The 72,089-nt window shown below is 42.2% G+C and overlaps 1 protein-coding gene across 5 annotated transcripts; it reads right to left on the bottom strand.

The window, feature by feature from the left end:
• Window positions 1-41,600: 41,600 nt before the first annotated feature.
• Window positions 41,601-71,012, bottom strand: RPS15A (ribosomal protein S15a). 5 transcript variants are annotated; one of them, XM_030211915.1, is made up of 5 exons: window positions 70,920-71,012; window positions 69,280-69,417; window positions 60,044-60,123; window positions 43,281-43,366; window positions 41,601-41,728 (listed from the first exon to the last, which is right to left on the bottom strand). In XM_030211915.1, exons 2-5 carry the CDS (start codon window positions 69,410-69,412, stop codon window positions 41,635-41,637), a joined length of 393 nt encoding a protein of 130 aa, XP_030067775.1. In that variant the 5' UTR covers window positions 69,413-69,417; window positions 70,920-71,012; the 3' UTR covers window positions 41,601-41,634. The 5 variants fall into 5 exon arrangements, with proteins under 5 accessions (XP_030067775.1, XP_030067777.1, XP_030067778.1 ...); XM_030211917.1 differs by having other exon boundaries at window positions 70,916-70,939; XM_030211918.1 differs by lacking the exon at window positions 70,920-71,012 and adding an exon at window positions 70,851-70,873.
• Window positions 71,013-72,089: the final 1,077 nt, after the last annotated feature.

Below are 72,089 nucleotides of genomic sequence, written 5' to 3'. Positions count from 1 at the left end.
GAGGGTTCTGTTTTACAGCACTGAGCTGTCTGGTGGTGCCAGGGCAAGACCCTAACAGGGACAACTATTTGAAATCAAGAGGGGAGTCTAGCTATTAGTCTAAATAATACCCTGAAGCAAGTTGAGGCCATAGAGATAAATAATGTGCCAGAGAGCCCTCTTGGCCACACCCCTAGATATCAGGAATTGGCTGGGGTTAGTTAAGCTACAAAGGAACAGGTATCTGTTAACAACTCAAAAGCAAAACAGCCCTCTCACTTTCTTGCCTCCTGTATGCATAATCCCCACTATCTAGCTCCCCTTCTCCAGGCATCCAGTTCTCATTCACTACTAGTTTCTGCTTTGAATTCATGACCTGCTTTCTGACTCCAGGTCCCATCTTTCCCAGCCTTTACTCCACTCCTAAAACCTATTTACTGAATCCCATGCCTGCCAATCTGGTTTACTTCCAGTTTCCGCTTCAGCCTTGCAACTTGCCTGCAGCGTCCAGTTGTAGGTCAGTCTTTGTCGGTCTTGATGTATTCTTTATTTGTTTTAAAACTTCAGAAGACCTTATTTTCTCTAAAGGCTGAACATGTGATCCTGTATATAATTTGATTTTTAGGCCTTGGTATGTTTATCATAGTAACATAGTAGATGACGGCAAATAAAGACATGTATGGTCCATCCAGTCTACCCAACAAGATAAACTCATAGTATAAAGTATCAGTACTCCTTGACTAATACAATATATTTTTCTCTCAAACTCCAAACTCATAATTGTATTAAAATTTACAACCTTTATTGTTAAATTAGAGTGATTTCATAATAAAGTACTCTCTATCACATACTCTCACAATATCCTACCCTCTCCACACAGCGCGTTCTACAAATGTCTGTCTCCAATACTATTGATTGAAGTCAGAACAGCTGTGACACAATCATCAAGTGTTCCAAAATGATGATCCATTTCACAATATGGTTCCCGCTGTTCTCGTTCCCTCAGATCGAGAACACTAAGAGGGGCATAATCGAAAGAGACGCCCAAGTTTTGCTGAGAACGTCCTCGCAAAACGTCCCGGTGGAGGGGCGGAGAAACCCGTATTATCGAAATAAGATGGACTTCCATCTTTCGTTTCGATAATACGGTCGGGGCACCCAAATCTTGACATGTAGGCTGTCCTTAGAGATGGTCGTCCCTAGACTTGGTCATTTCTGATTTTCGGCGATAATGGAAACTAAGGACGCCCATCTCAGAAACTACCAAATACAAGCCCTTTGGTCGTGGGAGGAGCCAGCACTCATAGTGCACTGGTCCCCCTGACATGCCAGGACACCAACCGGGCACCCTAGGGGGCACTGCAATGGACTTCACAAATTGCTCCCAGGAACATAGCTCCCTTACCTTGTGTGCTAAGCCCCCCCACACACACAAAAACCCCCAAAACCCACTACTGTACACCACTACCATAGCCCTTACGAGTGAAGGGGGCACCTAGATTTGGGTACAGTGGGTTTGTGGTGGGTTTTGGAGGGCTCATATTTACCACCACAAGTGTAACAGGTAGGGGGGGATGGGCCTGGCTTCCCCTGCCTGAAGTGCACTGCACCCACTAAAACTGCTCCAGGGACCTGCATACTGCTGTGATGGACCTGAGTAGAACATTTGAGGCTGGCACAAAATATTTTTAAAGATTTTTTTTTGGAGGGTGCGAGGGTGTTAGTGACCACTGGGAGAGTAAGGGGAGGTGATCCCCGATTCTCTCCGGTGGCCATCTGGTCACTTTGGGCACTTTTTTGTGGCTTGGTCGTAAGAAAAACAGGACTAGGTAAAGTCATCCAAGTGCTCATCAGGGACGTGCTTTTTTTTTTCCATTATGGGTGGAGGACGCCCATGTGTTAGGCACGCCCAGGTCCCGCCTTCGCTACGCCTCCAACACGCCCCCATGAACTTTGGTCATCCCCGCGACGGAATGCAGTTGGGGACATCCAAAATCGGCTTTCAATTATGCCGATTTGGGTGACCCTGTGAGAAGGATGCCCATCTTCCAATTTGTGTCGAAAGATGGGCGTCCTTCTCTTTCAAAAATAATCCTGTAAGCGTTGTTAAACAATATATTGCTTTTAAATTGTTGATAACTTCAGAAGAGGACCCGCTGATCCTTGAGAGAAAAACACCCGTAGGATATTTGGCATCAGTTCCAACAGTTCATATTAAAACTCTTCTGGTCTCATAAACCAAAAAGGTCTGCCCGGCACTGGCTTTGCTTCCCAATTACCGGTGTTGCCATCTAATCACCGCTAAGCTTCTTTGGATCCACACCTTCTATACAGGATTCCTTTATGTTTATCCCACACATTTTTGAATACCATTACTATTTTCATCTCCACCACCTCCCAGAGAAGGGCATTCCAGTTATCTACCACACTCTATGTGAAAAACTACTTCCTGAGTTGACCCCACTGCAACCTCAGTTCATGTCCTCTAGTTCTACCACCTTCCCGTCTCTGGAAAAGATTCAATTGTAGATTAATACCTTTCAAATATTTCAATGTCTATATCATATCACCCTATCTCTCCTTTCCTCCGGGGTATACATGTTCAGGTACTCAAGTCTCTCCTCATCCATCTTGCGATGCAAATCCCATATTATTTTGGTTGCTTTTCTCTGAACCACTTCAAGTCTTTTTACATCTTTAGCAAGATACAGCCTCCAAAACTGAACACAATACTCCAAGTGGGGCCTCATCAACGACTCAGGAGCTTAGTCAAGATCAGGAGGCGGGACTGGTGGTTGGGAGGCGGGGATAGTGCTGGGCAGACTTATACGGTCTGTGCCAGACTTGCACAGGAGCATCAACACCTCCCTTCTTCTGCTGGTTATACCCCTTTCTATGCAGCATAGCATCCTTCTGGCCATGGCCACCACCTTGTCACATTGTTTCATCATCTTGAGATCCTCAGACACCATCACCCCAAGGTCCCTCTCCTGAGCTGTGCATATCAATCTCTCTCCTTCAATCTAGTACATCGCGCCTTTAGATTTCTGCACCCCAAGTGCATCACTCTGCACTTCTTGGCATTAAATTTTAACTCGTCTAATGACACCTAATTCACGCAAGCTCAATTTAATAAATGAAATTCTACACACAGACTCACACAAGCTGTGCAACTTTGATGTGGAACACCCTCTCAATCCTCGACTCAATTGTGTGTATTTTAAAGTGGCGAAAAAAGCTTCAGAGACGCCACCCAGCCAGCCCAACTTCGCAGGCTATAAGGCATAAGCTCGGCGTGCCATCACATAGCTTCAAAAAAACTCCACTGCTTAATGTTTTAATTCTAAATCTCTAATCACAGTGTACCTAATATATGCCTACTTCATGTGTGTCCACCATATAATACATCAATATTCTGTACCTAACTACCTACCTACCTACAGTAGAGTTTGGGCAGTAGATGGAGTGGATTGGATCACTATTGTGGACGTAATTTCATGTGGAAAACGATTTGGAAATAACCCATGACGCAGCACTAGCGAAACGGGAGCTCCCTGTCGTGGAGAGTACTGCCATAAGAGGAACACAGAGTGACATTTAAAAGCTAAGTGGTTTCTGGCGATACCTTCTTGATTTATTTGCAGTCTACAGAAAGATTGAAAAATCAGTACCACTCATAGTTAGGTACAGAATATTGACGTATTATATGGTGGACACACACGAAGTAGGCAAATATTAGGTACACTGTGATTAGAGATTTAGAATTAAAACATTAAGCAGTGGAGTTTTTTTGAAGCTACATGATGGCACGCCAAGCTCATGCCTTATAGCCTGCGAAGTTGGGCTGGCTGGGTGGCGACTCTGACTTCTCCACTTTAAAATACACACAATCAAGTCGAGGATTGAGAGGGTGGTCCACATCAAAGTTACACAGCTTGTGAGAGTCTGTGTGTAGAATTTCATTTATTAAATTTTAACTACCCAGACCTCATCATCACAAAGCTACATGTCATGTTGCAGCCCTTGAGATACTTACAGGATTCATATCTGGCTTCAGCCCCAGCACAGGCAGACAGGCTGGGTCAGACAAAAGCTGGGAATGATTCAAAAGTCAGGAAATGCCTGTCCTCAGGCCCAGATCCCAAACTGGCAAACAGCAAGAGCTAGAACGGAACTCAAATAAGATTTTGTACTCAGTTACACAGAAGCATAGACCTGGACTTTGCGGGTAGCAAGAGCTGGACTTTGGCTGCAGGCCTGCAACTGGAGGAAGCAGGCAAGTCGCAAGGCTGAAGTGGAAACTGGAAGTAAACCAGATTGGCAGGCATTGAATATCAGGCCCTAAATGTTTAGTTTAGAAATGCAACAGCATTTTTAATACACATTTTACTGCATTGCCTTCTTAATAGGTCTGAAAGAGTCAGGAAGATTTTTGTGTTCCACCACTGTCAGCAGATTCTTCAGGTAAGTGGCTTTATGGCTAATTAGAAACATGACAGCAATTAAAGGCCAAATGGCCCATCCAGTCTGTCCACCTACAGCATCCACTATCTCCTCTTCTCCCTAAGAGAGCCCAGGTGTCCCATGGTTTCTTGAATTTAGTCTTTGTCTCCACCACCTCCACTGGGCGGTTATTCCATGCATCCACCACCCTTTCCGTAAAAAAGTAATTCCTTAGATTTTTCCTGTGACTATAACTTCTTAACTTCATTCTATGCCCTCTCATTCTGTAGTTTTCCTTCATTTGGAAAAGACTCACCTCCTGTGCACTAATGCCACGGAGATATTTAAATGTATTTATTTGTTGCATTTGTATCCCACATTTTCCCACCTATTTGCAGGCTCAATGTGGCTTACATAGTGTCGTAATGGTGGTCGCCGGTTCCGGTCTGAACAAATACATAGTGTGCACAAGTACAAGGTGTGATTGTGGTAGAGTATGGTTCACATACGGTAAATGCATTGGGAAATATTAAGTGGGAAGAGGGTGATAGGGGTGAGTCCATTAAAGTCTTGGTGTTGTTGTATAGCAGGCTTTCTGGTTCTTAAGTTGGGTTGGTGGGGTATGCCTCTTGGAACAGGTTCATTTTTAGTTTTTTCTGGAACGTTAGGTAGTTGTATGTTGTTTTTACTGTTCTTGGTAGTGCGTTCCATAGTTGTGCGCTTAAATAGGAGAAGCTGGATGCATATGTTGTTTTGTATTTGAGTCCTTTGTTGGTTGGGGAGTGCACGTTAAGATATGTTCGAGCTCATCTCGTTGTGTTTCTGGTTGGGAAGTCTATGAGGTCTTTCATGTATCCTGGGGCTTCGCCAAAGATGATTTTATGGACCATGGAGCAGATTTTGAAAGCAATACGTTCTTTGATTGGGAGCCAGTGAAGTTTTTCTCAGAGGAGTTTGGCACTTTCAAAACACGATTTTCCAAATATAAGCCTGGCTGCTGTGTATTTTATTTATTTATTTTATTTGTTGCATTTGTATCCCACAATTTCCCACCTTTTTGCAGGCTCAATGTGGCTTACAATACATCATGAATAGTGGAAGTATACATTTAGTATAACAGAAGGATCTTGGGTATCATAGTAATGATACAACATGATAGTAGTTTAACAAGCAAATATTGTAAGGCAGATATTGATAAAGCATAATAAAGCATGATAATTCATGTTAGAGCGTGATCATGATAAAACATGATAGTAGTTTACCAAGCAGATATTGTTAGGCATTTCTGGATATATGTATAGGAGTTCATATTTGTTGATCTTTGTGGTATGCCTTGGTAAAGAGATGGGTCTTCAGTAGTTTGCGGAATTGAGCAGTCTGGAGTTTCTTTATGATTTGTTCTTTACAGCCCACGTAGATTCCGTTGCAGTAGTCTGCATGGCTCAGCCTCTATCATATCCCCTTCTCTACCATCTTTCTTCCAGAGTATACATATTGAGGTCTATAAATCTATCCCCATATGTTTTATAATGGAGACCACTGACCAAGTTTGTAGCCACCACTGACCAAGTTTGTAGCCACCCTCTGGACTGACTCTATGTTTCCCTCTATCAAGAGGAGAGCAGTCACATTTCATTGGCAGAATTGAAAACCCTTGCTGGAATTCAGTGGGTAAGCACAGTGATCAATGGGTCCTGAAAATTCAACTTTTTCTAACATCACAGCTATTAAAACCTAGCCGTAGACTCAATACCTGAAAAACAGCTAGGTTCCCACTTCCAACAAGATAAGAACAAGGAGAGAAAATCAAGTGTCATCATTTCCTGCCAACAATAAATTCTACCTGTAGGAAAGAAAGCAGGATTGACTTTGTGAAATTCTGCTCATTAGAGAATACAAATGGAATCTCAACCTGTCTGATCGTTTCTCCTGTTTCATGTGGCATTTTTTAAAAACTATGTTCTGAAATGACTTTTCTAGTGCTATGCCAAGTTCTGAGGGAGAGAGCTTTTGATGGGAGTGACCTTTGCATTGAGCTGTATTCAGACGGAAATACGTTTCAGAGAATATGAAAAGGTGGCTTTTTTTTGACAGCTACATTCTGTGCACACACACACAAAATATTCAAAAGGCATATTAAAAACAGTAGGTGGCAGATACCAATTAGGGTCCCCCCCCCCCCCATTTTCCACTGTTGCAATATAAAGAAGTTGATTCTGCTAATCTCTCTGTGACTGGGAATTCTGCATGTGGCAGCCCCAAATCCATCTTTCTCATATGAAATTTTTGCTTAATTTACAGAAGGCATATATAGGTCTATGCTATGTCCTTCTTTCTTCTGTCTCCCCTCCCCCTTTCCTGTTCTGTTGCTCCCACGTTCTCAATTATCTCCAATTAGACCTAGTGTGGCATAGCTGCATAATAGTAGAAGTGGCTTTCGGGGGGGGGGGGGGGGGAGAGGTGAAGACATTAGAAGACCTTCATAGTTTTACAGTTGCCCTTTTAAAAACTGAAAGACTAATTAATGCTTCAAGACAGGATCTCACCTTGGCATAGAGGAGATGCTAAAGGGAGAGCGTGGGAGAATGAATGCAACCATAAAGGACAGATTGATCCAGTACTGTTCTGCTGGCTGCCTGCTCCTCACCTGTTATCTTAGATCAAAAATGTTTATTCTGCTTCTATAAGTGATAATGCCCATGTTCGAGGGAATGGCATTAAAAACAGTAACATATGGGGCCAGATTCAGTAAATGGCCTTGAAAAATAAGCAGAAGGAAAATTCAGCCCTCAGCATATTCTATGAAAGACACTCCAGGATGAGCGCCTTATACAGAATAGTGCCAAACGGGGATTCCCACATCTAACTTTGGCAGTGAGGACTTAGGCCAGCTGAAACCTGGGGTAAATCCTTAACTCTAGCTACACTTGACATTTAGAGCCAGTATCAAGATAGTACATGAGAACATAAGAATAACCATACTGGGTCAGAGCAATGGTCCATCTAGCCCCATATCCTGTTTCCAACTCTAGGTCACAAGTACCTGGCAGAAACCCAAAGAGTAGAAACATTCCATGCAGAACCCCAACGAATAGCAAGATTCTGGAATCCTAAAGAGGAACAAGATTCCATGCAGAATCTCAAAGAGTAGCAACATTCCATGCTACCAATCCCAGGGCAAGCAGTGACTTCTCCCACGTTCATCTCAATAACAGACTATGGACTTTTCCTCCAGGAACTTGTCCAAACCTTTTTTAAACCCAACTCAGAGCACTATTTACAGAATAGCGCTGAGCACTCATTTTTTGTGGTGTCATATACAGAATCTAGCCCTGTCTGGATAGCACCAAGGCAGTCTGGAATAACTTTCAGCAACATTACGCGGTTAATGCTGATGAGAACTGCTGATCAACAGCACTTATCCTGGTACCCAGATAAATGCTTTTCAATATTAGGCTGATAATTTATGGTGCCTCCTTCACTCCTTCCTCTTACTATACAGATAATACAAATGCTTTGATTATTGATCTGTAATTTTTTAATGATACTAATTGTACATAGCAAAATTTATCAATATGATTCTTGGAGCTACAGCTCTGCAGACTTCAGAGTACCTACAACTGAACATTGTATCTAGTCACTGTAAATATGATTATGGAATTTTCATTGCTTCTCAGCATAAGAAAACTCTTTACAGTAATAAATCACGATGTTAATTGAAGGAGCACTGGGACCAGAGTGAAATTCAGTTTAATGTAATACCATTGATGCATCTAATAAAAGAAAATTTGGTGTAAGTCAAATTTGTTTAGGATCTAGCACAGGGTTTCCCAAATCAGTCCTGGAGTACCCCCCTTGCCAGTCAGGTTTTCAGGATATCCACAATAAATATGCATAAGATTGATTTGCATACACTGCCTTCATTGTATGCAAATCTCTTCATGCATATTCATTGTGGCAAGGGGGTACTCCAGGACCAACTTGGAAACACTGATCTAGCACATATGTGTGATCCAAAGAATATAGCTAAAGAAATACCCCCTCCCTGAGTCCTCAAAAATATGGCAACTGTAGACAGAATTGCACACAATTGACAGGCTGGATTTCTTAAGTAAAGCAAACCACTTACCAAACAGCCAATCCCTTTTTTTCAGTCTGGGAATAAGATGGGATGTCTCCTGATTTTCACTAGTTGTCATCATGCACAGATGCTGAACAGATGGTGGAAGACTGCTGGTTTCTTTCTGTCAGAACAGTTCTTGTTCATCACATACAGCTTCATAAAGAGGCCAACAGTTTATGGCTCTCTGTGCCTAGTGCCATCAAGATGCTTTTAAGCAGACGACCCATGAAAGTGCCTGGCACAATTTGTTTTCACAATCACTCATGTTGACTAAAATTTCCTCAAGTAAAAGGTTACTGCAGCTTTCAAAAAGTTGATGTTGTTTCTTAACCTATTTTCTACCTCTGTTGTATGTAAAATATGGTGAGTGTACAATGGCTGCCCATTACATCTAGCTTCTGTTCTCACAGAAAGAGTATGGAATCCAAGCAAAACTTATATAACCTTAGCACTTTAATGAGGGAAGAGAGGGGTATAGCCTGCACGGATCTAGTCAACTTGTTGGGCAGACTGGATGGACCATACACAGGTCCTTATATATCATGTTACCATGAGGCCCTTTTACTAAAGATTAGCATGTGCTAAATCTATTAGCAACTTCTAGGCTTTAGTCCTCACATTGTATGTATGTGTGGTTATCTTTCCTTTCATTAAATGGGTTTCTATTTCCTATTTAATATGTAAACCACTTTGACCTGGTGCCAGATAAGGCAGTAAAGCAAATGATAAACAAGACCAAAAGGAGGCCATAGTACCCTACAGAGGTCATTGATAAAGCGTCGTTTGAAATACCGGGACTGATATTCAGACCGTAGCCATTTACGGTGACCGGCATTGATTATCCGGTTTATTTTTGGATGGTATCAAGGTAATCAGCTAAGTCGACATTCAGACTTAGCCAGTTATCTTTAAACTGGCCAAAGATATCCCACGTTTTCACGCAGCCAAATATAGCCACTAAACCGGCTTTAAAAACTGGCAGATAGCTGGTTATATCGGGCGAAATAACCGGCTATCTGTTAAATGCTAACTGGGGATATTCGGGGGGGGGGGGGGGGGGGGGATTGTGTTCAGTTTTGAAGGCTGAATCCCAGTAAGGATATAAAGAGGTTAGTGGCAGTCCCACTGAAAGTGATCAATATGGTCTGTACAAGATAACATATCAGAAAAGACTAGAGTACCTTAAAAAGTATCCCATAGAGGAGAAGAGGTATAGGGATGATACGATATAGACATATAGGAAGGAAGTTATCAGTGTGGGGTACTGTTAGGACAGGTTATTTTACTGTTAATCCAGGTTATTAGTAACTAGATCTCACTGAATAAAACAGAGCCTGTTCTAAAATAGCAAGAGTTAGTCATCAAATAACACGTTTAAATGGTAGCCCATAGAAAAACAGAATTTCTAGAAAATTCAATTAGAAGTAATAATTTACGCTTCTTGAATTTTCCAAAACAACTTACCGTAACACCAAGAGAAATGCTGAGGAAATATTTAAAGGAAGTTTTGGGGTTAGCTGAAGAAGCTATACCCCCTTTCTCACAGATCTATTATTTACCATTAAAGACTCAAATAAATCAAGTAGATCAAGGTAATCAAGATCTCAATATCTCAGCAATATTGGAATCATCGGACTCTGATCCGATAATACCATCAACTTTAATTGCTACAGTTGCCTTGGCTCCAGATAAAAATTGGATTATGACACTGTTCTTTAAAAACCAAGGAAAACTTATTCTGGGACAAAAAATACAGATTTTCCCGGACCTTGCGAAAGAAACACAAAAAAGACGTCAACAATTTTTGATGATGAAACCTGGTGTACTTCAACTGGGGGCTACTTTTTTTTTAAAGTTTCCTTGTAAATGTGTGGTTACATTTCAATCTACAAAGTATGTTTTCTTTGAGTCTGCCCAACTAACAGCCTTTTTAACATCTAAAAATAAGTAGGGTTAAGGATAAAACAATCTCTCTTGTAATAATGTGGAACCGATAATTTTAGGAATCATGCAATGCTATTTCTTTAATGATGTTTTCAAATTTAAATTTAATTCCATTGTGTAAACCTCTTGAATCTATAATGAGGACTTGAGCAAATACGGCAATAATTTTTTTCTTGATTATATTAACAGTGTTATAATTAGAGGCTGTTATTTTCTTTTCTGAACAAGTTTGTATAATTGAAATTATTATTAAATGCATAATAAAAAAAATAAAAATTAAAATTAAAAAAAATGGTAGCCCATGTGGATAACAACACCCCTTAAATATTTGAAAAGTATTAGTTCACAAAAAAAATAAAACCTTTCCAAAGGGAAGGAGGCTGTAGAACCAGAGGACCTGATATCAAATAGAAAGAGGTAGACTCAGGAACAACATCAGGAAACACTTTTCTCAGAAAGGGTGACAAGATGCCTGGAATGCATTCCGGGAGGAGGTGGTGGAATTCACAAAATAATACTCCAGAAGAGCCCTAAATGATGAGAGAATGAAGCCAAGGCGTTGAGCGCTTCAGCTCAAAACAGCAGCAAAATGACTTTTGCACTTCTAAGAGGGCATGGGAGATAACGCGCATGAAGCAGCAGCTGGGTCACTTTTTGCTATCTGCTATCATCCACTACCTGACCCGTATTAGGAGTGGTATCAAATTTAATATCACTAGTAATATGTGAACTAATCAGCACCATCACTACAATAGTGCAGACTGTACAGAGACATGTGTCATCTCTTTGAGAACTGCATAGATCCAGCTGGCAAAGATGCCACTTATTAAAAATCTGGTTACCCATCATTCCCAGTGAGCATCAAGATGGCAAAACTGATATTTATATCCACCTGAGGACAAAAGGAGGTGACCTCCTATCATTACAACACAGGGTCCTAAACAAGCCAGGGCATTCATCGGAGAGGTGGTAGGCTTCAAGTCTTATGCAGGAAATATGGTGAAGCGAATTATGCTAATTGCAGAGAAATGCCCTCAACTAAGAAGCAGTGCAAAGGCCAGAATTAGAGGAAAAGATTGGCCCAAGTATTTATTTATTTTTAACACATTTATACCCCACATTTTCCCACTAGTAGTAGGCTCAATGTGGTTTACACAAGACCGTAGGGCAAACTACAGTTCAGTAAAATACAATTAAACAGTGCAATAGTAAAATAGTAAACGTATAGGTAACGTGTAGAAAAACAAAGATGATGAGTGAATAAAAAATGATAAGGTCCATGGATTTTGCTATAACAAAGAAGAGGTAAATTAGGTTGAGTCAGGAAAGTAGGCCTTCTTGAACAGGGTGGTCTTTAGTAATTTCCTGAAATTTAGATGGTTCTGAGTTGATTTTAATATTTTGGATAGTGCATCCCATAGTTGTGTTCCTATGAAGGAGAAGCTGGATGCGTAGGTAGACTTGTATTTGAGGCCTTTGCAGTCTGGATAATGTAAATTTAGGAAGGATCGGGAAAAACTGGAACTATAGGGAATAGACCACAGAAAGCTACAGATTGCATGGTCATTTTATGAATACCTGTTGAAACCAGTGGACATTTGACTCAAGGAGACTTTTAAACCAAGCTATGATAGAATTATCTAGCACAGCTTGTTAAAAGGCATTTGGAAAGGTTACTGAAGGAAAAATCTATAAATAATTATTAGCCAGGAAGACGACTGGAAAGTCCTCACTTATCCCTGGCAGTGAACAACAAGAAATGAACTACTCTTTGGGATCTGCCAAGTATTTCTTAATGATGGACCTTTTTTCTGACCCAGCCTGGCACATATTCTTATTCAACTTTCAACTTGAGAGGGATTGTAATAGTAACATAGTAACAAGTAGATGACGGCAGATAAAGATCTGTACGGTCCCATCCAGTCTGCCCAACAAGATACACTCGTAGTATAAGGTATGGTGAGATACTACATACGTATACTTGATCTTGATTTGTCCTTGCCATTTTCAGGGCACAGATTGTAGAAAGTCTGCCCGGCACTGGCCTTGTTCTCCAGCTACTGAAGCTGAATCTGTCCAGCCATGATCAGGACACAGACCACAGAGAGTTGCTGCTGCAAAACAAGGGAAATGGGGGAGAAAACTTCTCCCCTTCTGTTTTTTCCTCCTACTCCTCTGGTGCCTCTGGGTATCCATCATTAAAATCCAGCCCTGGCACTAAAGTATCTAAGGTACTGGAGCTGATGGAAGATGAATGTGTGTATGCATGCACATATGTTTGTGTCATGCAAATTTGGTAAGCACCCTCCGCTTAGAAAGAATAAAATGTTACACCTGACTCTTGTGCTTTCTCTTGTTCATTCTCAGTTCCAAGAATTTCTTAATGTCTTTGGATGTCAGGTACTGTGCTGTGCCGTTGTCATTTATTCCTTCTGACTCCGCAAGCTTCCCCTAACAAAACCACCTTTTTCACCTCTTCTCTACCTGATGGTTTCCATCTGGTTCCTCTCCGATCTGGGCTGCCATCCAAGACAAGCCTCATTCTCTATTCCCTTCATACAACTTGTCCTTCTTTTGCATGGTGGGGATTTTCATTTTACTGGGATCAGCTCTCACTTCTGCCTTTTATGATTCAGGTTCTCCATCAGGCTCATTCCTCAGATCTGTTTTCTGTAGTAGGTGATAAGTTATTGCCTTTACTACTACTACTTATCATTTCTATAGCGCTACTAGACGTACACAGCGCTATATACTTGAACATGAAGACACAGTCCCTGCAATATAATTAGGACAGACAAACAGGACAAACAAGAGATAAGGGAATATTAAAGTGAGGATGATAACATAAGGGTTCTGAACAAGTGAACAAGGGTTAGGAGTTAAAAGCAGCATCAAAAAGGTGGGCTTTTAGCTTAGATTTGAAGACAGTCAGAGATGGAGCTTGACGTACCAGCTCAGGAAGTCTATTCCAGGCATATGGTGCAGCAAGACAAAAGGAACGGAGCCTGGAGTTAGCAGTGGAGGAGAAGGGTGCAGATAAGAGAGATTTACCCAGTGAACGGAGTTCCCAGGGAGGAATGTAGGGAGAGATGAGTGGAGAGGTACTGAGGAGCTGCAGAGTGAAATTGTGTCAAATATCACATCTGAGCTTTAGATTGAAATCAACTCTCCTATGGACTTTCTCAATTTACCACCCACCTCCTCCTTCCTCCCATTCTTTTCAATTACTTCAGACTATCCTCACTGACCATTGTGTTAAGTCAGCATTCTCTGTTATATTAGACGATTTTAATTTCCACCTTGACGGCTCTTCAGCCACTTTTACATGAGACTTTCTCTGTAATCCTCGATCTGTATCTTGTCCAGCACATAACTGAACCCACACATGTAGGTGGCCAAACTTTAGATTTAGTTCTTTGTCCTCTGTCGCTAAGAATCTCCGCTCCATTTCCTTCTTTCTACTCCCCTGGACAAATCATTGGCTTATCACTTTTTCTTTTACACCAATTATCATCCCTACAATGTCCAGAGAAGAACACTCACACTCCAGGGATCTTAGCAAAATTACATGCCTTTCACTGCTAGAAAAGTGTCAAACCTAGATAAATTTAGCTCCCTCTCAACAGAAGATCAGGCTCACACTTGGAACACATCACTTCAAACATCCATAGACTCCTTAGCCCCCACCTCAAAACGTGTCCACAAAATAGTCCTAGGACTTATAGAGACTCCTGGTACACCTCAGACCTACAACTAATGAAAAGACAGTTAAGCTTGAAGAATCTGGAGGTGATGGCACTTTCCTCACTCCCTTACTAATTACAAAGACACATAGGCTTGTCCTCAGTCCTGAAAAATCACACTTTATTCTTTTTTTCTAATTCAGTAACTGCCTTCCTATCATCACCTGTTCATCTTAGTTTCACCCCTATCATTTCTCAATCGCGTATTATTTATTGCATTTGTATCCCACATTCCCCCACCTATTTGCAGGCTCAATGTGGCTTACATAGATTTGTTAACATTATCATATCAGGGAGACAAATATAGTTGGTAGTGTGAAAGGAAGGAAGGGGGAAGAAGGAAGAGAGTGATTGGGTTGGTTATAGCAGGAGGGTTTTCATAATTGATTGGACTAGTGAGGTGACTTAGAAAGGTTGTATATTCTCCTTGTAGGCCATGTTGAAGAAGAATGTTTTTAGAGATTTTCGAAAGATGGTTATTTCGTTGATTGCTCTCAAGGCTGTAGGCAATGCATTCCATAGTTGCGTGCTCATGTATGAGAAGGTAGTGGCATGCATCTGCTTGTACTTGAGACCTTTGCAGCTGGGGGGTAATGTAGGTTGAGAAATTTGCAGGATGATCTTGTGGCATTTCTGGGAGGTAGGTCCACGAGGTTTAGCATCTTGGACAATACACTTTTGAGGCCGATATTCAACTTGATTTAAGTAAGCAGGAGCCTCTCCTGCCCACTTAAATTTCTTCCCGCTGCCCCCCCCCCCCCCCCCAGCCATGCAGGCAGCCCTCTCGCTCCTGCCCCTTGCAGCACCAGTCTAAAATGGCTGCCATGACCTCTTGTGGCAGCTTGCGGTACTTTGTGTAGTACTGCAAGCTGCCACAAGAGGTCACGGCAGCCATTTTAGACTGGCGCCACAAAGGACAGGAGCGAGAGGACCGAGATTTCAGAATCAGAAGCAGCAGAATTCAAACACAAAGAAATTAAAATGTATTTTTCTCTATATTCATTTCTTAAAGCGTGATATGTAATATACTTGCATTTAGCAAAATTTGTGGTTTACAATAAGAAATTTGATTGTATTGCACTTCAAAATATATTCAATTTAAGATTTTTCAGACATTTCAATTTGACAAACAATTCAATTTAACAGACCCCTCCCCCCCCCCCCCCCCCCCCCAATTAATCTGTTAAATCAAGGGTTGACTACTTTGGAAGGCTATACGTGAGCTTAATTTGTCTCTCCTAAAGATTTCTAATTTGTTTGCGATTATTCTATCCCCCCGTTTCAAAGCCTCGCTAGCGGCTGCCGGTAGGCTAATGCTGACATAGCTCATTCACTTTGAATGGGCTGTGTCGGCATTGCCGCATGGCTTTGTAACCAGAGGGGTAAGTCTGTAAGGGATTCTGTTGTGGCCCAGGGTCAAAGACTGGATTAGCAGGTTACTAAAACCGAGATTCTAGAAACCAAAATGAATGCAGTCCAGGAGTTAATACTGAAGCCATTACAAAAAAAAAAAAATCTTTGGAGCTATTTTACTAAATCATGCTAGTGATTCCCAGCGTGGCAAATGAGAGGAAGCCCACAGGAACTGAATGGGCTTCCTCTCATTTGCAGCACAGAAATTGCTAGTGCAGTTTAGTAAAATATGCCCTTTATGGTGCGGTGCGTAAGATGGAACATCTGGAAAATTAAACTAAAAAGAACTACAGTGAGCATTAGCAGTAAATTTGAGAGACCGAGATAATAGTCCACATACCCTGGCTTAGGTGTGAGGTTCATTCCTGTCATGAAATGCACAAAACTAACCCATTTGGAGAAATTGCACCTGGGAAAGAACAATTTAAGATTTTTAAATTTTCCTAGGTTCTCCCTAATTTCACCAATGGATATGGTGAGAAGATGCTTTATGCAAGTATTAAAGCTACCAGAAAATGCCTTTCCTCCTCTGGTGAAAATGTATTATCTATCTTTAGTGGGTACTGAGGCCTTGAGCAAAGAAAGGGAATGGACCGCACAGATTTTTTGGAATCCTCTTTGGAGGTAGTTACTCAACGAGTAACTCTGGTAGACAACTGTGCCCTAGAGGTTGACTGAATCTTGTTGCAGTGATTGTATATTTAAATTGTCTAATAAAAATAAAATTTAAAAAGTGTTATTAAGTCAACTGAATGTTGCTCTTATTTGTGAACTTTGACTGCTATTCTGGTATTAGTTACTGTGAAATACTTTGGACCAATCTGGGATTAAGTGGGTTATTAATGTTTGAGATTAGGTTAGATCACGAGGGACGTAATTATGCTTCATGAAGACTTACCTCAAAAGGATATATTCTCAGCACCAAGTTTTCCTTAACTGTGATGAAACAATGGTACCAATAACACTGGTTCTCTATAACAAGAGACAAATAGCAGCTTCTTCTCAGGATTCTGCCATTACACTTCCGCTTTGACACTCGTGATGGAGGTTGTTTCTGGTCAATCTTGAGGGCATCAGAGATTTAGCAAAGAGTTTTCTGTTTTCAAGCACATTAAAATATTTACACATACATTGTCTACATTATCCAAGCTGCAAGTCTGTTAAATACAAGCTGCTTTTTTCATCTTCTTTCCCCTATGTCTTGGAACGTCCTACCAAGGCATGTAAAAGTGATTGACGACCACCAGCTATTCAAGAAATCCTTAAAAACATTTATATTCGAGAAAGCATATCCCCCCAATTAACGCTCAGTCTTCACCTTCCTCATCTTACCTATACCCGTCTAGCCAACGTGTAATGCCCTCATGTTCTTTCCCATCTTTCAGACTTTTGTGTCATTACCCTCCTTATATTGTAACCTTTTGTAACATTGTAAGCCACATTGTGCTCGCTCTAGTGGGAAAATGTGGGGTATAAATTGTACCAAAAATAAATAAATAAATAAATTTGCACTAGTCCTTAGGATTGTCTGATTCAGAGCACCAGAGCTGTGCTCCTGTCAAACTTTGTTATTACCCTGACTAATGAGAGGTAAATATGCCATACTGGAGCTAATAAGTGTCATTCATTTCAGAAGATATTCCAAACAACATTGTCTTACTGTCATATCTCATCAGCTTACATCTACATCTCAAAGGAAGGCCCCTACTCTTAGGGAAATGAGCATACAGTAAAGCATAATTGAAAAGTCGAAACTATTTTTGTTAGTCTAATTTCGGCTGCCAGGAGGCAATTATATTGGAGTATTACTCTCTTTTTCAGCACTGAACATGGATCACTGCATTCCCTGCCTTCTTTCACCCACAGTAAATCCATTTTACAACTCAACAAATATTTCCCGCAACTCATAGGCGTCAGAACGGGGGGAGCCAAGGATGACATGGCACACCGAAAAATCCAGAGGGGGCAGGAGGCGTACCAGGCTCTCCACGCTCAACCCCCACTGCAGCTGCTGCTACAGCTACTGTTTCAGCATTGGCGGCAAAAACAATGAAAAGAGATCGCAAGGCCACACTGATCATGCTCTTCACCAGAGCAGCCTCCTGATTACCTCATTTTTGTTTCACCATAGTTGGTCTGTATAAACAGCAGTGGGGGTGTCAGGTGGGAGGGATAGAGAGGGGGTTGATGCTGGATGTTGTGGGGAGGGGGGAGGGGTCGAGAAAGGGGGCAGACCTTGGACGAGGGAGAGAGGGAACAAACGCCAGATGGAAGAAGGGAGAGAAGTGGAAGACACAGGAAATAGGGGGGGAGAGGGGCAGACACTGGATAGAAAGGAGGAAAAGGGGGCAGATGCTGGCTGACATGGGGGGGTAGAGAGAAGGCAGACGCTAGATGGAAAGGACCAGAGAAAGAGGGCAGAGGCTGGATGGTGGGGAGACAGAAGGGTCAGATGCTCGATGGAGGGGGGAAAGAGGAAGATGCTGGATGGAAATGGAGAGTGAGAGGGGCCAGACTCTGGATGGAAGTGGGGACACAGAAGGGTCAGATGCTGGATGGAAAGAGGGAGATGTGGGGCAGACTCTGGATGGAAGGGACCACGGAAAGAGGGCAGACGCTGGATGGAAATGGGGAGAGAGCAGGGTCAGATGCTGGATGAGGGGGAGAGAAAGAGGAAAGATGCTGGATGGAAATATATAGAAAGAGTGGCCAGATGCTAGATGGAAGACCAAAGATGGAAAGGGGGAGAGGGAGAGCAGATGCTGGAGAGAGGGGGCGCAGAGAAAAAGAGCAGATGCTGGATGGAAGTAGGGAGAGAGGGGGCAGATACTGGATGGGGGAGAATGGGGGCACGTGCTAGATAGAAATGGGGAGAAAGAGGACACCCGCTGGATGGAAGGGGGGAGAAAAAGAGAGCATACTGGCCATGTTTGTCTGGGAGCTTAACTGCTATGATAAAAAGGGCCCTGGTGCGCAGGAAAAATGGCCCCTGCTACCAGCAGCTTGGACCCCTAAGTGATTTGCCCAGAGTCACAAGGAGCTGTAGTGGGAATTGAACCCAGTTCACCAGGATCAAAGCCTACTACACTAACCAGTAGGCTACTCCTCCACTCCAACAAGATTATGTTTTGCTTCAACTATCTTGAATTTTGGGGTAACTATATTATAATGTGGGCAGGTATCTTACAATGATCAAAAAGAATGGCACCCAGGCCTAAGGCCACAGTTTGCAAACTATCAGCCAAACATTGTTTAGGTCTTTCTTCCATTGTGTCTCCCATGAGGAAAATATTTAGGGCCTTTGTTATCAAGCTGCACTAGTGATTCCTGGTGCAGTAATGCCAACATTCACTTTGAACGTGCTCCATCGGCATTGCCACACAGAACCACTAGCATGGCTTGATAAGAGTCCCTTAGTAAATCCGACATTCTCTGTGGCTTTTCCTAACTCAGGATATAGTCATTTACTGAACTATATGATTATAAGTAATAATGAAAAATAAGGATCAATGTGCTCAAACACCCATTTTTTTTCTAAATAGAATGACACCATAAGCTACAGTATTTGGATACAGATTCTCTCATTTTTGGGCTTCTTGAGGCAAATATTCAGGGAACAGGCCCATTTGATTTCAGGGAGAGGCAGAAGAAAATGAAGAGACGCAACTCTGATAATACTATAGGAGCAGATCCAGGTATAAGGCTGAGGACTCTAGCAATGCTACTAACAGCTTAGGGATAGAGTCAAAATTCCACAGCTATAGTGCAGCATAGTTGCACAAATTTGAAGCATTTTGCATAATAAAAATAAAGTTGCGCTTTAAAAATGCTTTTTGTCTGAAAATTTCTTTTGGGCTTTGAAGAGTTATCAGTGGAGCGATCTTTTAGATATGGATGTGGGAAGAAGGGAAGAGGACACTCAAAGGAAGCATTACAACAATCCAGGACTTAAAGATCTGGACCTTCTAACATTAGTCAGCAAATTTCACTGCCTGCCACATTCTACCCTCCCATCAACCTTTTGCCTTCAGGCTATCATTGGAATGTTGTTGTTTTATTATTATTACTATTCACTTCCAGTAACATCATTTTTATTGATAGGTAAACAGGAAGTGGGTGTTGGCTTCCAAATGCCTGTCAGGCAACATACTAAAGGGTCATGGATTTGATATTACTAGCTTTCTGTGTTACAACCAACAAGTGGATAACATTTATTACTTCCTCTATCCCTAATGGTCTCACAATTTAAATTTTAATTAACTTATTTTTTATAGGGGGCAATGGAGGGTTAGGTGACTTGCTAGAGGCACGCGTGGGATAAACATAAAGGAATCCTGTTCAGAAGGAATGGATCCTAAGGAGCTTAGCCGAGATTGGGTGGCAGAGCCGGTGGCGGGAGGCGGGGATAGTGCTGGGCAGACTTATACGGTCTATGCCAGAGCCGGTGGTTGGGAGGCGGGGCTGGTGGTTGGAAGGCGGGGATAGTGCTGGGCAGACTTATACGGTCTGTGCCCTGAAGAGGACAGGTACAAATCAAAGTAGGGTATACACAAAAAGTAGCACATATGAGTTTATCTTGTTGGGCAGACTGGATGGACCATGCAGGTCTTTTTCTGCCATCATTTACTATGTTACTATGTTGCTAGAGGCAAAAGGAGCTGCAGTGAGAATTGAACTAAATTCCTTAGAGGGTCTTTTACTTAGGTGCGCTGGCACTTTTAGCACATGTTAAAAATAGGCACACGAATAGATTCACAAGTGGGGTTTACGTGTGGGACAGTAATAGCTAAGAATATGCGTAGAATCTGGGTTGCTCTGGAGAAAATAAGACACGATAGGAACCCAGCTCTTCTTATTAGTTTCGATGCCGAAAAGGCATTTGACCGAGTAGATTGGAACTATTTGTTTGCAGTGTTGAAAGCTTATGGGATCACAGGATTATATGCGAGGGCAGTCAGAACTTTGTACACGGACCCGCAGGCTCAGGTATTTGCCAATGGTTTAAGGTCCGCCTGGTTCCCGATAAAGAGAGGCACGAGGCAGGGGTGTCCATTATCGCCACTACTCTTTATATTGGCATTGGACCCCCTCCTCAGAGAAATCCAACACAATACAGATATTCAGGGAGTTATGATACGTGACCATAGCTTTAAAACAGCAGCTTTTGCAGATGATCTGTTGGTATTAATCACTGATCCAAAGTGATCTCTGCCGCATCTTATGGAAAGTTTGGAGGAATATGGGGACTTCTCAGGGTTCCGACTGAACCTCATGAAATCTGAAGCTCTAGCTAGCAATGTAGAACTTGAGGGGGAGTGGGGAGATAGATTCCCTATACAGTGGGCAAGGGGTTCCTTTAGGTATCTGGGAATACAGCTCCCTATGGATACCAGGCAAATATATCACCTGAATATCGCCAAGTTGCTAAAGGACACTCAGGAACAATTATCCCGTTGGTCAGGGCTACCTGTGTCACTTATGGGTCGGATACAGCTACTTCGAATGATAATATTCCCACGTTGGCTTTATGTACTGCAGCGCTACCGTTACGTCTGGGAAGGCGGGAGCTGGTGACATTGCGAAGATTAGTAGTAAAATATTGCTGGGCTGGTAGGAAACCTAGGATGAAGTGCAATACCTTATTAGGAATTGGAGGCAGGGAGGGTTAGGCATCCCAGATATGAGGACATATAATCATGCATGTCTCTTGCGGCACTTCAGAGATTGGATCCTTGATACACACACGTACACAGATGTAGGTCTAGAAAGGGCATACTTTTATCCTTGGCACCTGAATTATTTAATACATGTTAGGAGAAAAGGACAAATGCCTGAAAAAATTAGAAATAGCATGTTGCTGGGACCATTATGGCATACATGGCGGGAATTGGCACAACGGTGGGGCCAGGACCCAGCGGCTAGTCGACTCCTCCCTCTGGTCGGGAATAGGGATTTCACACCGGGACGTGATAATGCAGTGTTTCGCAAGCTGCATGGCCAAGGTGTGGAGCTATTGGGCAGTTTTCTTAAGGACGATGACACGGTAATTTCCTTAGTTGACTTTCAAAGTAAATACTCAGGGGGGTCTTTAGGGATCCTGGCTTATCACCAGCTTTCTCATTACATACATAGAGGCATATTTTCAAAGCACTTTGGGAGGCTAAGTGCTTTGAAAATGAGCCTCATTGTATCCCCAAAGAAGGGCTGACCCATAGATTTGAGATTAAGTTGCGGGAGTTCTTGGAGGGGGATGCGTTGGGACAGGTATCCATATCTTGGTTTTTTAGAGAACTAGAGAAAGGGCAACCGGAGAAGCAGTTGACAGAAGTGGCGATGAAGTGGGAAACTGAAATTCATAGGCCTATTTCTGAACGCAATTTACAACACTCATTGAAGGGCATACAGAGGGTGATACACAGTGCAGAGTTGCAAGTGTGTCAATACAGAATATTACTTAGGGCTTACCTCTCTCCCAGAAGGGCATTTCATGCACGGGTGACAGGGACGGATGAGTGCCTAAAATGTGGGCAGGGCAGTGCTAACTTAGCACACTGCATATGGCAGTGTAAGCCCATAAAGGCATTCTGGTGGAGAATAGGTAAATTCGCAAGGGAGGTCCTAGGCTCACAGGTTTTCATTACATTTGACAGAATGCTGCTGAGCGTACCTGAACAATGGGGTGTAGGGACTCAGGGAGAAAGAGTGTTCCTGAGCAAATCCTGTATAGTGGGGAAAAAATGTATTATGAATCATTGGATATCGGGCACACCCCCCTCTTACTGGTACTGGCGGAATAAGATGCACCAATTGATGTTATGGGAGGCGAGAGGAGCGAGAGTGACGCCAAAACGGCAAGCGAGGTTTTTGACTGTCTGGAGACAATATATAAACATGATTTCACCGAGAGCAAGAAGCCAAGTGCTCAATGGGTTGCCTTGGGAAGTGGGGAAGATAGATTGAGTTAAGGCTGAACCATGCTAACAGGAGGGAGGGGGGAGAGGGGAAAAGGAGAAAATGAAGCATAGGATCTGGTTAATAAGATTGCGGTTAAGGTGTGGTAAGTGATGAGTGACTGTAATAAAACTGTCAAATTCCTAGATGTATATTGAAGGAGGTGGAAGGGGGGAGAGGCGGGAGGGGAGAAAACAGATTAATGATAATCTATTCTAGGTTATTATGGTGTTGACTATATTACCACTGGAAGCTAGTGTATCTTGATTACGTATATGAAAATTTTTTTTTTTTTGGAGCATCACTAATAAAAATGACAAAAATTAAGAACACTGGGGAAGGGGGGGAGGGAGGGATAGGGGGTGGGGTGAAAAATGTTAAATTGTTTGATGACGGATGTTATCCTTTAGTTCGATTATGGATGTTTTGCTGCTGGCATTTCTGTTTAGGCCAGAATTTGAATGTTTTGTATTATGATTGTCATCAATAAAAAATATATTGAAAAAAAAAATAGGCACACGCTAAACACTAAAGACACCAATGTATTCTTATGAGCGTCTTTAGCATTTAGCACGCGCCTATTTTTAACACGCGCTAAAAACACCAGCGCACCTAAGACCCCCTTAGGTTCTTAGTCTACTGCACTAACCATTAGGCTGCTCCTTCACTCCAGTACAGTCCAATAAAAAAAAAAAGTGTAACCCAATATATTTTTGTTTGTATTAACTTTTATTTCTGCTCATGGAGTTTATCAATATTAAATCTTTCAACCCACTGATTCCTTCATGAATAAGATTTCCCAATTTTCAATAGCTACAATGAAAGTCTTACTATTATATTAAGGGTAAGGCAAACGAGTAAGAATGGAATAGAGGATAAGCACGTAAATGAAGTTATCTGTTTAGTCTTGCATTAAATTGACAGGGATACACAAACTAGTTTACTTTTAGAAGGATGCAACAAGGGGAGGGTATTGGGGAAGAGGGGAGGATAGGGTTATTTGGTGGGGGGGTAGGATAAAAGAATTAATAAAGTAAGTTGAAAGTAGTGCGTACGAATTGTTTAATGTTTGAATATGACAGAATTCTATTGTTCATTGTAATTATTGACGGATATGTTGTTGATACAATTATGTACTGTTTTCAATAAAAAAAACTGTTGAAACATAGAAGGAAGCAACATTGACCATCACCAGGGCCGCAGAGAGGGGGGGGGGCAGGGGGGCAAAATTCCCCGGGCCCAGGACTCCAAGGAGGGCCCGGCGCCGGGGTCTCTCACCCTCTCCTGCTCTCAGGCTGCCGTTGCCACAGTCCCCAGTCTCCACCTGCCTACCCTCAGCTCCCTTCTGTCTACCACCTGGTCCCATGCATTTAAAAAAAAATCTTGAAATTGGCAGCACAGCGCCTTGTGTGAAAGCGGCAGATCGCTTCGGGCGGGCCTTCCCTCACTGTGTCCCGCCCTCCTCTGATGTTACTTCCTATTTCTGTGTGGGCGGGACACAGTGAGGGAAGGGCCGCCCGAGGCGATCTGCCGCTTTCACACAAGGCGCTGTGCTGCCAATTTTGAGATTGTTTTTTTTTTTTTTTTTTTTAAATGAAGGGGGTCGGATGGAAAACAGAAGGGAGCTGAGGTAAGGTAGGTGGGGACTGCGGCGCTGGCGGCCTGGGAGCAGGAGAGGAAGGTGACAGCAGTAGCGACTGGGGGGGAGGCAGAGGCAGGGGTAGGGCGATGGCAATCCTTGGGGAGGGGCAGCTTTGCCCCAGGCCCGGCTCAGTTTCTCTGCGGCCCTGACCATCACAAACTATTACTACACCATTTACTTGCTTAAACTAGGGAATGGAAGTTCACCAGTATCATTCTATTCAATGGAAGGCACCTGGCTTTTAGGGGTTTGACATTTACCCATAGGCACAGTTGGATTATCTAATAGAGTAGGTTGCTGTTATCCAATCAGAAAGCTCTAGCCCACCACTGCTTAGCATGGTTCCCTCCTGTTTTAGTAACATAGTAGATGACGGCAGAAAAAGACCTTTACGGTCCATCCAGTCTGCCCAACAAGACAACTCATATTTGCTGCTTTTTGTGTATACCCTACTTTGATTTGTACCTGTGCTCTTCAGGGCACAGACCGTATAAGTCTGCCCAGCACTATCCCCGCCTCGGGGCTGGTATATTAAGTATATTAAGTAGCAGTACTCTCTTCAACCGTCTAGGAATCCAGAACCAGAGCAATACCCTGGAGGAAGCAATGCTGCCAGGGTGCATCTGGCAGGTTCTCCAGTTGTAACAATGACACACAGAAATCTTTGGTGCACAACCTTTTCTCGACTCTCAAAATGCTGGCTGCTCTCTGGCTGGAACAATTGGTATCAATTTAAGATTAGAGTCACATTTAACGCATCACCTCTTTATCAGCTCAACAGAAGGAACCAGGTATGCTCGATGCACTCAGTGAATTAGAATTCCAGGCAAGGACTGGTTATACAAAATTAGTGTGACTGATATATAATCATATCACTGCAAAAGCAGCATATTTGAACAGGTTGTAATTTAGGTATTAATTAGACAGCTGTTCAGTCCTTTCATTCCCTTTTTGCCCTGCACGAGTAAAAATGAATTCCTGAAAGAAAAAGAAAGTACATTTATTATTTTTTCTTCCTTACAGGCTATTCTAATTAGGAAACTCATGTACTAGAACAGGACGTAGCTACATGATAGAAGATAGAAGAAGGAAGAAGGAAGTGCCATCTGCTCACACTAGCCACGTTCCTGTCAGAACTTACTTGCCGGAAATCCCTGCTTAAATTATTGAGGTGCCCAGAAATATCAGTACCTCCTTTATCACTGCTTCACTGAAGCTATTTTACAGTTTTCCACAAATCTTGAAATTCCTGTAGCAAAGGCAGGATAAAGAATGCCAAAAACGTTAATATGTGGAGGAGTGGCCTAGTGGTTAGGGTGGTGGACTTTGGTCCTAAGGAACTGAGTTCAATTCCCAGCACAGGCAGCGCCTTGTGACTCTGGGCAAGTCACTTAACCCTCTGTTGACCGCCGCATTGAGCCTGCCATGAGTGGGAAAGCACGGGGTACAAATGTAACAAAAAAAAATATATGGACAAGTAACACTCAAGTACAATTAATATCATGCATCACTTTCTAGAACAGTGTTTCTCCAATATGGACCCCAACATCTTTTTTTTTGGGGGGGGGGGGGCAGTGGCAGCCACCACAAATAGTTAACTTTTTTTTATTTGTGGAGTGGAGGAATGGCCTAGTGGTTAGTGCAGTGGGATACAGACCTGAGGAACTGGGTTCAATTCCTACTGCTGCCTAACGGTCAGCAGTCAATTGAGATCCTGGGGAACTGGGCTCAATTCCCTCTGCAATCCCAGGTGACCCTGCATATGTCGCTTAGCCCTCCACTGCCCCAGGTACACTATAATACTTAGTGGGCCTTTTACAAAGGTGCACTAGCATTTTTAGAATGTGCTAAAAATAGGAAAATATGGGCATCTCTAGTGCTTAGTGCACATTAAAAACACTGGCGTGCCTTTGTAAACGGACCCCTTAGATTATGAGTCCATTAGGAACAGTACCTGAAAAAGAAAACTGTAAACTGCATAGGTCTAAGCAATATATAAATACTGATTTTTTTTTTTAACTAAAGGTTATCGTGCATCTGAGGAATAACTAGCAAGGTAGCCACCATGAAAAGTCAGTGGCCATATCCAGGTGACCTCAAAATTTGTTGCAGAGGGGGGGGGGGGGGGGGGAGTTTGGGAAATGGTTGTGAGGGCAGAAGATATTTAATGTGACCTCTTTTTGTGGTTATGTTGCTGTTCTTCAAATGCTTATTTTGTGGGAAAATTAATAAAATTATTTTACTCTAGATTCCATTATGTCCTCAGAGCAGCTTCTGCTTTCACCACTGGTCCATGTGGTGAGTTCAGGAACTGCAGCTTTTTCTCATATGTTTAGCCTAAAGGCTGACAAGTGATTCCAGGAAGATGACTGCACTAAATCTTTCTTAAGGATCTGGAAACTAAAGGTCAGTCTCTTGATATACAGTATCAGGTTAATTCTATATAGTGTACCAATAGTTAGATGCTTAACTTTTGATACTCAAGATAATGGTAATTAAGCGCCAAAACAGGGGGAAATGGCAGTTAAACCCCTAAGTGCACTCAGATGTTATTCTTTAACTGGTTGCCTAAGTGTTCTCGACACACACAGAAGCACAAAAAAAACTCCGCACAGATAAACAAGCACAGCAGGGGTGACACGAAGAATGATGCAAAACAAAAACATCCAATGGACTAAAAAAGTTCACATCAGAGGCTTTATTCAAATTAAAATGGACTCAACATGAATCATATTTTGGCCACACAGGCCTGCTTCAGGAGTCCCTGAACGTTGTAGTAATATGGTTAACAGCATTCTGAGAATAACAAAAGATGAATCTCCAAAACAATGTGTTCTAGTATGCTGCCTGTTAGCTGTAACTCTGTCAGCGCTCCAACGTCTAGAACACATTTTTTTGGTTATTCGTCTTTTCTTACTCTCAGAATGCTGTTAAAAACCATATTACAACACTCAGGGACTCCTGAAGCAGGCCTCTGTGGCCGAAACACGATTCGTGTTGCGTCCATTTTAATTTGAATAAAGCCGCTGATGTGAACTTTTTTAGTCCATTGGATGTTTTTGTTCTGCATCATTCTTCGTCGCACCCTCGCTGTGCTTGTTTGCCTAAATCTTCTAGCACATAACTGTAAAGGGGGTGTACACATGGGAGAAGCATGGGCAGGCCATGGGCATTCCGACTATTTCTGCATGTGCTTTATTGAATGCTGTCAGGTGATTAACTGCTGCATTTAGGCACAGTGGCATACCTACATTGGTTGCCACCCGGGGTGGAGCAATTCCCCCTCTTCCAAGCAAGGGGGTGCGCTGAGCAGTCATGTGGCTGTCGGCTCTGCCAGACCCCTCCTCCTCTGATGTCAACTTCATGTTCCAGGGCAGGGGTCCAGAAGAACCAACAGCCACATCACTGCTCAGCGAACTCCCTTGCTGCCTGCTCCTGGGGTGGACTACTCCCACCGCCCTGCCCTTGGTATGCCAATGTTTAGGCACCCACATTTACACCTGCCATAGAGCAGGTTCAAGCAGTGGCATAGCCAAGGGTGGGCTTGGGTGGGCCCATGCCCACCCACTTTGGGATCAGGCCCACCCAGTAGCAGCATGCCTATGATGTGGCTGGCAGGGATCCCCAAGCTCCACCAGCCGAAAACTCCCAACAACTGTCCCTCCTGCATACCTTGTAAGTAGCAGTTCTTCGCCTGCAGTGAGCAGTGACTAATACATAGTGCTCGCACTGGCCCCACAGCCTTCCCTCTGATGTATTTCTGCCTAGGCGGAAACAGGAAGTTGCATCAGAGGGAAGGGTGTGGAGCCAACATGAGCAGTGTGTATTAGTTGCTGCTCGCTGCTGGTGAAAATCTGCTGTTTAAAAGGTATACGGGAGAGGGGGGATGTTTGAGAGACCATATGAAATGCAGGCGACAGGAGAAACCAAATCACGTGTGGGACAAGGAGAGGTTCTTCTGCCCACCCATCTTGGGCTCAGGCACACCCAAAATTGGGTGTCTGGCTATGCCGTTGGGTTCAAGTGGTGCTGCCTTAATTTAGGTGTCCAATCGATGACCTGTGCTAATTTTCCATAATGTATTAGGCACACAGAGTGCTGTTATTGGCACCTTTTATAAAATTACCCCCTATAAGCAATTGGGACAGTGTGATCTTCCACACACACCACTTGAGTCTACAGATAGTATTAGAAATAGGGAAAAAGGTTAAAATTGCCTTAATATTTGTTTTTTTATTATAAAAAAAAATTGAAGAGGAATCTCCTCTGCTGGCCAAACATATAGCAATAGGGAGCCTAACAACTCACATCCAGACCTAAGTATAGGAACAGATAGATTAAAAACACCTTCAGCAGAACATACTCAGGAAATTCTGTTGAGTATTTTTGAGCTCTGAGAGAGTTAACTCAGGGGTCTTTTACTAAAGATTAGCTCGAGTTATCTACATCAGGGCCCACAGGAATAAAATGGGCCCTGCTGCAGATAACTCGAGCTAATCTTTGGTGAAAGACCCCCTCAGTGTATCATCAGAGATGTCACTAATTTGGGGCTAATTCTTCCTGCTTGTTCATAGAGAAACTTTTTTTTACAGTTGTGTTTTAAACATTGAAAAGGTATTCTTCGAACTTGGCGCCGCTGTATTTCTCCTCTCCCCACTTTAGATCAAAATCGCTATGTTTAGGAGCAAGGAACTCTTAAAATTATGTGACAGTTCAGTCACCAAGAGTATTTTTTTCCCCTGATAAATCAGTACATTAAAGAAACCATTTAACAATGTTGGAAAACATATTGACTTGAACCCCATTGGTGAGATATATTGCACTAATGGATGTGATAAATGTTCACTGTTACCACAAAATCACTATAAATTAAGGCCCACTCCATTTCATGTAAACACAGGAAAATCTATGCAACCGTATTCTTCAGACACAGGAAAAAAATTAATGAAAACTAGGCACAATATTTTATGATTATCTACTGAACTTACAGATGTGTGAACTCCTAACAGCTGAGAAAACTCAATTATCACAGTGAACTACTGCAAGCTGTGTTGTGTCTTGGGGGAAATAAACCTGCTCCAATAATGGAAGTGGCTCCAGGCATTGCAAAACACAGTAATAAATAAATGCATGTAATTTGGGGGGGGCTGGTGGTACACCATTCCCTAGAGAGATGATCTTCCTACAAAAACAGACCTCTACCCTTTACTTAAGAATATAAGTGATTGCTGTTTCTAGGCAATCCATTCAGCTAAATTAGGTACAGCTAGCCATGCTTGAAGACAGGGGCACCCAATGTGATCCACCTGACCTGAGGATGCGGCCCACTTGAGTTTTGCATTCTCCCCACAAAATTAGGAGCCTTTTATCAAAGGTGTACTATTGTCCTAATGCAGGTTTAGCACACCGAGAAAGGTTTACTGCAAGATTCACTAAAGCAACTTCAGGTAAATTTTTTTTTGTTACATTTGTACCCCGCGCTTTCCCACTCATGGCAGGCTCAATGCGGCTTACATGGGGCAATGGAGGGTTAAGTGACTTGCCCAGAATCACAAGGAGCTGCCTGTGCCTGAAGTGGGAATCAAACTCAGTTCCTCAGGACCAAAGTCCACCACCCTAACCACTAGGCCAATTTCCCTATTTGCATTTGGTAATCATACGTAAACTATTTTTTTTAGAAGGGGCATCATGGGTGGAGAGTGCGCATGGAAGTGTTAATGAGCCAGTGCATTCACATTACTGTGCACTAACTGGTGAACGCTGCGTTAGCACAGGACTTAGCGCCACCATTATTTGCAGTTGCCGTCCGCTAATGACATTAATGTATGAGCTGAAAATTAAAAAAATGGAAAAAGGCCTATTTACTTCTACAGTAAAAATGGGCTAGACACACAGAAAAAGTCCATATTAGGATATGCTAAGCTCAGATTTTGCCACAAGTTAGTAAAAGGGTCCCTTCATTAGCTAGGACATAAGATCTTGAAGCACTGCAGAGTTTTTTGTTGCACACTACTAATCGCTAGGAGTCATATTTAAAATATGACTCCTAGTAATATCACATGGGGTGCCATTCTGAAGCCAGATTATGGACTGGGCAGGAGCAACTAGGCATCGTTCCTGCCTAAAGACCCTATGGACCCCCAGATGACTCGCCCCAGGTGAAAGGACCACTAATAGTTTTTAAAGGTAGCCCCTATGGGAGAGGGGGTAGGCTTGCCTTGTGCAGGTAGGGCTTAAGTCGGAGGGGACCTGGAAGCCTTGGGGGCCCAGATCTACAGGCCCAGGAGCATTGAGCCATGGTTTTGCAGTCCGATACTCCTGGATGGTAAATTTGATTTTACCATGAGTTTTGGGCCCTAAAATTTATTTATTTATTTTTAAAAATGTATAAGCCACACATCTACAACCCTGAGCGGGGAACAATTCACAATCATAATAATAATAATACATATTTCACAGACATGCCCCAAAACCATACTATCTACTCAAACATCAAAATCTAGCAGTAATCAAGCAGTCCAAGACTTGCCCTAAGAAGAATTATCAAACGCTCGCTGGAATAAAAGTTTTTACAGCCTTTTTAAATTCGTCCATATTTCATAAGGCTCGAAGCTGAGCAGGAAAAGAATTCCACAATCTGGGACCTGCAATATAAAAAATCGAGTTCCTATACTTATCAAGAAAAACAATCTTAAAAGAAGGATCATCAAGCATATCAGAAGAGGCTGATCGCAAGGACCGAGAAGGCTGACATAAATGCAAACTTGCTGAAATCACTGCAGAAACTGAATACCAGTAGTAAGATCTTACATTGCATTCTATTACCACAAGTCGCATTAGGGTATTTGCATAGTAATGAGATGTAAAACATTCATTTGCATATATTGTATCTCATTACTGTGTAACCTGTGGCAACAAATATTTTTAGTCAAGCGGCACTAGGGCCATTTAAGTCACATTAAGAGACAATTAATGCAACTTAAAGCCCTAATGCCACTTGATGAATTCCCCCCTTAATGTCTTTAAAGAAAAAAAATGGCATCCCAATCCAGGGACATAATCATGAGTGTGGCTAATGGTAACAACTTTCAAAAAATGCTAACATTTATTTATTTATTGCATTTTTATCCCACATTTTCCCACCTCTTTGCAGGCTCAATATGGCTTACAATACAACATGAAAGGTGGAAATATATTAGAAGATAGACATTTAGTGTTACAGAGGATCTTGGGCAACATGATAATGATAAAACATGATATTAGTATAACAAGCAAATATTGTAAGACAGTTCTGAATATATGTGGAGGAGTTGTGTATATTCACATTGGTTGATCTTTGTGGTATACCTTGTTAAAGGGATGGGTCTTCAGTAGTTTGCGGAAGTTCGTTAGTTCGTAAATCGTTTTTAAGTTGTGCGGCAATGCATTCCATAACTGTGTGCTCAAGTAGGTAAAGTTTGACGCGTGCATTAGTTTGTGTTTTAGACCTTTGCAGTTAGGGAAGTGCAGATTAAGGAATGTGCGGGATGATCTTTTGGCATTCCTGGGTGGTAAGTCTATCAGGTCTGACATGTAGGCTGGTGCATCTCCGTGAATGTTTTTGTGAACTAGGGAGCATATTTTGAACGTACCTCCTTCCTTCCTTTATTTATATATTAAAATATATATATCCCGCCTATCCCTAAATGGCTTACATAAAAATTCAAAAACAAATCTAACACACACTTTACAACAGTGGTACATCAAGACAGCCTAAACTAAAGAGCTGCCAAAATAGAGCTCTGGAATTCGAAAATGTTTACACATACAAGTACATCTTCAGAGCCTTTCTAAATACCTGTAATGACAAGTGAAATCACATATGCACTGGTAATGCATTCTATAATCTTGGGCCAGCTACTGAAGAGACAGAGGCCAGTGTTTCAGCATGATAGAAAGCTGAACGCAAAGAATGCAAAGGGCAAAGTTGTATACAACTGTATCACATTTTCAAGTACTGTATATACTTGAATAAAAACTTGAGTTATGAACCAAAAAAAAGGTCCCAAAATTGGGGTTTCTCAGTTTTTATTCGAGTCTCCCCACTGTTACTGGCATTTTTTTTCTCCCGCCCCCCCTCCCCCAGTTACTGGCTTTAACTTGCAGTTCCTTCAGCATCTGTGTATGCTCAAGGCCTGCCGGCTCCCGCCCTCTCTGAGAATCTCCAAGAGGGTAGAAGCCAACAGGCCTTGAGTATTCGAAGATGCTATCCATATTAGTTTTTCAAACTCTATATAGTTCTGCTCCCTCTTATCTGTCTAATGGTTTTTCACTTTTGGACAAACAACTTTTACGGGGTCAATTAATGTTACGTTTTCCGCATTTGTAAATTCAAGAAGCTTTAGAGAACATTGTTGTATTGTGTTTACTTACAAAATTGTATAGAAAAGTGTTTTCTGCTACTTAATGAAATCCCTCAGAGTTCCAATTAGTAGTAACCAACTGCCCTCTAGTGAAGAAATTAGGGAATGACCTATATTTTAAGATGCAAAAAAAGAAAGACAAGGACAGTTTTCAAAAAAGGTTCACCTGGGTAAATGGCTGTCCAAACATCGCCCTCCATGTTGGTAAAATTTCATATATTCCACAATGTACAGACTGTTAACCGCATAGAAAGGTGATCTTTCAGGGACTGCAGGGGGAGTGGTGGCAGGGGAATATAACACACGAAGATTTCATTTTCAGATCTAAGTGGGTTGTCTATGTAAAAATTGTCCTTAGAAAAAGCAGATCATGTATACCTTGGAGGAAAGGAGAAACAGGGGTGACATAGTACAGACGTTCAAATATTTGAAAGGTATTAATCCGCAAATGAACCTTTTCCAGAGACAGGAAGGCGGTATAACTACAGGACATGAATTGAGGTTAAAGGGGAGCAGACTCAGGAGAAATGTCAGAAAGTTATTTTTTCACAGAGAGGGTGGTGGATATGTGGAATGCCCTCCCGCGGGAGGTGGTGATGAAAACGGTAATGGAATTCAAACGTGTGGGATAAACACAAAGGAATCCTGTTTTGAAAGAATAGATCCACGGAATCTTAGCGGAGATTGGGTGGCGATGTCGATAATTGGGAAACGAAACCGGTGCTGGGCAGACTTCTACGGTCTACGCCCTTATCGTGACTGGATAGGGATGGGCTGGAATGTAAATTTTAAGGGGCTTCGACGTTAGCTTCAGAACTTAGTAAAAGAAGAGTGCTAGGCAGACTTCTACGGTCTGTGCCCTGAGAATGGCAAGGACAAATCAAACTCTGGTATACATATAAAGTATCACATACCATGTAAAATGAGTTTATCTTGTTGGGCAGAATGGATGGACCGTACAGGTCTCTTTATCTGCCGTTATCGACTATGTTAGATCGTTTTTTTTCCCTATGGCAATTTTCAAAATGAAACTATTCACCCAATTTTCCTTTAAGAAATGGTGCAAAGCTAAAGAGCACAAGTATCTACTGTCTTTACATGAAATGAAGGCAATTATCTCACAACCGGTGGGAAGCAAGATCGGTTATAAATATTTTATGAATTTTGCGAGCTGATTGTTCAGCACTGCAGAGTAGCTTGCATGGCAAGAAGAGGAGGAAGTGAACTGCTGCACTGCAGGCCACTTCCTCCTCCTGCACCGGCTTAGAGCCGACTCTTTATGTGAACCGCGATCCTGCGGTTCATATTGTCGGGTCTAAGTTGGCACAGTAGGAGGAAGTGACCTCTTGTGCAGCATTCACTTCCTCCTCCTGTGCCCTTCTTTAAAGGCAGGTCTGCTGGTCACTAACACTAACCTGTGGAGCCTTCCTTGCCACCAGTGATACACTTCAGGAAATCAGGAAAAATTCTGGATGCAAACGGGCTTTGATCTGGATAGGAAAAGGTTTTTTTTGCCTCTTTTTACCTTTACAGAGCTGGTAACAGCTTTGAGTCCTACATTTTGTAAAATCTTTTAAAATGCAAGAGCACAGGTGTGATTCTAGGTATTGTCATTATTTACTCTGATGTAGGTTATAAAGGTAGTGATTTGTTAAAAACTCTACTGCTGCTTCTACTTAGTATCATGATGGGGGGGGGGGGGGGGGACACAGCTATTTTACCTGAGTTAATAGAAAGAATCCGGATGCTTATTCAAGTTCTAAAATGTTTTTCAGCCAGGTAGGTCTCTCAGTTTTTGCCTTGCCCCAAAATTGTCACCCCCTAACAAACTCATGCAGTCACCAGGTTCCCCCCCCCCCCCCCCCCCCCCATTGATTGCTTGACATGGGGAAAACAGACGTTTGTAAAACAAAGGACTACTTCTTCCTTCCTACACATTTACCAGGCACACAAGTTTAGAATTAAGTATATAAAATACAGCACCCCAGTTACTATCATCACACATTGGCATAGTATAACTTTTTTTTTTAAATTACTGCAAGGGAATATGTTTAATTGAAGGGGCCACAGTCAAATGATTTACATTATCTTGCTTAATGTAATACTTCCTTTTTATGACAATTGGATTAAGGGTTTTCTAACCACAAGAACATATCAAGTGAAATCAAAAACAAACATATCGTCACCGTGGAAACCAGGCTGCGGAGTACCCCAAGGATCACCGCCATCACCGATCCTTTTCAACCTCATGATGACTCCACTAGCCAAGACCTTATCCACCCAAGGCCTCAACCCATTTATCTACGCTGATGACGTTACATTATACATCCTGTACAAACATGATCTGGTGGAAATCACCAACGAAATCAAGCTAAGCTTAAACATCATGAACTCGTGGGCAAATGCATTCCAACTAAAACTCAATACGGAAAAAACACAGTGTCTCATCATCTCATCCCAATACAATACATACAAACCCACAAACAGGATACACCCTCCCTATCTCAGACAGCCTGAAAATTCTCGGAGTAACAATCGACCGTAACCTATCACCCAAGCGAAATCCACCATAAAGAAAATGTTTTTCTCAATGTGGAAACTCAAACGCGTGAAACCATTCTTCCCGAGGGACATATTTCATAACCTGATACAGTCAATGGTACTAAGCCACGCAGATTACTGTAATGGAATCTATGCGGGATGGAAGGATCAAATCATAAAGAAACTTCAGACTGCCCAAAACACAGCAGCCAGGCTTATATTTGGAAAAACGCGTTTTGACAGCGCCAAACCCCTCCAAGAAAAATTGCATTGGCTACCAATCAAAGAACGTATCACTTTCAAAATCTGCACGACTGTTCATAAAATTATTTACGGCAAGGCACCGGGATACATGACAGACCTCATCGACCTGCCAACCAGAAACACCACAAAATCTGCATGATCATACCTAAACCTCCACTACCCAAACAGCAAAGGACTCAAATACAAATCCACTTATGCATCCAGCTTTTCCTACCTAAGCGCACAACTATGGAATGCATTGCCAAAAGCAGTAAAAACTACGCTCGACCACCTAAATTTTCAGAAAGCACTAAAGACAGACCTGTTCAGAAGAGCATACCCCACCGACCCAACATAAAAATACCTGGACACTTGCGACACAATGTAACCAAAGACCGTAACGAACATCACTTGACTCTTCTTCCCCCTTTCCCTCTCTAAGTTCTCCCCAATTGTACCTACCATACATGTACCTCATTCTACCACAATATCACTCTGTATTCATTCATACCGGAATCGGCTAACGCCGTTAACGGTAATATGTAAGCCACACTGAGCCTGCAAAAAGGTGGGAAAATGTGGGATACAAATGTAACAAATAAATCACTGCAAACTCAAAAGTTAGACCCAACTGTTTATGTGAACCGCGATCTTGCGGGTCACATAAAACAGCTGTGTCTAAGTCAGCACAAGAGGAGGAAGGGACCTATTGTACAGTTACATCCTCCTTGCCATAGCCAGCGGGAGAGGGGAAGAGAGAGAATAGAGCTCTATTGCCATGGCGGAAAATGAGAAGGGGCCAAAAAAAAATGAGTATGCAATGGGGGCAGAGTAAAGGGATGAATCATGTGCAGGGGGGAGGGGTTGGGGACAGAATAAAAGGGTGAATGTGCCATGGGGACGGGGTTGGGGCAGAGTAAAAAGGTGAGTGTGCCATGAGGATGAAGTCTGGGGGCAGACAAAAGGGTTGTGTGCCATAGGGAGGTTTGGGAGCAGAGTAAAAGGGTGAATGTGCCATTTTGGGGGGGGGGGGGGTTCCAGGGGTTTCTTTTCTGCTGAGCAAGGTAAGGAGGGCAGTGACAATCTGGGTGTGCTAGGTTTGGATTTTTTTTTTTTTTTTTTAGAACGCCTGTTATAAATTTACGAGCACACCATTGCATACAACATAGCAAAAACCAGGAATTTTAGACCACCAGAATATTTTTAAATAAACAGCAAGGGAGAGAGGACCCCATGCAATAGTTCATTATGGGGTTCTTTAAGCTGTGGTATGAAGCGGCCTTAGCATGCCCTTGCATGGGTTTTTCCTGTGTGCTAAGGCCATTTTTAACACAGCAATAAAATGGCTGATTTTCCAATTTTTGCCATATGCTAGTATTCCCATTACCACACAACCACTTAAAAAAAAAAAACAGCATATGTGCACTTACTGACACCTATTTTGTCAGCGTTAAGGACTCACACATGAATCCTGTGCTAACCAGTTAGCATGTGGTAATGTAGCTGCACCGAGTAGCACAGGCACACTCGCTTATTGCCAGAGACTGTGGTAAAAGCAGTTAGCTTAGCAGGGTTTAAAAAAGGTTTGGATACTTTCCTAAAAGTCCATAAGCCATTATTAAGATGGACTTGGGAAAATCCACTGCTTATTTCTAGGATAAGCAGCATAAAATCTGTTTTACTCTTCTGGGATCTTGTCAAGTACTTGTGACTTTGGAATGGCCACTGTTGGAAACAGGATACTGGCCTTGATGGACCTTTACTCTGTCCCAATATGGCAACGCTTGTTACGTAGAAAACAAAAGAAACAGATCAACAGAGGTAGAGATGAATGTTTATTTATAAAACACAAACCAGAATGATGCCAAACACAAGCAGTGTTTCACCTACACAGGGGCTGCATCAGTGGCTATTTGGTGTATAATATCTCTGTTTGTTACACATCACACTGACAATATCTGGACAGCATTTGTGCTATTTTGCTGTCATTGCCTTTTTCTAGAATTATTTTTGTATATTTATGGTGGCGAAGAGTTTTGAATATACCATATAGCCCCTGATGCAGCCACTGTGTGGGCAAAACATGACCTATGTCAGGCATCACTCTGGTTTGTGTTTTATAAACATTTGTCTTTACCTCCATTGATCTGCTTGTTTTGTTTTCCAGGTTGGACTTTGCAGATCAGCTGCCCTGCTCTTTTCTGGGACAATGCTTATGTTATGCTCACTTTGTTTCCAGACACCCCTCCTCCAAAACTTTTTTTTAGCACACACTGATTACTTACTATCTGGACAATAACACAGACTGATTTTTGAGGATATTTCAGGAGTGCATTTTACTGACCTTTGTATAAGGGGTGGGAGTTGGCCATTTTATCCACTTATAGTGTTGTCTTCAAGAATCCAGCTGTCACACTTCATCTGGTCAAAAAATGGATTTGTATGCACATAAGTGTGTGTGCGTGTGTGTGTATGTACTGGAGGATGTGAATTCATATCAAACCTACATCCTGAGAAACAAATTCACAAAATTTCCATTTCACAGCTCTGATACGGACAAAAAGGTATTTTATTGCAACTCCTCTCAAAAATACTACCTTATTGGATCTCGAGTACTAAAATAACAGCAATTATTCAGTGGGTAACTAGAGCATGATGTTCTGAGAAAGCAAGCAGTTTTTCATATTTATGGGATTTCCACAGTGCTTTATTCTAGTACTTGGCCCATCTATCCAGGGGCACATACAGCATTATATACAGCTTTCAAATAATTAGCTGCTCGAAAAAGAACAAAACCTCAACTCTGCAAGGGAGCAGTACAATTCCAAAGTTCCTAATAACTCACTTGTACAAATCACATCTAAAGAAATGAGATCCTATCCAAAACACAAAAATCAGTCATGAAATTAAATATCACAACATACTTTAAAATTACTAAGCTGCACTGTCCATTTTGAACATACGAAACAACAAGGCAGCAGATCTGCAAACCCCAATGTGGAAACAGAGCAATCAGTGGTAGATACAAGAAACATTTTAATGATGATATAATACAATGCCTGACACAGGCTGTGTTTCGCCCAAAGGGGCTGCATCAGGGGCTATATTGTGATGCCTCACTTATACACCATTCAGTTAGCCTCTTTGATGGTGGAATTCACCATATAGCCCCTGACGCAGTCCCTTTGGGCGAAACACGGCCTGTATCAGGCATTGTATTATATATCATCAATAAAGTGTTTCTCATATATACCACCGATCTGATCTGTCTGTTTCCACGTTTTGAACCTGCTTCAGGATAGTACGGCATGGGACCAAAGAGATGGAGACTTTTGGTAAGGTGATATTATTAGATGTAAAAAAAAAAACTTTGAAATGCCAAGATGTGTGTGTGAAAAGAAGTCTGTATAGTCCATCTAGTCTGCCCAACAAGATGTCATAGTATATGATATGATGCAACATAACATACGCATGCTTGATCTGTCCAGCACTGGCTTTACTCCTCAACTACTGGAGTTGCTTTTGAAGCCCACTCTAGCCCATCCAGATCTATCTAGGAATGGAAGTCTGCCTAAATTTTTTTTTTTTTTGTTACATTTGTACCCCGCGCTTTCCCACTCATGGCAGGTTCAATGCGGCTTACATGGGGCAATGGAGAGTTAAGTGACTTGCCCAGAGACACAAGGAGCTGCCTGTGCCTGAAGTGGGAATCGAACTCAGTTCCTCAGGACCAAAGTCCACCACCCTAACCACTAGGCCACTCCTCCACTGAAATTGCCATCTAAGAACCGCTAAGCTTTGTTTTGATTCCATTCTCTTTCCATATAGGAATCCTTTGTGTTTATTCCCAAAATTTTTGAATTCCGTTACTGTTTTCAACTCATGGGAGGGCATGCCAGGTATCCACCCACCTCTCCATTGAAAGGTACTTCAGTCAACCCCACCTGCAACTTCAATTCATAATTCTCTAGGTCTACCACTTCTGTCTCTGGAAAAGATTTGTTCATATATCAATACCTTTCCATCACAAACTCTGGGAAGGTGAGCCCTTGGGCTGCTGCTGGGAGCCGGCTAGCAGAAGGCACCTAGGCTAGGCACACAACTAGGCAAAGGCTAGGCAAGGCTGGCAGGCTCAGACAGGGGACAAGGTAAGTCAGGCAGACATGAGATGAGGCAGGCAGGGCTTGGAGCTGGAGACAAGACAGGCAGGGCTAGTCAGGAGGAGCGGTAAGGCAAGAAGGCAGATCAGGAGACAGGCAGACAGGGGAACAGGTCAGCAAGGAAAGGCTGAAGGTCAGGAATGATAGGCAGGAATACTCACAAGACGACCTGATGTGAAGATCCCCAAGGGAACACCAGGGCCTTCCTTAAATAGGCCCCAATCCAGAAGTGCAGGTGTCCCTTCTGCCGCCAGTCTTTAACCCCAGTTCTTCAAGGCACACATGCGTGCACCCGGAAGCAAATATCAGCTGACAGTGGAGGGGCTTCAGGGGCGCCAACCACTGCTCAGGGAAGCGCCGTGGGGCCTGACAATCGGAAACAGGTGGATCAGGGTGGGAGGCTCGGCAGCCGTGACACTTTCAAATATTTAAATGTCTGTATTATATCACCCTTATCTTGCAAGACTGCAGGAGACTGGATTAAGAAGTGTTGTAGTCAACTGGTTTTATTCTTATTTCACAGGTCATACATTTCAAAGCACCCATGAATGGCTATTTGTCTTCAAGTTATCCACTTTCATTTGGGGCCACCCAAGGATCAGTGCTGGTCCTTATGCTATTTAATGTTTTCTTATTCATCAAGGATCCTGGTTTATGTGCACATTTCTATCCTGATAATCTGAAGTTAGTCCCATGGCCCACCCTTACAATTAAGGTGAAGGCCTGGGACCCCTGTGTGGGAAGAAGTAGCCATCAGGGAAATTACATGGGAGGTGACTGGGGAGGGGAGACTAACCCCTCTGGGAACTAGCGATATAATTTTCCAAGTGTGGAAACAAGTGATACATACCCAGTGACTGAATAAATCCATTTGCATATGATCTATATAGGTGGATAGGCTGTGGACATTCCTTATAAATAGGACCAAAGAAGGGAAGAAAGGCCTGAGTTAGACCCAAAGGGAAAAGATCTGCTCTTCCCAGGTCTTTAGGGCACACAGGGGAATAGACTGTTGTAGAGTTGTAAACTCACCCTAACCTTAAGGAGAGAGCCAGTCATGACCCTGTGGTTGGTGGGACAACAGAATTGGAGACTATTCTCTTCCTTATAAGAGGTGAGAGATTCTTTTACAGGAGGGAATTGTGGATGGACTTCTTGAGCTATTGATTATTGTAGATCATGGATGGACCTCTGCTTGGATTGTTTTGTTTGGAGTCCAATGTTTTGTTTTGGACTTTTGCATAGGATTTGTAGACCTACTTTCACTCTGGATTATCATTTTGCCTTGAAGATGTCAGTCCACACCTTCAAGTGTGCGATGAAGAGAATCGGATACTCGGCCTACACTTTCAGGTGGCCAGTGTGAGAGGAAAGTCTTCACTGACACTCGGCCCACACCCTCAGGTGGAAGGTGCATGATAATAGAATGTGTGACAATAGAATCAGCCTGAGTATCAATCGCTGAGGTACTTCACTACTCACCTTCCTTTCCTCCAAGAGGATTCCATTTACCATCACCCTCTGTCATCTAACAGTTTCCAATCCAGTTCACCTCTTTGGGTCCTAACTTCAGCCCACGCAGCTTATTCATGAGTCTCCTATGAGGAACCGTACCAAAGGAAGTTCTCTGATCAGCCAAAGAAAATTAATCATGCCTAAATGTTAGCATGTGAAATGACAACTTAACCTAGTATTCTATAAAGAAATCTGAGCACGTAGATGCAAATATGGCATTCACACTCAGCATATTGCATTTTGGTGCTTAGATGTTGGCCTATCTACAGCACCATAGAAAAGGCACTGTGGCTCACAATTAGTTAATCCTTGGTAGAACAGCCCTTCTCACTCACTAGGTTGAGACAACTGGGGAAGCATCAGAGCAAAAACCTTAAATAGAAAGCTGCGTGAATAAGTACAAATGTACTTTTCACATATACAGTCTTATGAATCCACTTAAGTACTACTGGACATCTTTCCTTAAACAAATGGGATAATTTCAACACACACACACAAAAGTCTATTTAAAATTTTATTAGCCTGTTTTACATGTTTAGAAAAAGAATCCCAGGATTTTGCCTCCTGTATGTTTTCGCCTAGCTTCTTCATGGTCCATGATGCCAGCTGAAGTGGTTAGCACAATGTACCTGTAGAGAAGACAAAACTACATTTTCAACATTCTTTTTTTTTTTAAAACAACAGAATGTACAACAAGATATTCTCAAAGAAGTACACAGAATTAGGATGAGTGTAAAAAAAATATTCCAAGAACAAATATGATGGCAGTTCAGTAAAAAACTTTATTGGTCTTTTTATAGGCAGGTTTCAATATTTGGGGGGGGGGGGGGGGGGGGGGGGAAGGGAGGAGATTCAGTACAATTCACTAGCAAGATCATGCCAGTAGCAGTACTGCCACCAGACAGATGGACAAATTCCGAATAGAAACAAAAAGCATTAAAATCTAGGCTAAATGCTTAAAAGGTGTCTCACCTTAATATTCAAAGTTGCAAAAAAAAACAAAGGGGTGTTTAAAATCCAAACCCATCTTTGTTTCCTTTATAGACTTTCTGGTCAACATCTATTCATATAAACGTTAAAGACCAAATTTTCTTGAGCAATCTATGGATAATACAGAGACTAGAGCAACCTTAATTGTAATATTTGTCTTTTTGCAAGATAAAGAATCTTTAATGAGACTTTATTTTAAAAATATTCATCCGGATTTTAAGGGAAGCAAGGTCTCTATATTCCCAGACATTGCACGATGGACACAGCAGAGGCGGAAAAAATTCCTGGACACGAGACAGGAATCTCTTAATGCAGGGGCGGTATTCCAGCTACGATTCCCATGTAAATGCACGTTGATATTCAAGGAGAATAAATATATATTCTTTGAACCCGAGCAACTGCGGTCCTTCCTTGATATGAAGAGGAACTAGGCTCCACCCAAACATTGAGTCCTAAAAAAAAATTTAGGAACCACTGCTTGTTTTCTTTAATTCACTTATTTGTTATGCCAACTTCCTTTGGTCTACAATCCATCTTGAATCCACTATATTTATTTGTGGACTATAAAATCCATTTTCAGTAAAAAAAATTTCTGTATAGATTATTTCTTTTATATGAATGTGTTGTTTGAAATGGATGTATCTATTCAAAGAGGTTTATCTTTGTTTAATTTGAAACTAATAAAGAAATTTAAATAAACGTTAAAGACCACATATGGTATTGCTGATCATGTTCAACCAACTTGTGGATGATATTGGCCAAGACATTTTTGCAAGCTATTTTCTTGAACACAATATTTTGTCAAAATGATCACTTCTGGGGGAATTCTGCAGGTAGTTTTGCGGAAAAACGTGGCTGCGTTTGGTTACCTTGACCGGAAGCCACAAAAAGCTTTACTGAAGCAAAACTGCCTTTTTGACTTTTATTGTGTATCCTAGCACTCCTATTGTTGCACCTCAAAATTCCTTGTGTGTGAACAGGAATGCTATTCAGAGAGGAAGCCATCAGAAAAGTTCGATAAACTTAGTAAGTAGCACCAAACATATTAAGAAAATTTCATCCTTATAAAATTTCAGAAAAGCTTGTTTTTACAGGTTGATCCTACTCCACAGCACATTTCATTCACTTGCAGGAAAGCTTCTTTTCTTAGTACTAAACGCACAGCAGGAAGCTTCCAGAAATCAGTCTTACCCAAACTGACGTGATGGGAGCAGGTTGTTTTGCCACTTTTCTAGATCCTTGAGTTGAACATCAAATCTAGGGCTGATAACACCACACTGCAAAAACACAAACACCAAGAATACGCTGAAGAGCTTAAGCAATACAAATACCACGTTCACCAGAAAGCACCAATCTCCTAACACTTCTAATCTGTTTTGCTTGTGCTTTCACTAAGGAATTATCCTACTTACTTTTATTTCCTTAAAAGTATTTTACACTAGCCTCCTGCCCCTCCACCACCTTCTCTACCCATAGCTAAAAGTCACCTGGTCTTGTAGGCAGGCTTCCAATAGCAGAGGTGTAGCAAGGTGTCTGGTTTCACAGCTAGCACAGTCCACAGATCTTTGGTTCTTTAGGCCCTCCCACCCCAAGGGTGACACTTCCTATATAGTCTGCCCAATACACTGCCTATCCCCGTCACATAATTCTATCTAGATTGCAGGCAAGTTTGAGAGAAAATTTCTGATTGCTGTTGCTTCAAGCTGTTTGCTTTTTATCAGGTGCTGTTCTTGATTTTAGATTAACAGGGTTTTCCAGTGGAGGAGTAGCCTAGTGGTTAGTGCAGTGGACTTTGATCCTGGGGAACTGAGTTTGATTCCCACTGCAGCTCCTTGTGACTCTGGGCAAGTCACTTAACCCTCCATTGTCCCTGGTACAAAATAAGTACCTGAATATATATAAACCGCTTTGAATGTAGTTGCAAAAACCTCAGAAAGGCGGTATATCAAGTCCCATTTCCCTTTCCCTATTTGAGATTCTACATGGAATGTTGCTGTTGCTACTAGTTGAGATTCTGGAATGTTGCTACTATTTGAAGATTCTACAGGGAATGTTGCTAGTGGAGGAGTAGTAGCCTAGTGGTTAGTGCAGTGGACCTTGATCCTGGAGAACTGAGTTCAATTCCCACTGCAGCTCCTTGTGACTCTGGGCAAGTCACTTAACCCTCCATTGCCCCTGGTACAAAATAAGTACCTGAATATATGTAAACTGCTTTGAATGTAGTTGCAAAAACCTCAGAAAGGCGGTATATCAAATCCCATTTCCCTTTCCCTATATTTAAAACAAGGTTTACTGTTCCTTTCTTTATATACACCTAAGAGAAGGATATTAGTTTACTTTCTCTCTTCCTTTAAAAAAAACTTGTTGATCAGCTTACACTAGGCTTCTCTTTTTACCCTCACTTTGAAAAGAAGGAAACCAAGTTATACTCTATGTATGCTCCATAAAGAACTAGCCCTTAGCAGCATTAATATTGCTTGGAATGATAATTAAAGAAATTGCACTCACATATTTGTTAACTATTAATAGTGACCAGATTTTTGTGTCTCTCTAATTAACACTACACATCAGATTCATATAATACAATTCTAAAGCCTGAAATGATAGGCTAATTCACCGTATGTCCTGATAAAAGGTAAAGACTAATTCACTGTATGTCCCGATAATTGGTAAAGACTAATTCACTGTATGTCCCGATAATTGGTAAAGACTAATTCACTGTATGTCCAGATAATAGGTAAAGACTAATTCACTGTATGTCCAGATAATAGGTAAGGAAGTAAATATAAGTAAACCCACAGAAGGAATCTGAACAGGTACTTAGATCTCACATTAACATAACTACCTGTTTCCCCAAGGTAAAAAGAGGGCTTTTAAAATTCAGATGGGCAGAGGGAGGGAGGGACGGGCGGACAGCCCTGGAATCGGAGGGAGGGACAGCCGGATGGCCCTGGAACGCGGAGGGAGGGAGGGACTTTTAAAATCCTGGCTGGGCTGGAACGAAGGGAACTTCCGGTGCTAAAAATATTGGGGGTGCTCGAGCACCCACAGCACCCACTGAGTCGGCGCCTATGCTGTTGGCTAGTCCAACTGCTTCATGACCTCTTCCATTGCCTTAGCAATGTATATATCCCACAAATGTGAATAAAATACTTCTCCTGCAAGACTTTGCTAGACTGGGGATAGACTTATACAGTCTGTGCCCTGAAAAAGACAGGTACAAATCAAGGTAAGGTATACACAAAAAGTAGCACATATGAGTTCATTTTGTTGGGCAGACTGGATGGACCGTGCAGGTCTTTTTCTGCAGTCATCTACTATGTTACCTGCTTCTTGTAATTTAGAGAACAAGCGAAGGATAAAATAGGTCCAGGACTTTTCCTTTCTGATACAAAAAATCATCTACAGTTGAAGTATGGCTAAGAAACATCGCACCCCCAATGCTGCTGCTCTCCCTACAGCTTCTGCCCAGACTGAATGCTGGATCAAAGGCAAGGGTCTGGTTTCATGTGCTAAGTGTATGCACATTGGATCTCTCATGAAAGAACTAAAAGGAGGTGGCAAGACTAAGAAGCATCCGTGACAACCAGAAATTCATCTTAATGTGTTAGGGATCTCCAACACAGGGACAGGAGATGATGTACAGAAAGAGGACAGCTGGACACAGATCACCAGATACTGCAAAATCAACCCCCCAACTCCTTCTTCTGTTGAACTGAAGAACCGTTTTGCAGCTCTGGAGGTAGAAGAGCTGAAAATCTCAAGAAGGAGGAGGAGACAAAGCTCAACATCTCAAAGCTGCTGATCAGTGACCGATAAGAAAGGAAAAGTAGTCATAGTTTGTGATTCTCTGAGGGGTACTGAAGCGCCCATCTGCCACCCAGACATTATATCCAGGTAGGTATGCTATCTGCCTGGTGCCAAGAATCTAGATGTAGTAGGAAGTTTAGAGATTCATCAAACCTACTGGCTACATACTGCTGTTCATCCATGTTGGTACTAATGATACTGGCTAGGTCTCCTCCTGAACATATCATGGCTCTGGGACAGAGGGTGAAGCAGTTAGGTGCACAGGCAGTGTTCTCATCAATCCTTCCTGTTGAGGGTAAAGGCCCAATGAGGGAAACTGGATACTGGAGCTGGATGTGTGGCTGCGTGGATGGTGCCAGTGCTAGCACTTTGGTTTCCTTGACAATGGGATGCTTTTCTAAGACCTACTGAGCAGAGATGGCATCCATCTATCAAAGAAGGGACAAAGTGTGTTCTGTAACAAACTGACTAATGTAATAAATAGGACTTTAAACTAGATTTGCTGGGGATGGGTGAGAAAAGCCCCAAAGTCATTAACAACTCTCAGAAATGTAAGATAAACTAATAGTTTTATAGAAATGGGGAAAAGAGCAATACCTGGAGAGCAAAATTCTAGATCTAGAGGCAGTAATGATAGAAGCTGACTTGGATTTAGTGGCGGTCATGGAGAACCATGACTGGTATATAGTTACACCTGGCTACAATCTATTCAGGAAAGACGGGGTAGGAAAAAGGGTGGAGTGGCATTATATATTAAGAATAATATTAAAGTGATAGAATTGCAGACATATGGGGTAAGGAAGAAGCACTGTAGGTTAATCTTCAAAGAGAGAATGGAAAAAGTATTTACATTGGTGTGATATACAGGCCTCCCTCACAATCAGAAGAAATGGACAGATTTAATTGAAGACATTCACAAGATAGCAATGAAAGGGCAAGTACTACTGATAGGTGATTTTAATATGCCGGACATTGATTGGTGCATCCCTGCTGCAGGGTCATCTAGAAGCAAGGGGAATCTTGGATTCTCTACAGGAAGAATTGCTCCAGCAGTTGATAATGGAACCAACAGGGAACGAAGCTATTCTGTACCTAGTGCTTACAAAGAGTACTTTTGGTGTTACGGTGGGTAATCATTTGGCATCTAGCTATCACCGGATGGTGTGGTTTATTTATGTTTCAACATTTTTATCGACGAGTCAACATATCAAACATAGCCAGAAGGTTGAGTAAACAACAATGTAAATTGCAGACTATACTCAATGAAAAATATACAGCGTCCATTCCATCATCAAAGTTTTACCCATTTTCTTCCTCCCCTCCCCCATTCCAACCTCCTCCCCCCCGTTATCATGTATCACCCTACCCACTACTGACATCTTTAGAAGAACAAGTATTTTATCCAGACGGCTACATTCAACAAAAACTCAACCAAAAAAAAAAACACCCCCCCCCCTCTCCCTACTACTAATCCATCCCTGGTTTATTTATTTATTGCATTTGTACCCCATATTTTCCTTCCTTGTGGGAGGTTCAATGTGGCTTACAGTTATTAAAGAAAATAGCAGTTTTCAGGTTCAAATGCATAGCTGGAAAACATGAGACGTGTTTTCTTTAGGGGGGGAATCAAGTGTTCGAGTCTTCCGGTGTGACTCCAGATCAGTATTAAGACACATAAGGAGAGAGCTTATTCAAGATTGAAGGTTCTAAACTTCAAAAGAACTAACTTTGCCAAGATGGGGGAATATCTCAAGGAAAGAGTTAGTTGGATGGGAATAGCTGAAAGAAACAGAACAGTAGTGGGCAAAACTGACAGGAGCTCTTTTAAAGGCGGCAAACCTTCATGGTAGGAAAGTATGTAAAAGTAAAGCAAAGTGGCCACTTTGGTTCTCAAATGTAGTAGCTGGAAAAAAAAAAAAAAAAAAAGGTTAGCCTTTATACATTACTAGACGCAAGCAGGAGGAACTGCTAAAATGGCATAGTGAGGTTCAAGGGTGAAGAGGAGGAATATGTAGAAGATAACGATAAAGCTGAACTGCTCAACAATTATTTCTGTTCCATGTTCACAAATGAAAGGCCGGGAGTAGGACCGCAGAAAACAAATGCTAATGGGAATGGATGTTCGGTAGACCAGGACCGATTCTCAGAAGACTCTGCTCGTGAGGAGCTAGTTAAACTAAAAATAGACAAAGCGAAAGGGCCCGATGGGATACACCCGAGGGTGTTCAATGAACTTAGGGACGTTTTGGCAGCTCTGTTGTCTGACCTCTTCAATACTTCCTTAGAATCTGGAGTGGTCTCAGAGTACTGGAGAAGGGCAGCTGTGGTCCCTCTGCACAAGTCTGGAAGGAGGTGGTTGGGAATTACAGACCTGTTAGTCTGACCTCGGTGGTGAGTAAATAAATGGAAACGCTTCTAAAGCACAGGATTGTGAAGTTTCTAGAATCAAATGGACTGCAGGACCCAAGGCAGCAGGATTTCAGTAGAGGCAGGTCTTCAGACAAATCTGATAGATTTCTTTGACTGCGCAAACAGTTGGATATGGGAAGGGCGCTAGAGGTAGGCGACATTTTTGCCCTTGGTATGAGTGCTAAAGTGACTGACTGGGTTAAAAACTGGTTAAGTGGAAGGAGACAGAGGGTAGTAGTAAAAGGAGTTTGCTCTGAGGAAAAGGATGTTATCAGTGGTGTACCACAGGGATCGGTCCTTGGGATGGCTCTTTTTAACATATTTGTGAGTGATATTGCAGAAAGACTGTCTGGTAAGGTTGGTCTCTTTGCAGATGATACCAAACTATGTAATAGGGTAGACACCCTGAGGGCGTGGATAGCATGCGGAAGGATATGGCAAAGCTTGAAGAATGGTGCAGCAATTGGCAACTCAGATTTAATGATAAAAAAATGCAGGGTCATACACTTAGATTGACAATACAACCAAGGGAAAGGTATAGTATAGGGGGTGATGTACTTCTGTGTATGAAAGAAGAGCGAGACTTGGGGGTGACTGTGTCTGATGATCTCATGGTGGCCAAACAGCAAGAAAAGGTGACGGTCAAAGCCAGAAGGATGCTCGGGTGCATATGGCCAGCAGGGAAAAAAAGAGGTGATAGTGCCCTTGTACCCTTATGTGGCCCCATTTAGAATATGATGTGCAATTCTGGAGACTGCACCTACAAAAAGATATAAACAGGATGGAGTTGATCCAGAGGGCAACAACAAAATTGGTCTCTTTCATAAAGTGTATGGGGACAGACTTAAGGCTCTCAATATGTATACTTTGGAAGAAAGCTAGGAGAGAGGGGATATGATAGAGACGTTTAAATACCTCTGTGGCATTAATGTACAAGAGGTGAGCTTCATTCAAATGAAGGAAAACTCTGGAATGAGAGGGCATAGGATGAAGTTAAGAAGTTATATGCTCAGGAGTAATCTATTTCATGGAAAGGGTGGTAGACGAATGGAATCGCCTCCCGGTGGAAGTGGTGGAGACAAGGACTGTGTCTGAATTTAAGAAAGCATGGGACAGGCACATGGAATCTCTTAGGGAAAGGAGGAGATCGTGATTGCTGTGGATGGGCAGACTGGATGGGCCATTTGGCTCTTATCTGCCGTCATGTTTCTGTTTCTACATTTTTATATAAAACTACAAAAACACAAAGAACAAGAATTAATCTATACTGCAGAGAGCCATCCTTCTAGGACTAGCTGAGAAGGAAAAGACCAACTAGGATAAGCGGTAAGAAAAACTACCAACAGACAGCAACAAGGGAGAGAGTATGGCTAAAGTCTTAGCACGAGAATAAGGGCACACAAATCTTTGATACATTCATACAGTCTTGCAATACCAAGTGTATGAAGGCAAAAATGATCCCACTGTAATAATTACAAATAATGACTAGGAAATAAAAAAAAAAATAAAAACTTAAAACTTAGTATTAAGAACGCTAAAGAACAGAAGTGCAGATCAGGTTTAAGCACATGGATCATGCCAAATCAACTGAATAAAATTTCTTTGAAGTCATACCAGGTAGCAGAAGTCATATAAACATTAAAGCAGTATCATAGATATATACAAACTAACGCATGCGTCAAACTTTTCTTACCTGAGCACAGTTATGGAACGCATTGCCGCTCAACTTAAAAACTATTTATGAACTAACTTTCGTAAATCTGTGAAGACCCACCTCTTCAACAAGGCATACCACAAAGATCAGCAAATGCAAATGTAACATCTCCACCCTACCTATAATCAGAACTGTTTTTTTCTTATATCTGCTTGTTTAAATTCTTGCTTAATTTGTTTAATTTCTATTATGTCATCCATGTTCTCTATGTAACACTAATTGTTATCTTCCAATCTATTATCCACCAATAACGATACATTGTAAGCCACATTGAGCCTGCAAATAGGTGGGAAAATGTGGGATACAAATGCAACAAATAAATAAATATATATCTGTGATTCAGTAAATATACAAATAGCTTAGAAACTGGCTGTCAAAATGATAGGAAAAGTAATGACTAACGATACAATGCAGATTTGCTTAAGATGGAAAGTGGTGTGTACCAGGATGCTTGCTTTTTATTATATTTAACCAGAAAATTATCAGAATATGTTCTGCACAAGATGTAACAGACAGAAAGGATTTTAAAAAAGTCACAATATATTTCTCAGTGATTTACAAAAAGGTTCAAGGTAACATTTTCATAAATGACGCATATTAACTGAAATCTATTCAAATAAAATTCCAGGCTACAAGGATGCTCACACATTAAAGTGAGAACAGAACTGGAGGAAGACAGGGGTAGAGAAGTTTTCAAAAAATGCAAAGCTATTTCCTCTTTGTCAAAAACAGGATCAAAATGATATGCAGGAGGTATATGGTGTCCGTTACGATCCACAGAATATTTTTACCTGTAGAACCTGCTAGAGACACTGCAGGCAAGCAAGTACCTTCCCACATATATGGTGGGAAGGCCCATAGGTGCAACCATACTGGGTGACAGTGGACCAGTGGGTTGAGGTTCTGAGTGTGAATAAAGGCTATGTTATTTCTCTTTTCTAGATGATAGGTTGGGCAAGGGAAAAAGGTTATTTGTTGTTAACCATGTTACAGCGTAATGGGGAATGGAAGCAAGAATGTCTTCTGACCTTTGCGAAGCTAGCACAGTTCTGGAATATATAGCTTCTCTCCAAATTAACAACACAGAAACACTATCATACAGCACAATCTAACAGAGTCTGGGCTCCATGTATCAACTGGGTGGGTAGCAAATAAAACCCGAATGCTGCAGTCAAGTGGATGAAGGAGGTAAGCCCAGTAAGCTATGGAGACCAAGGAATGGAGGGAGGAGGAGGGGAGTTAGTGCAGGAAGGGGGTTTGGCTGGTTAATACTGCTTAACTTGCTTTCTGGATAGCTGTAAAAGTACATCTTAATAAACATAATAAATTAGAATGTTTCAAGTGTCTTCAAGGAATAAACACAGTGGGCAGGGCTTTTTATATCACCCCTTTCCTCCAGTGTGTGCCTGGTTTAAGACCATGTTTTATAGTGAAGTCAGCTATTAATTTTAGCCCCCCCCCCCCCCCCCCCACCTAACTCCATCTTATCTCTAACCTTTTCCAGATTATCTAGTTCTTGAGACTATGAGGCAGATGCACTCAAGCTAAATGAGCCTTTAATGACCCTCCAACGAGGAAAATTTGATCCGTTGCATGCATCAAAGGGCTTTTACCGAGGAAGCCAGCAGCTAACGAAAACGGAATGGAGATGAGCAATTAGTGTGAAAACCCCATTGAAACGACATGCACTAACCTTTTCCGATTGCCTTTACGCAGGAAAAAGGCAGGAAAACTAACGAGAGGTCTGGACCTCTCGTTAGGACAGCTCTGTGCCAGGAAAAATCATTAAGTGAAAAAATAAACAAACTTTGAGCCAATCCCAGCGCATTAGCAGAGCTAAAAGCGCTGTGATTGGTCCAAAGGACGTCAGCAAACACATCAAATAAAAAAAATAAAAAAAGGATCGGGAGGGGGCAAGGGCGCTCATCAGGAGCGTCCTGTATGGACGGCCTTGCCCCCCCCCCCCGCTGCTCCCCACTTTCCGCCGCTCCCGGGGCCCCGAAAAAGCAAAATGCTAGCTGCCCCGGTCCCCCTCCCTTCCTGTTCCTGTGTTCTACAGAGCTAACTCCGCCTCCCGTCATTCTTCTGCCCCGTGCCCCGCCGCCCCCCCTGAGGTCGACTACGCCGCTCCCCCCCTCCACCGAGACCCCCCCTCCCTATTAACGACCCGAGCAGCGCCTCTCACCTCTTTCAGAAGCGCTGCACGGGCAGGAAGATCTATTGTGTTGGTTGTAGAGTCTCCATGACGTCTCTTCTTCCCTGGCCCAGGCCCCGCCTCCTTCTGACGTAGGTTACTTACGTCAGAAGGAGGCGGGGCCTAGGCCAGGGAAGAAGAGACGTCATGGAGACTACAACCAACACAATAGATCTTCCTGCCCGTGCAGCGCTTCTGAAAGAGGTGAGAGGCTCTGCTCGGGTCGTTAATAGGGAGGGGGGTCTCGGTGGAGGGGGGGAGCGGCGTAGTCGACCTCAGGGGGGGCAGCGGGGGCGGGGCACAAGAATGACGGGAGGCGGAGTTAGCTCTGTAGAACACAGGAACAGGAAGGGAGGGGGACCGGGGCAGCTAGCATTTTGCTTTTTCGGGGGGGGGGGGGGGAGCGGCGGAAAGGGGGGAGCAGCCGGGGGAGGGGGCAAGGCCGTCCATACAGGACGCTCCTGATGAGCGCCCTTGCCCCCTCCCGATCCTTTGTTTTTGGATTTTGCTGACCGGGTAGCCACGTGTATTTGTTGTGGCTTTTTGTTTGTTTTTACGTTTGCAGCATGCGCAGAGCAGCCAGCAAAACGCTTGGCTGCTCTGCGCATGATTTAGGGGCCGATTACCGATGTGTATTGTGATTCTTTGATACACTGTACGTTTGAATACCGATCTGAGCATGTGTGACTTTTTTTTTTGGTGCATTCTTCGTTTTTTAAAAATCGTTAGGGACTTTAACAATTTTGATTTTTTTACGTTTGGTTGCTGCATCTGCCTCTAAATTCCATATAAGGCCTCACAAGTCAGTCATTACCACCCATCTGCTGCTACATTCCAGCATCTTCCTGGCTATTGCTGCTGCTTTGTCACACTGTTTGGTGACCATCAAATTGTCCAATACCATAACTCCCAGATCTTGTTTTGTGCAAGTCAGAATGTCTTCCCCTATTTAGTACTGCTCCAATGCAGGACCTTGTAATTTCTGGCATTACATATTATTTCAACACCTCATAAAATGAACTACTAAATAAACACACTAAATTACCTTAAAATAATAGTGAATGGTGACCAGAAAACTGTACATCTGCTGGAGGGATATAATTCCTCTAAATTGTAGTACACACTTTACCATCCATCATCACACACAAATAGCCCTGTCTACCAAAGGGAAATCGTGCCAAACGAATCTCATTGAATTCTTTGACTGGGTGACTGGAGAATTAAATCAAGGACGTGCTATGGACGTAATCTACTTAGATTTCAGCAAAGCTTTTGACACGGTTCCCCACAGGAGGCTCTTGAATAAACTAGACAGGCTAAAGATAGGACCCGAAGTGGTGAACTGGATTAGGAACTAGTTAACGGGAAGATGCCAGAGGGTGGTGGTAAATGGAGTTTGCTCGGAGGAGGGAAAGGTGAGTAGTGTAGTGCCTCAGGGATCAGTGCTGGGGCCGATAATATTCAATATATTTGTGAGTGACATTGCCGAAGGGTTACAAGGTAAAGTTTTGCGGAGTGGACACCCCAGAGGGAGTGGAAAACATGAAAAAAGATCTGCGGAAGCTAGAAGAATGGTCTAACGTTTGGCAATTAAAATTCAATGCGAAGAAATGCAAAGTGATGCATTTAGGGAGTAGAAATCCAAGGGAGACGTATGTGTTAGGCGGGGAGAGTCTGATAGGTACAGATGGGAGAGGGATCTTGGGGTGATAGTATCTGAGGACCTGAAGGCGACGAAACAGTGTGACAAAACGGTGGCCGCAGCTAGAAGATTGCTATGCTGTATAGAGAGAGGTGTGATCAGCAGAAGAAAAGAGGTTTTAATACCCCTGTATAAGACATTGGTGAGGCCCCACCTGGAGTATTGTGTTCAGTTTTGAAGGCCGTATCTTGCGAAGGATGTTAAAAAAAATGGAAGCGGTGAAAAGAAAAGCTATGAGAATGGTATGGGATTTGCGTTACAAGACCTATGAGGAGAGACTTGTTGATCTGAACATGTATACCCTGGAGGAAAGGAGAAACAGGGGTGATATGATACAAATATTTGAAAGGTATTAATCCGCAAACGAACCTTTTCCGGAGAGGGGAAGGCTGTAGAACTAGAGGACATGAAATGAGATTGAAGGGAGGCAGACTCAAGAAAAATGTCAGGAAGTATTTCTTCACGGAGAGAGTAGTGGATGCTTGGAATGCCCTCCCGCGGGAGGTGGTGGAAATGAAAATGGTAACGGAATTCAAACATGCGTGGGATAAACATAAAGGAATCCTGTTCAGAAGGAATGGATCCTAAGGAGCTTAGCAGAGATTGGGTGGCAGAGCCGGTGGTGGGAGGCGGGGATAGTGCTGGGCAGACCTGTACGGTCTGTCCCAGAGCCGATGGTTGGGAAGCGGGGATAGTGCTGGGCAGACTTATACAGACTGTGCCAGAGCCGGTGGTGGGAGGTAGGGCTGGTGGTTGGAAGGCGGGGATAGTGCTGGGCAGACTTGTACGGTCTGTGCCCTGGAGAGAACAGGTACAGATCAAGGTAGGGTATACGCAAAAAGTAGCACATATGAGTTTGTCTTGTTGGGCAGACTGGATGGACCGTTCGGGTCTTTTTCTGCCGTCATCTACTATGTTACTATGTTACCAGAACTACTGCAATGTTCAAATGTCCCAGTGTCCAAAATGCAACAATATAAATGCAAAAACTTGCAGCAGCAGGTCCAAAAGATATTTAACAACCTGAAAACTGTTTTATTGAATTTCAATCCACAGTAAAAAGTTACTTATCTGCAGGAGGATGTTTTCTCTTGGTGCAATATCAAACATATAAACGGCAAGTGACCGACTCACCTGCAAATGCGCAGTAGAGTCCAAGCCCCGCCTCCACCAGCAGTACAGCCCAATAGGGAGGAGGGCTTGGACATGGGCGTGGAAATCGGAGGAGGGAGCAGGGAGGGGAGGAGGAGGCGGAACTGAGGGAAACAGACGCTGGGGGGGGAGGGCAGAGGAGAGAGCAGGGTTGGTGGACGGGGGGGGGGGGCGGGGAAGGCCACAGGAAAACAAAAAACTAGCCTGTTGTCTGACGGGTGCCGGGCAAGATGGTGGAGGCTATTATTAAGAATAAAATTGCAGAGCATACACAAAAACATGGACTGATGAGACAAAGTCAGCACGGATTTAGTGAAGGGAAGTCTTGCCTCACCAATCTAATGCATTTTTTTGAGGGGGTAAGCAAACATGTGGACAATGGGGAGCCGGTTGATATTGTATATCTGGATTTTCAGAAGGCGTTTGACAAAGTGCCGCACGAAAGACTCCTGAAGAAATTGCAGAGTCATGGAATCGGAGGTAGGGTATTATTATGGATTAAGAACTGGTTGAAAGATAGGAAGCAGAGAGTAGGATTGCGTGGCCAGTATTCTCAGTGGAGGAGGGTAGTTAGTGGGGTCCCGCAGGGGTCTGTGCTGGGTCCGTTGCTTTTTAATGTATTTATAAATGACCTAGAGATGGGAATAATTAGTGAGGTAATTAAATTCGCCGATGACACAAAATTATTCAGGGTCGTCAAGTCGCAGGAGGAATGTGAACGATTACAGGAGGACCTTGCGAGACTGGGAGAATGGGCGTGCAAGTGGCAGATGAAGTTCAATGTTGACAAGTGCAAAGTGATGCATGTGGGTAAGAGGAACCCGAATTATAGCTACGTCTTGCAAGGTTCCGCGTTAGGAGTTACGGATCAAGAAAGGGATCTGGGTGTCGTCGTCGATGATACGCTGAAACCTTCTGCGGCTAGGAAAGCGAATAGAATGTTGGGTGTTATTAGGAAGGGTATGGAATCCAGGTGTGCGGATGTTATAATGCCGTTGTATCGCTCCATGGTGCGACCGCACCTGGAGTATTGTGTTCAGTACTGGTCTCCGTATCTCAAAAAAGATATAGTAGAATTGGAAAAGGTACAGCGAAGGGCGACGAAAATGATAGTGGGGATGGGACGACTTTCCTATGAAGAGAGGCTGAGAAGGCTAGGGCTTTTCAGCTTGGAGAAGAGACGGCTGAGGGGAGATATGATAGAAGTGTATAAAATAATGAGTGGAATGGATCGGGTGGATGTGAAGCGACTGTTCACGCTATCCAAAAATACTAGGACTAGAGGGCATGAGTTGAAGCTACAGTGTGGTAAATTTAAAACGAATCGGAGAAAATTTTTCTTCACCCAACGTGTAATTAGACTCTGGAATTCGTTGCCGGAGAACGTGGTACGGGCGGTTAGCTTGACGGAGTTTAAAAAGGGGTTAGATAGATTCCTAAAGGACAAGTCCATAGACCGCTATTAAATGGACTTGGAAAAATTCCGCATTTTTAGGTATAACTTGTCTGGAATGTTTTTACGTTTGGGGAGCGTGCCAGGTGCCCTTGACCTGGATTGGCCACTGTCGGTGACAGGATGCTGGGCTAGATGGACCTTTGGTCTTTCCCAGTATGGCACTACTTATGTACTTATGTCATGGGCTTAACGGCTAGTCGGGAAATAAGCTGCATAACTTCTCCAGCGAAACTTGCAACTGTGCCATGAATCTTTGAAGACGTGAATCAGTGAGTCAATACATTAGTACCTGCTTATAATTGGATTGTAAGCCACACTGAACCTGAACTCTGTTTGGGATAATGTGGGATACAAATGTGATAAATAAAAAATTATAATCTCCTTCCGTTCTACACACAAAACCATGTTTCACCTTCCATGGTGTTTTTAGAAGAATAGAACTTAGGGTAAAAAAGGGCCATTGCACCAGTCCGGGTGCCAGTGCTGGAACCGCAGGAACAAACAGCTTCCTATATTGGGGTGAGATGATGGATGGTAAAGTGTGTACTGCAATTTAGAGGAAGTATATCCCTCCATTCACTATTATTTTAAGGTAAATTTAGTGTGTTTATTTAGTAGTTAATTTTATGAGGTCTTGTATTTTGTTGTATATCAGTAAGACTGGAGGAATACTGATACTCCAGTAAATTATAGTGGATTAAATTCAAAGTCTATCTAGATCATTCATCTTCCTTAAATCATTCATGTTTGAGGTTTTTCGGGTGTCCACCGTATTGAAGATTTTAGTATCATCTGCAAACATTAAATTTTTCCCTAACAGCTGGTCTGCAATGTTATATAAATGTTCAACAAAACTGAACCTAAAACAGATCCTTCAGCAACACTATTAGTAACCCTCTTTTCTTCAGAGTGTACCTTTCCTTCTACCCAGCCTGTTTCTAACTCAGTCATTCTCTGATCCACGCCTAGGCTGCTCAGTTTGCTTACAAAGTCATTTGTGTGGACCTGTGTCAAAGACTTTGCTGAAATCTAAGTACACCATATAACACAATAAAGGTACTTACCGTGTTTCCCCGAAAATAAGACACTGTCTTATATTAAATTTTGCTCCCCAAGACCTGCTAGGTCTTATTTTCAGGGGAGGCCTTATTTTTCGGGGAAACATCGGGGTCACTCCCCCCCCCCCCCCCCCCGAGATCGCCGGCTCCCCTCCTCGATCGGTGGCTCCCCCTGCCCTCAGTCGCTCCCGGAAGTAACTAACCTCTTAAATGCTTCCTTTCACCATTCATCTTCGCACTCGCCGCAAGCAGCAGGGCAGGCCACTCCTTCCTTCCGTGTCCCGCCCTCGCCTGACGTAACGTAACGTCAGACGAGGGCGGGACACGGAAGGAAGGAGTGGCCAGCCCTGCTGCTTGCGGCGAGTGCGAAGGTGAAAGGAAGCGGTTAAGAGGTTGGTTCCGGGAGTGACTGAGGGTGGGGGGAGCCGCTGATCGAGGGGGGGAGCCGGCGATCTCGGGTGGGGGGTGACCCCGATGTTTCCCCGAAAAATAAGGCCTCCCCTGCTAGGTCTTATTTTCGGGGGATGCCTTATATTTTCAAATTTAAGCAAGACCTCTACTAGGTCTTACTTTCGGAGGATGTCCTATTTTCGGGGAAACACGGTAGGAAATCGGGAGGAAAAAAGTGAGCGATAAATTGAGAAAATAACGTTTCAGACACAAATCAAGTCAGAAAAAGATGTGGGTAGCCATATAAACTAAAACTAATTAAATGAAGACATCAGTAGCTGATAAAATGTTAAAACTACTAGAAATGGAGCATAAACACATAATAGCCATGCTGGGTCAGTCTAATGATCCATCTAGCTCAGTATCCTGCTTCCAGCAGTGGTCACTTCAGGTCACAAGTACATGAAAAGAAAATGAAAATTAATATTACTCCTACAGAATCTTCTGTAAAGCCTAACCTAAACAGAAGGGGCACGTCTGAATCATTTTCACACTAAAAAGAGCTAAGACTGAAGAAGTTTCAGAGACACTATTTGTTAATTTGCTAAATTAACAAACCTTGGCCTTTATATCCATGCTCATCAATGTTATTAATACAACCACCCACTGCAATTCTACTACAGGTTACGTTACAGATAACTGTGTGTTACATACAGGATTACTTTCTACATCAATGGGCGAAATCGTTCTTACACCCATCACCCAAATTCTCCTCTTTTGATCTTCAACTACCATCTAGTTATAGACAAATTGCTAATACCCTTTTTCTTTACAAAATTAGCTGAATCTCTAGTGACTAAACAGCTTACTGACTTCCATCAATAATTATTCCATTTTCTAGAAGTCTACAGAGTACAGCATCCTTGTTACTTGGATTAACATCTAAAGCAAGGGAAATTAGTAGTAAAGAGGGACAACCTTTACTTCTGCAATTTCGACTTATCAGTACCATTTGATATGGTGCATCACACCAAAATTATTTGTCTCAAGTGAAGAGGAGTGGCAACAAACCTGCTCGGTTAGATATTTCAGCTATATTGCGAGTCATCAGCAGAAAAATATTAAAGATGAAACCAATAACATGTACCTATTTGTATTTCTACAGGATTAAGAAGCAATTACAAATCTATCATGCCAGAGATACAAACTTCTACAGAACAAGAGTTCAGGTTTTCACAGATATTTCTAAATAGATACAGCTTTGGAGGGGGCAGTTAAGACAACCTGTAACTTTTCTTTGGGCCAACTTTCAATTGGGATTCCATTGCAAATGCTCGATTTCCTTGCAAAATACGTTTTCTATGAAGCTTCACAACTGAGATTTTTTTTTTTGAATGGAAAAGTCTAATTTTGACCGCATGCTGAATTCTGATATATCCAGAAATATCATTTGTATAATTGAAGTGCTTATTTTCAAAACCTGCTAAAGTTCATATTAGTTGCATTGGACTTAAAGGGTTTAGAAAATAAGCACTTCAATTGTATGTTTATCATTTATGCTATCTGCCTATGGTTTGCCTAATTCTTGGCCACCCTGGTAGTGGACTACAGTCTTGTCTTCTATTTCATTTCTTAGATGTATTTGTTTTAGTATTTTATTTTAATTCCCTTTCAAAGATGATTCTTTGTATTTTTTTATTTATTGGCATTTAAATAAACTTTTAGCTAATATCAAGTGAGGAAATGCATAAATCCAAAAATCAATGGGCTGCAATTATACTCTAAAAATTATCAGATAATGTCAAAGACAAATTCCTCCATGCAGCCTAAGGTATAGCTGTAGTAGCATAGTCTTTCCTACAAATAAAAGCTTCACCAGAAAACATCAAGACTTCTTACTTTCCCTTAGGTGACCTGATAGCCAAAAATCACAGCCCTAATCAAAAAAACAACATTACACTGGACAACTTTTAAAGGATAAGCATATTCTGAACATACATCTGAAGTAAAATGACAGGAACTAAAACCTCCAGGTATTGGTAAAATAATTATAGCTAACTGGTTTGTACCTTGTTCAGTCTGCCTGTGAGATTGACGACGATTTTTCCAGCTCTGTGATCATCAATAATCTCGAATTCACCAATGTAGCCTGTAAATGAAAAGTCAGAAAACAATTTCTAGATATTTTTTTTATATTTAATTGTGAAAACACTTGACAGGCGAGCAAGTACAAGTTTTAAGGAGGGAATAAAGGTTACACACAAATCAGATCTTCCAAAACAGCATGTAAGCATTGTAGAAACAATATTTATATATTTTTGCTGCACAACCATTCAGTGGTGTTCAGCCTTGACAATTTCTTAGGAGTTAGGAGCCAATCCAAAAGCTTAGAACCAATGGATGAGACCAACCCCTTCCCCTGTTTCTCTCCTCCCTCTCACATATCTCCAACCAAACTATGAGCGGGCGGGGGAAGGGGATATCCTCTGAGGTTCAATGCAGCGCCTTTAGGGCCTAATTTTATTAAGGTTGATTTCCATTTCACGTTTCTAATTTAAAAAATGCTTCATGCACTTCTGCAGGCCATTGACAAATACAACCAATAACCCCCTTCTTCACACTCCTTCCCCTACCCACCCTGTCGTCATTCCATCTCGTTCTTTGATCTTGTCCCTCCCCTCAAGTCTCCTTCCCCTTAAATCAGCCACTCCCTGGATAGATGTTTCCATGCACGAAGACAATCAGCCCCCATCACAGTTCCTACCTGTCCGCAGCTAGTCCTACCATCTAACAGTCCAGTCCTCAGAATCACTACTTATAGACAGCCACCTCCCTAGACTTTATTAGGTCAACTGACCTGAACATTAACAATCGCTGCTACAGGAGAAGAGGCTTCCCCTCTCTGCATCACACAACTCTGTGTGAGTTTGAACCCCAGGGGTTCAGGAATTGTCATACTAGTCTCAAATCTCCTAAAAACCAGCAGTTCTTGCATCCTGCGGTTCAAACCCACACACAGCAGTGAGGGAGAAAACAGCCACTCTGGCAGAATTGGAAAAGAATCAAGAACAACAAAAAAATCAGAACATAAAAAATTCCATGTACCAAAGCAAAGTTTTTCATAGCCATGGTAATTTAATACCTGGGATTTGCAAAGATACTGAAACGGTACCTGGGCTTGACATCTATCTTTGATAAGATATCTCACAATGGGAGAGAAGTAGGTACTGAATCATTAAGGGCTGAACAGAAACTGACCCTGCTGACTGATGAACACAAATTTGACTTAAAGCCTGCGCCAACCGAACACTAAAATCGCATATGCTGGTTTTCAAAATAGAGCTATACGTACCAGTGGTTGGTGAACTTTTAACTCTACTATTCATGTATATTTTGGCATTACAAAGAGCTATCAAGCCAAAAACCCCTCTAACCAACCTGATACTACCTACACATCGAAGGAGAGCGGAGCGAGGATGGTGCCGTCTGAATAAACTGAGTAGCAGACCTAAACTAAATGGATAATGGCAGCAGGTCATCACACTGTATGTATGTGTGTGTGTGTATATATATTACATTAAATACCACTTAAGGTTGTGGTCCTGCCACTGAATATCAGCCCCCACCAGGTACTTTTAAAATCACTTAATGTTTCCTCCCGCCCTAATTCTCAGCCACTCCCAGCAAATTATTTGATTACCTCTAATAAGAGGAGGGAAATTTTTCAAAAATTAGTTTTTTTCCCCCCACCCTTATCCAGAGAGGATTAAAATACAAACATTCATAAAATATACAAAAAAAATACAAAAGCAGCTAAAAACAATATTTTTCAAAAATACAACACTTAAGCAGGACAATGAAAAGCCTTAAACAAAAGAAAATCTCTTTAAGTTGCTTCCAAAATGCTGGCTTGCAGGTCTCACATTTGAGCCACAATGGCAGACTGCTGTATTCAACACGGCCACGGATAAAAAAAAAAAAAAACACCCATCCTTGAGAGTTCCAAGTACAAGTGTTGCAATGCAGGAGTTAACAGCATATGCTGATGCTCTGAGCACAGAGATCATGATAGCATATACCACAGTACCGCAGCTTTTAAATAAGAAGCAGAATCCTGGTAAAGTTTTCAAGGAAAGGAGAAACAGGGGTGATACGATACAGAATTTCAAATATTTGAAAGGTATAAAACGAACCTTTTCCGGAGATGGGAAGGCGGTAGAACTAGAGGACATAAAATGAGATTGAAGGGGGGCAGACAAGAAAAATGTCTGGAAGTATTTTTTCACGGAGAGTGGTGGATCCTTGGAATGACCTCCCATGGGAGGTGGTGGAGATGAAAACAGTAACGGAATTCAAAAATGCGTGGGATAAACATAAAGGAATCCTGTTCAGAAGGAATGGATCCTCAGAAGCTTAGCGGAGATTGAGTGGCAGAGCCGGGGGGGGGGGGGGGGGGGGGGGCGTGCCGGGCAGACTTCTATGGTCTGTGCCGTGAAAATGGCAGATACTAATCAAGGTCAGGTATACACAAAAAGTAGCACATATGAGTTATCTTGTTGGGCAGACTTGATAGACCGTGCAGGTCTTTCTCTGCCATCACCTACTATGTTACTATGTATATTTATTAAGGAACATTCTACCCCGCCCACCAAGCATGTCTGAACAGCATACAGTCTAATAACAGGAAAATCAGTTTAAAAAAAAAAAAAAAGCAGATAACAGGATGGATACAAAAGGAGCTGGGGAGGAACTACAATGTATGAAAGGACAGTAAAAGAGTGGGGTAGGGTAAAACATTAGGAAGGAGGGGGAAGACAGGTATTTACTGATATTGCTCCAGAAGGTCAAAAAGAAATGAAGGCTCCTGGTTGGCAGCTTCAGGTGCTCAGGGAGAGAGTTCCACAGTCTGGGGGCCTGTACTGTGAAAAGGAAATGGTGTGCAGTTCTGAAGTGATGTCACGGAGAGATGAGACAACTAAAAGGTCCCATTGGGAGAACGCAGCAGGCAGGGAGGATGATAATGCTCCAGAAGGTCAAAAAGAAATGAAGGCTCCTGGGTTGTACAAACTTTGAGTACAATTAGGAACAGTTTGTACCGAGTGCGATAATGAACAGGTAGCCAGTGGGCTTCTTTCAGCAATGGAGTAACATGATCAAATTTATTATGTCCTCTTACGAGTTTAATAACGGTGTTTTCGATGAGTTGGTGCTGCGAAAGACCTAAGTAAAGTGAGTCGCAATAATTTAGCTGAGAAACAAATGAATGAACTAGTATATTAATAGCTGCAGGAAATAGAAATGATTTGGTGGAATGGATATGCCTAAGATGAAAAAAGGAACACCACATTACTGAGACTTGTGGAATAAAAGTAAGCGTGTTATCAAGGATAACTCCTAGAATTTTAATTGTGTCCGTCAAAGTAACGGTTTAAGAGTTTAATATAATAGGGTTAGCCAGTGGCTGTTTAGTGGAGAAAAGAACTGCTTGTGATTTTTCTGGATTGGGCAGTAAACGATATGTGAGCCATGAGGAGACTAGATCTAATTTATGATTAAGATCAGCTATTTGGACAGTATCTAATGGATCAATAGGGGTAAGAACCTGTATGTCAGTCAGTCATTGACATAAACGAACAATCTGAGACCCAATGAGTCAAAAAGATGAAGAGGAGGAGTTAGAAAGATATTAAAGAGCAGAGGGAAGAAGATAGAGCCTTGTGGTACCCCCCCCCCCCCCCCCCGAGGGTAAGCAGTAATAGTCGGAGGTAGAGTCAAAAGAAGAAACAGTATACTTAAGTCTGAGAAGTACGAGGTAAACCAGGAAAGAGATGTTCCAGATAAACCTGTTTGAGAAAGACGGTGGAGTAGGAGTGAGTGGTCTATAGTATCAAAGGCTGCCTTAAGATCAAGAGAGATAAGACAGCTTGAGAAGGGGCTTGGTGGGATCTAATGTTTGTAATAAGTCCTAAAAAAGTGGTTTCAGTATTGTGCTTTGCCTGAAAGCCTGCATAATGTGAGTGAAGAATGTCTGAACTGGTCACCAAATCCAATAATTGATATGAAGAAAGATTAAGGAGGTTAGGGCTATTCAGCCTGGAGAAGAGACGGCTGAGGGGAGACATGATAGAGGTATATAAAATAATGAGTGGAGTGGAGCAGGTGGATGTGAAGCGCTTTCCAAAAATACTAGGACTAGGGGGCATGCGATGAAACTACAGTGTAGTAAATTTAAAACAAATCGGAGAAACTTTTTCTTCACCCAACGTATAATTAAACTCTGGAATTCGTTGCCGGAGAAAGTGGTGAAGGCGGTTAGCTTGGCAGAGTTTAAAAAGGGGTTGGACGGTTTCCTAAAAGACAAGTCCATAAACTGCTACTAAATGGACTTGGGAAAAATCCACAATTCCGGGAATAACATGTATAGAATGTTTGTACGTTGGGAAGCTTGCCAGGTGCCCTTAGCCTGGATTGGCCGCTGTCGTGGACAGGATGCTGGGCTCGATGGACCTTTGGTCTTTTCCCAGTGTGGCATTACTTATGTACTTAACCATAGTAGGCGACTTATACAGAATCCTCCATTACACTGGTAAAAACTTCAAGCATTTCAGACTAGAGGAAATGTGGTCAGAATGGAAAAATCCCAACAATCGCACAGCTTTATATAAAGGAGGAGTACGGCTGACCTAATGAATTAATAGTAGTCCTCTTAAAAGTCATTGACTAATGGACATAAAACATACCAAATAAGTTTAAAAGATTTTATATTAGACTTTAAGAACATAAGAATAGCAATACTGGGTCAGACCAATGGCCCATCTAGACCAGTATCCTGCTTCCAACAGTGGCCAACCCAGGTCACAAGTACCTGGCAGAAACCCAATCAGTAGTATCCCTTCACACCAAACACAGATATCTAAGGGCTTGTGCCCATGAAGAAATGGTTAGGATGGCCTCTGCAGCTGACGACTCAGTCGTTAAGAATATAGTTTGCTGGGCATTTGGTGGATGTGAATCTATTGGTAACTTGCCTGGTGCGAAGCTGGCTCTCACATATCCCATAGAGAGGATTTTAGATAGTGTTGGGGAGGAGCACCAATATGGATATCAGTAACATTGGAAGATTTGGGAGAGAGGTTCTGGAAGCGAAATGTATGCTTTTAGATAGAAAATTGAAATCCAGAATCTGCCGAGTAGTAGTATTCTCATAAATTCCTTCTGTTTCACACTCAAGATTCTAGAGACAGGCAGAGCTCCAGTCTCAATGTCTGGATGTGATAATGCTGCTGGGGAGAGTGCTTTAGATCTGTTAGAAACATAGCAAAATTATGGGGAAAGGTGAGCCTATTTCTAAAATAATGGGCAATGCCTTAATCAGGATGGAACCCAGCTACTAAAACTAAACATTTAAAAAGAAGCAAGCAGCTTTTAAACCAGAATATAGTGAAACCTGACAGTTGCTCAACAATGCATGGTCTGGGAGTGAGGTGCCTTCAAAGGATACTAACAAAATAGGGATTTTTAGGGCAAGCCCCCCCCCCCCCCCCCCCCCCCCAAAAAAAAAGGACGAAATAAAAGAACAGAAATGTGAAAAACACTGTTGGTGTGGAAAAAGGTTTTTTAAAAAATCTTAAGATGCCAGCCAAAACATCTAGAAAGCAAAAAGAAATATGATTTTTCTCCTTTAGTTTATTTTTGTCCTTTCTATTCTATATTTATATCCCACTATTCTCAAGACAACTTATTGCAGCTTCTACACCCTATTTCTTTTAGGTTTGCTCTTGTGTATAGTTTATTAAAATTTGCTATACCGTCATGACTAACTCGCAGATCTAGGCAGTGTACAATAATCCAAGAACAATGTAAGAAAAACCCAGAAAGGAACTACAATTGATAAACCAGTTACAGCTGAAAAAGCACTCATACCAACTGATAGAGAACAACTGCAGCAAGAGAGGATAACTAGGGAGGGGTCAGTACACATAAGGGAAGGAAGGGGGAGGAGAATACTATAGAGAAACAACTGCAAACTGGATCAGTTTTAGAGGGCTGGCAGATGAGATTACTTTTTGGGAGAGGGCCTTTTTTTATTTACTTACACAGACTTCATATATCGCTAAGGCCTGGGATATAGGCAAAAAGTGGTTTACAATAAAATCTAAAAAATACAATTATTAGTTGCTTGATGTTCTTTTCCATCAATTGCTTAATCTTCTGGTCTCCCCTCTCAGCCTCTTCCTCCCCTTTTCTTTTTGTTTCTTTCCCACAAAATCCTTCCTGCAAATCACTGCCTTCTTTTCCACCTAGCTTCACCATTCAACCTCCAATCTGGCTATGGCTGCACCTCCAGCTCCCTCTAGTCCAGCAACTAACACTGTGCCAGCAGCACCTATTTTATGTTTCTGATTATTCACTCGCTATACCGCTCTTCAGTCAGAATACTAACGTGGATTACAATCAAACTATAACATTAAATAAATAAATAAATAAATAAAACAAGAATTAGTAGAAAAGAAAGAAGAACAAAGTATCCTCCTGTGCCCATAGTTGCGGCCAATCTAGTCCACCTTGGCTAACAATTCTCAAATGCCTTTGGGAAAAAAGTAGGTTTTTTAGGGCTATTTTAAACCTCTTATAATAATGTAAATTGTAAGCCACTTTGAACTGAAACTTTTTAATAAGCATGCATGCATACATAACCGAGAAGAGCAATCCACAATGCAGCCAAATTTAAAAAAAACAATGCAGAATGACAAGCGGACTCCAGTCTAGAAGTCATGAGAGGAGCAACAATGAGCCAATTTTGACCACAAGAGCATAAAGGTCTTGAGTGTACATGGAAGCAGCAGATTATTCAAGTAGAATCTGGAAGCCACTCTGTGGCACAGTGGGTCATATGCCACCAATCTGGAACTGTGCCTCTAGCAATTTAAAGCCCAGCTGCTGAGTCTCTGCTAGGCTACAACTGCATCTTCCACACTTTTGGAGCTGCAGCTGAGCTACTATACTAGCAAGCACCAAGGATTAACAATTTTTCCACTCTTAAAACAAGAAAAGGTGTAAAGAAGCATCAAAAATTCAAAGGTCACAGGGAAAAAAGTTCCCCCCACCGATATTCAGCCCTTGATGGTCAGCAAACTTGGGAACTGACTCTCACAGGCTAAATGAGATCCAGATATCCAATGTCATACCTAATCTGCGTATCGGCACTGAAAATCAGAGTACAAGCCGATATTCAGAATGATACCCAGATAACATTTAAGACAGCCTATGTACAACCCTAATTTTATCTGGGAACCCTTCCAGTTATTGAACTGAAAATTGCCACTAACCAAGTCCTGACTTAGCCCTGAATCAGCCCCAGACTCCCAGCACTAACCAGATAGTGCCATTGTGGTTTCTGCACTCTTAAATCTTACTGAATATCCACACCTAGCATACTTTGCCATCCCTGTAGCAATCTTCAATCAAAAATTAAACAAAAAAATAAAATAAAATAAAATAAACAGATTACACTTGTAGAGAGGAGAAAAGCATCTGACAAACATACAAACGGTATGTAGGAACCCCCTAAGACTGTCAATTTTTCTAACAGAACAAAGACTAGGTGTTGTAGGCCCGCTCCTTCAGTCACCACCTCCCCCCAAGACTTCTCTCACTAAAGCAGAAGCATATCTAAGGTTCATTTGCAGTCGTAGTAGCTGAGTTATAAAGGTATATAGGGCCACCAGCACACCCATTTTTCTCAGGTTCTCTCTTCCTGGCTTCCATACAGAAAACCTTTACTTGCATTGACTTTTTCTAAACACACTTGAAAAAAGGAATAGTAGGGAGATCCTCTTAGGTCTTCTTTTCTCCAAAAATGGGTGGAATTTTCAAGGTGTTTTGCTTCTACTTGGAGACCTGGCTACAACTATATCCAGAGCTGATCTGCCTTGCACACCATCTGGCCAATGGATCCAGCGATTAACTTCCCAATTTTGTACTGGAAAAAACATCAGCATGGTGGTGTTCATGGAACGGTAGGAAGATAGAAATGGTCCTTTCTTGTGTTTTATAAGCAAATCACACAACTTAGCAAACAAACATCTACGTGTAATCAGAGTATCTAATGAAAGGACCTAAGTGTCACAAAATATGAGCATCTTAGGATCACTCTTAACCCCTCATGTCTGGCTCATATCTCCTAACATGACCGATCCTGTCACAATGCCAACACCTCTGCCCATCTGTTCTGTGCGCAGTCCACCGATGAGCTGTTTAAATCTTACAGCAGTATAGAAGAGAAGCACAAAGGTACTGGTTGCCTTGAATTAGAAGCCAAGCACAAGGAAGGTTAGAGAGAACTGGAAAAGATGAGAACCCTGCCTACAGTATCTAAGGCCATCCCTACACACAACCAATGTCATCAGTAAAGGGCCAAGGAATTCTAGCAATAGTGAGACACAGACTGCAAATAAGCAGATCAGATGAAGGCACCCCATGGCCTGGAAATGATCCATGTATTATAGTCTGCTTGCCTCTGGACAGTACCTTTAAACTACAGCTTCAAGACATGCTGATGCTATAAATGAAACCAATAAGCTTCCTTCTTCTGTGGTCAAGTGCTTGTAGCTTCTTAGGTCCACCTTGCAAAAAGAGCCAATGAATATGCTTTTCACCTCCAATTTTTCATCATGAACCCCAAACACTCTGGCTTGCCCTACTGCCACATACAGAAGCCCAAGTCCTACCTAACACTGTCCAACTGTGTCAGAATTTGGCCCCTTTCAAAATACTGCAGTATAATACTACTCTTGACCAAGTTCACTGAGAAACTACTGTACAGGGAATTTCAAAGGCCTGATGCCAAACTCAGTGGCAACGGGAAAAAAAGGTACATCAAATCACACAGAACCCTCAAGGAAAATAGATACATTCACTCAATAGCTTTGAAATATTCAAAATATTGACAAGCATTTTTTTAATCATTTAGAGACTTCGTTCACTGCATCACACGCCCTATCAAAAGATCATGACAAAAAGCAATAGTTTTCAACACAGTAAACATCACAAAATAATAAAGGCTTCTGCAACCACGCACCCAGACAAAATTAAGTACATTATTCAGTCTTCCGTACGGCATAAAGAAGCTAATCTTGAACATAATCAAAGTGTAAAGCCTGTATAAGTTTCTCTCTCTAGTACCCCTTTGCCTCTTCTTCCCTGCCCCCATACAGAAATTTCTGTCAGCAAATCCACATTTATTTTCATCAGATAATACGGTATGTATAAAGACACTTTGTAAGAAGCGTATGCCAATACTTACCATGTTTCATCATCACAGTCAGGAATCGTACAATAACCTTTGAGCATGGCCTAATAAGAACCTGGCGTTTTCCACGTTTTTCTGCATTATTAATGCTTTTAAGAGCGTCTGCAAGAACATTCATGCGCACCATGGTGCCTGTCAAAAGAGAAATCACAGATATTAATTACATCAATTCAAAAACTCCTTACCAACAAAGGAGTCTACTTAAATATTCTTAATTCGATATGTAAAGAACAATAGGAACACTATTTGCAATATCTCCGATATCAGTATCCTTTTAAGACCAAATTGGGACTCTTCAATTAAGTCTTGTATATTTAACTATGGTCATAGCATAAAGATTATGAATCTCTCAGGGAATTCCACTCTTTTTTCTCATCACTACCTCCACTATTCTCAACACAGATTATAAATGAAATATGAATATAAGTGTCATGCTGTGCTAATCCAGGTGCACTTGGAAACCCTCCCAGAGCTCTTCTTTCACATGCAGCCCGAATCCTTGAACCAGTTTAAATCATACTATACCTCCTCTGTCACATTCTCTAATTCTAGCCCTTGGATAACAACCTCCTTAATTAAGTGGCGGTACTACTACTACTACTTAACATTTCTAAAGCGCTACCAGGGTTACGCAGCGCTGTACAATTTTAACACAGAAGGACAATCCCGTTACCTCAGACTTCACCCTCCTCTTCTGGCTACCCTGGCCTGACTGCCAATTTGAACCAAGTGGATCAACATACAAAGCAACAGTCTGCTCCAGAAACAGGGCCCACCATGCTGCCACTCTCCTTCACCTGTCAATAGATCAACCAGCTAGAGTGAAAAATATGGGAAAGCTATGCTTTCCGGATGTGGCCAGTCTTCAGTGTCTCACAGCAATTCAATAGGAAGTGGGAACTTTGACAGAAAGGGCTGGATTATGTGGCCCTATAGTTTCAGGAGACCAAAAACCCTGGTTAGACTATCAACTCTGATCACAGCCTCTGGCAACAATTACAACAGTTTAAGGGAGCATTAACAAAAAAATAATAATAAGACAAAACAAAACAAAAACTACTTTTCATAGAAGCTGTTTCAAATCTGCCACCAGTTTAGTCGTATAGTGTCCCCTAGTCTTACAAGTCACTAAAGGAGCATAGAACTGGACCAACCCAAAACTTCTATGTGACTCTATACGACTTAAAACAAAGTATGTCTACCAACACAATGCTCATAACTAGGTATAAAGTAGTTCACCAGGTATTTTACGACTCTGGTTGCACTGCACAGGAACAAGGGTTATCCACAGCTGCACATGACACTCTCCAATGTGCAGCCTTCGGCTGCCTGCGCGCGACTTGAATCTCAGCAGAGCACGAATACTGGCAGGCCTCAACGTCCGCTTACACATCAGAGGAGGCAGCGGCTTCCGACACCCACATTCCAGCAGACAGAAGACAGGGAGCTGCGGGCAGCGTCCCAGCTTCTTCCTGCAACTTCTCCTCCAGTAATGTCGGAATATTCTCCAGAGTAAGAGACTCCAGGCAGCACATGCTGCAGATTGATTTTGACCAGGTACCTACAAGCAGGGACGGAGGATGTCCCTGATATTAGACGGATACTTAGGCGACCCCCCTGCTTCACTTACTCACCAGGCCTGCAATATGGCGGAAAGAGGAAGGGAAGAAAGCGCGCAAGGAGATTTGGGAACTCTTCCCCTCTCGCGAGACGCCTAATAAAACGGGAATACAAATCGCGCGCGCCTAACCTAATACGGAGGCGAAGATTACCGAGTAACCTTATAGTCATCCCCTTAAACCGTGATTAATAACGAACAAAATGAATATTTAATAATCTATGCATAGATAATACAAAAATAGCTAAGTGGTGCGTGCTCAACAACAAAGTTACATTATGTCGTAAAGGCTTTGTAAAGTGTTCTTTTGGATCGGTATTTGATGACCAATGTCTGGTATCCAGTAGCAACCAGATGATTACGATACGTCATCAGATTCAGCGCCGGCCACGAGTTCGGCTGAGGAAGGTAAATAGTGGAACGCGGCAGGGTGCTCTAATGGAACAGGTGCCTTTTCTTTTAACATGTCGAAAGGGTCCGGAAAAAAGAACAAAGAGTTAAGGCATCATGTGCACATAACATAAAATTATTCAAAGGTATTAAAACATATGCAGATTATGAAATATTGCAGGTTGTCCGCTCGTCAATATGTTTTTCTAGAAAAGAGGTTGAAGCTGCTAGCATGGGAGTGATCCCGAGTCCTCCAACCAACGTAGCTAAACTGGAATGGGAGGACGCGTGAAGGGATGGGAAAGAACAAGAAAGTGGGTTGAGGAGAAGGAGTATAAGAACACTTTTTTTTTTTTCTTCACGTAACCTCTTAAACAAAGCCCTTAAACGTTTGATTGTTTGCTTACCTCACTGTTGCTGTTTTCCTACTGTTAAAAGGCACTGTTATAAACATATTTTGGATGACTCTCTTTCCAAGCAAGTAAGATTTGGAATAGTTTACACTTAAGGATTACAGTGAGAACTTCTTGCACTTCTTTTTGCAGATATTTAAAAACTTATTTAATAAAGTTGACTGAACCTGAAGGCTTTTAAGCCAGTCTGGTTTGTACCTGTTCACTTTGGGAAGCATTTTCGATATGACGTCTAATCGGATTTTGGACGTTGTGCTGAAAATGTCCAAAACTCAAGTGGCAAAACATAGCAATTTTTAAACCAGGAAAAACATCTATCTTTTTGTTTCAAAAATAGCCATTTGCTAGATGTTTTGTGCTGAGTGTGTCTATCAGTATGGACC

This window comes from Microcaecilia unicolor, chromosome 8 (assembly GCF_901765095.1).
Source record: "Microcaecilia unicolor chromosome 8, aMicUni1.1, whole genome shotgun sequence".
Lineage (NCBI taxonomy): Eukaryota > Metazoa > Chordata > Amphibia > Gymnophiona > Siphonopidae > Microcaecilia > Microcaecilia unicolor.
Note: the sequence above shows the minus strand (reverse complement) of the source record. Positions and strands in the feature narration are given on the sequence as shown.

Bases quoted from the DNA above. Each gene is read 5' to 3' on its own strand.
- RPS15A (XM_030211916.1), bottom strand. The intron at 60,124-69,279 runs GTAAGTATTGGC...TTTCATTTACAG, and splicing joins GACTGTGATGATGAAACATG to GCTACATTGGTGAATTCGAG. The intron at 41,729-43,280 runs GTAAGACTGATT...TCTTCTCTACAG, and splicing joins CTCCCATCACGTCAGTTTGG to GTACATTGTGCTAACCACTT.